This window comes from Hyla sarda, chromosome 3 (genome assembly GCF_029499605.1).
Source record: "Hyla sarda isolate aHylSar1 chromosome 3, aHylSar1.hap1, whole genome shotgun sequence".
Taxonomy (NCBI): Eukaryota; Metazoa; Chordata; class Amphibia; order Anura; family Hylidae; genus Hyla; species Hyla sarda.
Genome location: NC_079191.1, coordinates 22,863,481 through 22,935,569, shown reverse-complemented (window position 1 = coordinate 22,935,569; position 72,089 = coordinate 22,863,481). Strand labels below are relative to the sequence as shown.

The 72,089-nt window shown below is 43.9% G+C and overlaps 2 long non-coding RNA genes across 2 annotated transcripts; both read left to right on the top strand.

Moving 5' to 3' along the window:
* Positions 1-14,146: 14,146 nt before the first annotated feature.
* LOC130360513 (uncharacterized) lies at positions 14,147-32,084 on the top strand. The gene is made up of 3 exons (XR_008890690.1): positions 14,147-14,224; positions 25,856-25,968; positions 31,833-32,084. It is a non-coding gene; the product is annotated as an uncharacterized LOC130360513 (long non-coding RNA).
* A 15,604-nt stretch (positions 32,085-47,688) lies between these two features.
* Positions 47,689-49,666, top strand: LOC130360512 (uncharacterized). The gene is made up of 4 exons (XR_008890689.1): positions 47,689-47,787; positions 48,969-49,039; positions 49,127-49,306; positions 49,381-49,666. It is a non-coding gene; the product is annotated as an uncharacterized LOC130360512 (long non-coding RNA).
* Positions 49,667-72,089: the final 22,423 nt, after the last annotated feature.

Genomic DNA, 72,089 nt, shown 5'->3' with positions numbered 1-72,089 from the left:
CACAATGTTTTACGTCAAATACCCAGAGGAGGTCTCACGTGCAATTTTGCATTAATTGAGTTTTGCCACTCTTATTGCATCTAGTATAATACTAACAAAGTATCTGTCAGTTATCCAGCATAGTTTACGTGGTTTAGCCTTGACAGGGCGTCATTGTTTGCGTCCCATGCCATCAATCTGCCCTGAAGAGTGCGCGCAGAGGGAGGTTCGCAAGCCCTCCAGCCATCAGCCCTGGCAGCTGGCTTAGTCAGTTGGTTAGTTGACGTTTAGGCATTCCCCAGTGAAATGTCAGAGGCCACGCTGTTCTTGAGTTGTCGTGGTTTCTTAAGGTTTAGGGGTATCGCATTTAGATGCATGACCGTAGTTACATTAGTTTGTTGGGATACAGATAGTTACGCATTGAAATTGTGTAGCAGAAGAAGGTAATTGTCCGGTCAGGTTGTCATCATACGGCATTTTCTCAAGTCACGAGCGATGCTCAGTCTGAGTGTTGCAAGCTTTGCTTCCGCACATCAAGGATCCAACGGGATCAGCCGCTGCCATTGTAAAGGGGGTAGCATTTATTACTACGTTGTTTGTGAAACAAATGTCAAGTACTATTATAGCGAACCGTCCGTTATATCCAGTCATTCACTAAGCATTGGGGCAGCTGCACAGACGTCACAACATGGTGTGCCAGCATATGTAGTAAGGTAATTGGGGTGTTCAGTGTTACGTGCACTGTACCCCCATTTCATAGTCAGTAATGCTCAATACATTTCAGTCACTGGCAACGTGGTTATGTGTGTTAATAGCGCTTTGTTCTCATTATGAGTTTTGCCCTCTATTTTTCAGGTGTACTCCTACGCGGCAGTATGTGGCATAACTCTAACTGCATAGATAGGTTACAGGATTGAGTAGGAATTACGAGCTTAGTAAGAGGTTTAGTTAGGTAGGCTCGCTATACGAATGAGCACCGACCACAAATATACAGTATATCCCATAAGTGAGTCCACCCCTCACATTATATACAGTATCTCCCATAAGTGACTCCACCCCTCACATTATATACAGTATATCCCATAAGTGACTCCACCCCTCACATTATATATACAGTATCTCCCATAAGTGAGTCCACCCCTCACATTATATATACAGTATATCACATAAGTGAGTCCACCCCTCACATTATATACAGTATCTCCCATAAGTGAGTCCACCCCTCCCTATATATACAGTATCTCCCATAAGTGAGTCCACCCCTCACATTATATATACAGTATATCCCATAAGTGAGTCCACCCCTTACATTATATATACAGTATATCCCATAAGTGAGTCCACCCCTCACATTATATATACAGTATATCCCATAAGTGAGTCCACCCCTCACATTATATATACAGTATCTCCCATAAGTGACTCCACCCCTCACATTATATATACAGTATATCCCATAAGTGAGTCCACCACTCACATTATATATACAGTATCTCCCATAAGTGAGTCCACCCCTCACATTATATATACAGTATATCCCATAAGTGAGTCCACCACTCACATTATATATACAGTATCTCCCATAAGTGAGTCCACCCCTCACATTATATATACAGTATATCCCATAAGTGAGTCCACCCCTCACATTATATACAGTATATCCCATAAGTGACTCCACCCCTCACATTATATATACAGTATCTCCCATAAGTGAGTCCACCCCTCCCTATATATACAGTATCTCCCATAAGTGAGTCCACCCCTCACATTATATATACAGTATATCCCATAAGTGAGTCCACCCCTTACATTATATATACAGTATATCCCATAAGTGAGTCCACCCCTCACATTATATATACAGTATATCCCATAAGTGAGTCCACCCCTCACATTATATATACAGTATCTCCCATAAGTGACTCCACCCCTCACATTATATACAGTATCTCCCATAAGTGAGTCCACCCCTCACATTATATATACAGTATCTCCCATAAGTGACTCCACCCCTCACATTATATATACAGTATATCCCATAAGTGAGTCCACCCCTCACATTATATACAGTATCTCCCATAAGTGAGTCCACCCCTCACATTATATATACAGTATCTCCCATAAGTGAGTCCACCCCTCACATTATATACAGTATATCCCATAAGAGAGTCCACCCCTCACATTATATATACAGTATATCCCATAAGTGAGTCCACCCCTCACATTATATACAGTATCTCCCATAAGTGAGTCCACCCCTCACATTATATATACAGTATATCCCATAAGTGACTCCACCCCTCACATTATATATACAGTATATCCCATAAGTGACTCCACCCCTCACATTATATATACAGTATCTCTCATAAGTGAGTCCACCCCTCACATTATATATACAGTATCTCCCATAAGTGATTCCACCCCTCACATTATATATACAGTATATCCCATAAGTGACTCCACCCCTCACATTATATATACAGTATCTCCCATAAGTGAGTCCACCCCTCACATTATATACAGTATCTGCCATAAGTGAATCCACCCTTCGCATTATATACAGTATCTCCCATAAGTGAGTCCACCCCTCACATTATATATACAGTATTTCCCATAAGTGACTCCACCCCTCACATTATATATACAGTATCTCCCATAAGTGAGTCCACCCCTCACATTATGTACAGTATCTCCCATAAGTGATTCCACCCCTCACATTATATATACAGTATATCCCATAAGTGACTCCACCCCTCACATTATATACACAGTATCTCCCATAAGTGAGTCCACCCCTCACATTATATATACAGTATCTCCCATGAGTGAGTCCACCCCTCACATTATATATACAGTATCTCCAATAAAGTGAGTCCACCCCTCACATTATATATACAGTATCTCCCATGAGTGACTCCACCCCTCACATTATATATACAGTATCTCCCATGAGTCCACCCCTCACATTTTTTTATATTTTCTTCTATCTTTTCATGTGACAACACTGAGAAAAATGACTCTTTGCTACAATGTAAAGTAGTGAGTGCACAGCCTGTATAACAGTGTTTGATGTTTTGTCCTCTCAGAATAACTCAATAACTCAACAAACAGCCATTAATACCTTGGCAACAAAAGAGGTAATGTCCAAATTAGTTGATCAAAGAAGTTGAGTGCAAATGCTCAGCGTCATATCCAGAGGTTGACTTTGGGAAATAGATGTATGAGTGCTGCCAGTATTGCTGCAGAGGTTGAAGAGGTGGGGGGTTAGCCTGTCAGTGCTCAGACCATAAGCCGCACACACTGCATCAAATTGGTCTGCATGGCTGGGATGTCGTCCCAGAATGAAGTCCAATGTGGTCCAATGAGACGAAGATAAACTTTCTTGGTCCAGATGATGTCAAGCGAGTGTGGTGGAAACCAGGTGAGGTGGGCAAAGACAAGTGTGTCCTGTCTACAGTCATGCATGGTGGTGAAGTGTCATGGTCTGGGGCTGCATGATGCTGCCGGTACTGGGGGCTACAGTTCATTGAGGGAACCATGAATGCCAACACGTACTGAGACCTACTGAAGCAGAGCATGATCTCCTCCCTTCAGAGACTGGGCTGCAGGGCAGTATTCACACATGATAACAACCGCAAACGCTTCCAAGATGGCCACTGCCTTACTAAAGAAGCTGAGGGTAAAGGTGATGGACTGGCCAAGCATATTTCCAAGCCTAAACCCTATTGGGCATCTGTGGGGCATCCTCTAATGGAAAGACGAGGAGCACAAGGTCTATAACATCCACCAACTCCGTGATGTCATGATGGGGGAGAGAAAAGGACTTCAGTGACAACCTGTGAAGATCTGGTGAACTCCATGTCCATGAGGCTTAAGGCAGTGCTGGTATAATGGTGGCCACAGAAAATATTTACATTTTGTGCCCAATTTGGACATTTGGATGCTACTTTTGTACTGTCTCCTCCATAATCCCCCCGTTGGACACGCCCTCAACATCCATATGCTAATTAAGGCCACGGGTGACCGCTCGTCTCTCTGTGCACTCACCCGCGGCCTACATAAGCATAAGCATCCGGGGGATTGGGCTGGGCAGGAAATCGAGGGGAGGGGGGTGTCAGATCCCTACCGGGACAGACATCTATTGCTTATCTTGTGGATAGGGGATAAGGTGTATTTTGCCGGACTTGGGTCCTCCGCCCCTAGACATCCCCTATCCAAAGGGGATAAGATTTTAAAGGGAACCAATCATCAGATTTTACCCTATATAACGCTTGGCAAAGTGTTATATAGGGTAAAATCTTTATTTTCACCATTCCCGGGGGATGCTCCTGCCCCCAGGGATGGTGAAGATATGAAGTTATAAACTAGTCACTGCCGCCGCCGTAAGTAGTCACCTGGGCGGGGAGCTCTTCTCATCTACTCCCGTTCTTCGGCCGGGAGCGACGCCCCCTCCGCTTGTTTGATGGGCCACGTCATTGTTCCGCTCTCTGAACAGACGGAGCAGAGCGATGACGCGGCCCGTCAATCAAGTGGAGGGGGGCGTCGCTGCCGGCCGAAGAATGGGAGTATGGGAGAAGAGCTCCCCGCCCAGGGGACTACTTACGGCGGCGGTGGTGACTAGTTTATAACTTCATATCTTCACCATCCCTGGGGGACGGAGCATCCCCCGGGAATGGTGAAAATAAAGATTTTACCCTATATAACGCTTTGCCAAGCGTTATAATTTGATGGTTCCCTTTAAGATGTCTGATTGTGGGTGTCTGGCCACTGGGACCACCCTGCGATCAATGGCAAGTTACCCCAGTCATCCGATTAACGGAGCAAACTTAACTCTGTGCCAGATGACGGGCGACCATAGCCATCACGGCCCCTCCATTCATGTCCATAAGAGGCGAGACGACTACGTACTAGATGTCACGCCCCCCTCCCATAGTCATAAATGAAGGAGGTAGGGCATGACGTCACAAACATGGAAGCTCCAAGCTTCCGTGTTCAGAACACCCCGGTACCGGCCCAGAGATTGCAAGGACTGATCGCAAGGGCCAATCCCCTTTGGATAGGGGATAAGATGTCTAGGAACGGAGCACCCTTTTAAGCTCTACATTGGCGGCACTGTTCGATTTGTGAACTAATGAACTTATGTAATCTATAAATTATATAACATCAGTTATGTAACCTAAAAAGTGTAATAAATAGTCAGTAGCAGTATAAACCCTAAAAGAAAGAAAGCCGTGTAGTAAATGTCAACGTCAGTCTTGGACAGAGGCCATTGACCTATAATTCTGCAGAAGACGGGGCTGGGGGGGGGGTGGGGGGTGGTCATCTGATCATGTCCATGTACTCTTAGTGGGTATCAAAAAAAATGTTTGTCTAAGTTGTTGTTTCTGTCTATTTTTTCAATCAATTTTCTTGAATACGAAGACTATTCGAAGAACCCAGTATCTTATTGTTCCCTCCGAATGACAGTCTAAGTTTTTCCACCAAAAATATCTCTCTTCCTAAGTGGTCCCAGACTATGAAGGTCATGAAAGGAATTAGTGAATTATTTTAGTTTCCTGTTTTCCTATCGTTTGACCTTCAACATAAACAGCGCAAAATATTAATGGTGAAATACATTGATTTCTTTCAACTTTCACACAATCTCCCTGGTATTGACTTTGGCACTTAGCGCTCCTAAGCCGGACCATTTACACATTTCTGGCTCAGTGCGTGAAGAATTTTTAAGGGTGAGAGGAGCCGTTCTGACGTCAGACGAGTGCGTTCTAACAGGACGAGGCTTCAGAAGGCCCTAAAGCTTTTCTCTGGTCATGAATGTCCCCCAACCCCCACCATGAACTCTTTCTGAAGATGGAGAAACACGGATGCAAAATGCTCTGTGACCTTTCATGACATTATGACGAAAAAATGATAACTAGATCCTGGAGTGACCGGACATGGAAGAAAACCTAAATATAATCAGACTAAACACATGTGGCTCATGGGGCTACTGATTCTTATTGAGGAGACCCAGGGGAGACTGGTTATCAGGCAATGTTCCATGGGAAAAAGTATGCAAATTCTCTCTCGTCCAGAATGTAAAAACTATTTCATATTAGCTAAAACAGAGTCTAGAGGAGTACGAGCCTTGTAAAAGCTGTTCATATCAGTGGTTAGTAATGGAGCAGCTGAGACAGGATAGATAAAGACAAACGGGGTGTAACGGGGTTGACCCAATGGCTACCCAACAGCTGCCCTGAAGTGACCTGGCCCTCCAGATCTGGCCTTAAAAGGGTACTCTGCCACTAGAAATCTTATCCCCTATCCAAAGGATAAGAAATAAGATGTCTGATCGATGCGGTCCTGCCGCTGGGGACCCTTGCAATCTCCCTGCTGCCCCCGGCTTTTGTTTAGAGCGTCGGGTACAGCATCAGAGACTCGTGATGTCATGGCCGTGCCCTGCTCATGACGGCCATGCCCCCTCAATGCAAGTCTATGGGATGGGGTGTGACGTCCATCACACCCCCTCCCTTAGACTTGCATTAAGGGGGCATGGCCGTGACGTCATGAGCTGGGCGTGACCATGATGTCATGAGCCTCTGCCCCGCATCACCAGTCATCCGGCACGGAGTGAAGTTTGTTCCGTGCATGGATCTCTGGGGTGCCGCAGACAAGATCGCAGGGGTCCCCAGCGGCAGGACCCCTGGGATCAGACATCTTATCCCCTATCCTTTGGATAGGGGATAAGATGTCTAGGGGCGGAGTACCCTTTTATGGTCAGAGCCAATCTAAGAGCCAATGTGCCCTGGGGAGTGATGACCCTGGGGTGCAGGAACTCACAGTGTGGTGGACACACACTTATCTCATTTTCAACCTTCTTGGCTTTTCACCTCTTGATTTCAGACCTTCTGACTGTTGATCTCAGGGGAATTTTTTTATGTACTCATCTTACACACCCCTTTATTTTTGTTTGTTCTCACAGTGCCACTTTCCGCGTGTAGTTTATCCACTTGGATTGGTCAGGTTATGGTGCCCTTCTAGGTGTCTCTTCTAGGGGAGGTGTGTGGCATTGGTTTTCTCACCTCCCCTGCTCCGGCATGAATGCCAACCAGTTTTGGCTTTCCAGCTGATGCTTGGCATTGGTTCCCCCTAAGTTTCCCAAAATGGGAGGACACCAATTCTGGACACTTGTAGGTGCTTTCTGTACTGGAGGGGAAGGGAATGGTTTGTGGGAACATCTCTCCTTTCAGAGAAGGGTTTGTGATAGTCCGCATCCTAATGCTCTTGGGTCATTATTGCACTGCCTCGGCATCTTTAACCACTTAAGGACCCAGGTCATACCTGTACGTCCTGAGTCCTCTCCCTTTCTATAACGTGTGACCCAGCATCATAGCGGGTGGGGCCCGGCCTCTAACAATGGCCAGGAACTGTGGCTAATAGCCCGCGGCACTAATTGTGGTGCCGCGCGCTATTAACCCTTTAGAAGTGGTGTTCAAAGTTGATAGCTAAAGTGAAAGTAAACTACCCCCGGCTAGCTCAGTAGGCTGTTCTGGACCGCCGTGGGGAAATCGCAGCGTCCGGAACAGCTGGAGGACACAAGAATGGTCCCTACTTTCCTCCTGCGTGTCTGATCGCCGAATGACTGCTCCATGCTATCAAAAACTCCAATAAATATAAAAATTGTACCGCTAAAAACTTCAGATCACGGTGCAAAAAAATTAACCCCCATATACTGCTCCGTACACTGCAAAATAAAAAAGTTATAGTGCTCAGAAGATGACAATTTTAAACGTATAAATTTTCCTGCATGCAGTTATGATTTTTTCCAAAAGTACGACAAAATCAAACCTATATAAGTAGGATATCATTTTAACCGTATGGACCTACAGAATAAAGAGGAGGTGTCATTTTTACCGAAAAATGTACTGTGTAGAAACGGAAGCCCCCAAAAATTACAAAATGGTGTTTTTTCTTCAATTTTGTCACACACTGATTTATTTTCCGTTTCGCTGTAGATTTTTGGGTAAAATGACTGATGTCATTACAAAGTAGAATTGGTGGTGCAAAAAAATAAGCCATGATATGGATTTTTATGTACAAAATTTTAAGAGTTATGATTTTTTTATAGGTAAGGAGGAAAAAATTAACCCTTAAGGGGTTAAAAATAAATTAAAATTGAAAAACTTGTTTGACTGGTATAAGAAAGGAAATCAATACAGTAGAAAGAAATTTGTCGCTTAGCATTACTCATTGCGATATGGTTTCCCATGGTAATTCTTTCTCTCTTTCTTTAGTAAATTTCATTGTTTTATTAAAGGGGTATTCCATGAAAAAACTTTTTTATATATATATATATATATATATCTATCAACTGGCTCCAGAAAGTTGAACAGATTTGTAAATTACTTCTATTAAAAAATCTTAATCCTTTCAATAATTATCAACTGCTGAAGTTGAGTTGTTGTTTTCTGTCTGGCAACAGTGTGCAGTTCCCGAGACAAGCAGAGATGTCAGCAGAGAGCAGAGTAGAAGAGGTTTGCTATGGGGATTTGCTTCTAAACTGGGTGGTTCCCGAAACAGCTCAACTTCAACAGCTCATGAGTACTGAAAGGATTAAGATTTTTTAATAGAAGTAATTTACAATTCTGTTTAACTTTCTGGAGCCAGTTGATATATATATAAAAAAAAGTTTTTTCCTGGATAACCCCTTTAAGGTCAACTTGGTTTTTGATGGTTGTTTCTCCATTTTTTGTTCGGCTCAGGTCTACATCCTTGGTTACCGTGGTTCATTGCTCTAGTGTCATAATGCACGCCAAAAGTGGAAACTCCACGAGCCTCACGGTTTTCTGATGGCTTACCAGGATAAGGAGTCTAAGAGATCCATCCCCCAAAAATGTCTTTCTTTCGAAGGATCTTCAAAAAAGATTATTTGGTTTGAAAAATATTGGCCCTGATTTACTAAAGTCCAACCGAATTTTTTTCTTGGTTTATGTGCCCAAATTTTACAGCCCAAATTCCTGACAAAAAGCAGAGATTACTCGGAGTACTTCCAAAATCACTCCTGAAAAAGCGTTTTGCTCACAGAATAACCGACAGCCAAGAGGATGTGTAAAAACTACCAAAAGCAAAGCTTAACGTGGTGGGGAGTGCTTAACCTCTTCAGGACCCATGACGTATGCATACGTCATGGTCTTTTCCTGGTCTCCGCCGCTCACCCGGCGGAGATCGGGAGCGGATCCCTGCTGAAATCCTTCAGCAGGGATCCAGGGCAAACGCCGAGGGGGGCCATGTAGGCCCCCCATGTCGGCGATCGCCGCAAATCGCAAGGGAAATCGCCCTTGCGATCTGCGGCTATACCGGGCTGATCGGGTCTCTGGGACCCGACCGCCCGGTAATTTCGCATGATCCAGGCTGTCACAGACAGCCAGGACCATGCTGGAGCCTAGGAGCGAGGTGGCAAGCCTGCCACCTCCTCCTATACCCTGCGATCTGTCGGTTAGTTAACCGACCAATCGCAGGGGGGAGGGGGGGGGGCGGTTACTTCCTCCCGTCCTGCCCGGCCCCTGGAAGTCCGGAGAGGACGGGAGGAAGACCGGAGGACGCGGCGGGTGACGGGGGAGTGCTGGGGACCAGCCCCGGTACTTACCTCGTCCCTGAAGACCCGGATCCCGGCGAGGAAGATGTCGGCGGCGGCGACAGGTGAGTAGATCTTCAGCCGCGGTCGGGCCCTTTACAGCAATGCATGTCGCCGTAAAGCGACATGCATTGCTGTAATGGGACCCTGTATACTACAACTCCCAGCATGCCCAGACAGCCCTTGGCGTCTGGGCATGCTGGGAGTTGCAGTTTTGCAACATCTGGAGGTCCACAGTTTGGAGACCACTGTGCCCTTCCAGATGTTGCAAAACTACACATCCTCAGCATGCCCTTACTGTCCAGGCATGCTGGGAGTTGTAGTTCTGTAACATCTGGCCCTTCAGATGTTGCAGAACTACAACTCCCAGCATGCCTGGACAGTTTTGGCATACTGGGAGTTGTAGTTTTGCAACATCTGGAAGGGCACAGATTGAGAACCACTGTATTAGTGGTCTGCAAACTGTATTCCTCCAGATGTTGCAAACTACAACTCCAAGCATGCTGGGAGTTGTAGTTCGGCAACATCTGGCTCTAAAGATGTTGCCGAACAACTACTCCCAGCATGCCTGAGAATGTTTGGGAGTTGTGGTTTTGCAACAACAGGAGGCAAACTGGTTGGGAAACATTGTCTGTTTCCTAACTCAGTGTTTCCCAACCCGTGTGCCTCCAGCTGTTGCAAAACTATAACTACCAGCATGCACTGATAGACTGTGCATGCTGGGAGTTGTAGTTTTGCAACAGCTGGAGGTCCGCCCCCCTGTGAATATACAGGGTACATTCACATGGGCAGGGGGCTTACAGTGAGTATCAGGCTGCAAGTTTGCGATGCAGCAAATTTTGCGCGGCAGCTCAAACTCGCAGCGGGAAAATCGCTGTAACCCCCCCTGCCCGTGTGACTGTACCCTAAAAACACTACACTACACTAACACAAAATAAAATAAAAAGTAAAAAACACTACATATACACATACTCCTACACAGCCCCCCTCCCCTCCCCAATAAAAATGAAAAACGTCTGGTACGCCACTGTTTGCAAAATGGAGCCTACAGCTGTTGCAAAACAACAACTCCCAGTATTGCCGGACAGCCGTTGACTGTCCAAGCAGGCTGGGAGTTTTGTAACAGCTGGAGGCACCCTGTTTGGGAATCACTGGCGTAGAATACCCCTATGTCCACCCCTATGCAAATCCCTAATTCAGGCCTCAAATGCGCATGGCGCTCTCACTTCGGAGCCCTGTCGTATTTCAAGGCAACAGTTTAGGGTCACATATGGGGTATCGCCGTACTCGGGAGAAATTGCCTTACAAATTTTTGGGGGCTTTTTCTCCTTTCACCCCTTATGAAAAGGTGAAGTTGGGGTCTACACCAGCATGTTATTGTAAAAAAAAAATTTTTTTACACTAACATGCTGGTGTTGCCCTATACTTTTCATTTTGACAAGAGGTAAAAGGGAAAAAAGCCCCCCAAAATGTGTAATGCAATTTCTCACGACTACGAGATACCCCATATGTGGGCGCAAAGTGCTCTGGGGGCGCACAACAAGGCTCAGAAGGGAGAGTGCACCATGTACATTTGAGGTGATTTGCACAGGGGTGACTGATTGTTACAGCGGTCTTGACAAACGCAAAAAAAAAAAAAAAAAACACATGTGACCCCATTTCGAAAACTACACCCCTCACGGAATGTAATGAGGGGTGCAGTGAGAATTTACACCCCACTGGTGTCTGACAGATCTTTGGAACAGCGGGCTGCGCAAATTAAAAATTTTGTACAGCCCACTGTTCCAAAGATCTGACAGACACCAGTGGGGGGTAAATGCTCACTGTACCCCTTGTTATGTTCCTCAAGGGGTCTAGTTTCCAAAATGGTATGCCATGTGGGGGTTATTTTGCTGTTCTGGCACCATTGGGGCTTCCTAAATGCGACAAGCCCCCCGAGCAAAATTTGCTCTCAAAAAGCCAAATATGACTCCTTCTCTTCTGAGCATTGTAGTTCGCCCGTAGTGCGCTTCAGGTCAACTTATGGGGTACCTCCATACTCGGAAGAGATGGGGTTACAAATTTTGGGGGGTATTTTCTGCTGTTAACCCTTGCAAAAATGTGAAATTTGGGGGGGGGGGAAACACACATTTTAGTGAAATTTTTTTTTTTTTTTTACATATGCAAAAGTCGTGAAACCCCTGTGGGGTATTAAGGCTCACTTTATTCCTTGTTACGTTCCTCAAGGGGTCTAGTTTCCAAAATGGTATGCCATGTGGGTATTTTTTGCTGTCCTGGCACCATAGGGGCTTCCTAAATGCGACATGCCCCCGAGCAAAATTTGCTCTCAAAAAGCCAAATATGACTCCTTCTCTTCTGAGCATTGTAGTTCGCCCATAGTGCACTTCATGTCAACTTATGGGGTACCTCCATACTCAGAAGAGATGGGGTTACAAATTTTGGGGGGTATTTTCTGCTATTAACCCTTGCAAAAATGTGAAATTTGGGGGGAAACACACATTTTATTGAAATTTTTGTAAAATTTTTTTACATATGCAAAAGTTGTGAAACACCTGTGGGGTATTAAGGCCCACTTTATTCCTTGTTACGTTCCTCAAGGGGTCTAGTTTCCAAAATGGTATGCCATGTGTTTTTTATTCCTGTTCTGGCACCATAGGGGCTTCCTAAATGCAACATGCCCCCCAAAAACCATTTCAGAAAAACGTACTCTCCAAAATCCCCTTGTCGCTCCTTCGCTTCTGAGCCCTCTACTGCGCCCGCCGAACTCTTAACATAGACATATGAGGTATGTGCTTACTCGAGAGAAATTGGGCTACAAATATAAGTATACATTTTCTCCTTTTACCCCTTGTAAAAATTCAAAAATTGGGTCTACAAGAACATGCGAGTGTAAAAAATGAAGATTGTGAATTTTCTCCTTCACTTTGCTGATATTCCTGTGAAACACCTAAAGGGTTAAAATGCTGACTGAATGTCATTTTGAATACTTTGGGGGTGAAGTTTTTATAATGGGGTCATTTGTGGGGTATTTCTAAGATGAAGACCCTTCAAATCCACTTCAAACCTGAACTGGTCCCTGAAAAATTGTGATTTTGGAAATTTTGTGAAAAATTGGAAAATTGCTGCTATACTTTGAAGCCCTCTGGTGTCTTCCAAAAGTAAAAACTCGTCAACTTTATGATTCAAATATAAAGTAGACATATTGTATATGTGAATAAAATAAAATAATATTTGGAATATCCATTTTCATAACAAGCAGAGAGCTTCAAAGTTAGAAAAATGCAAAATTTTCAAATTTTTCATCAAATTTTGGGATTTTTCACCAAGAAATGATGCAAGTTACCAAAAATTTTTACCACTAAGTTAAAGTAGAATATGTCACGAAAAAACAAACTCGGAATCAGAATGATAACTAAAAGCATTCCAGAGTTATTAATGTTTAAAGTGACAGTGGTCAGATGTGCAAAAAATGGCCGGGTCCTGAGGTGTAAAATGGCTGGGTCCTTAAGGGGTTAAAGGGGTACTCCGGCGGAAAATATATATTTTTTAAATTTAAATCAACTGGTGCCAGAAAGTTAAAACGATTTGTAAATTACTTCTATTAAAAAATCTTAATCCTTCCAGTACTTATTAGCTGCTGAAATTATTTTCTTTTTGGAACACAGAGCTCTCTGCTGAATCATGAGCACAGTGCTCTCTGCTGACATCTCTGTCCATTTTAAGAACTGTCCAGAGTAGGAGAAAATCCCCATAACAAACATATGTTGCTCTAAACAGTTCCTAAAATGGACAGAGATGTCAGCAGAGAGCACTGTGCTCATGATGTCAGCAGAGAGCTCTGTGTTCCAAAAAGAAAATTATTTACAAAATTGTTTAACTTTCTGGCACCAGTTGATTAAAAAAAAAAAAAAAAGTTTTCCACCGGAGTACCCCTTTAAACTATTTTCATTTTTCTTTGTTTTACAGTTCTACACAAGGATTTTTAGAATATGCAATGCATTTTAAACTTTAACCCCTTAACGACTACGGACGTAAATGTACGTCCTGTTGTGGTGGTACTTAGCGCACGAGGACATACATTTACATCCTGTGTATGACCGCGAGCATTGAATCGGTGCTCGTGTCATACAGGTCAGGTTCTGGCTGATCGCGCGGATGTCCGCCATTAACCCCTCAAATGCCGTGATCAGTACAGATCACGGTATCTGCGGCAATGCGCAATGTTAAAATACAGTAACCGCCCCGACATGCGATGGCCCCGACATATGATCAAATCGACATACGATGCTTTTATATGTCGGGGCCATCGCATTAACTGCTATCCGACAGTGCAAAATGCTTAAGCTGCTGTCGGATAGCAGTTTAAGCATCCCGGACAGGTTCGCTCACCTATCCCCGCTGCTCCGGGTCCACTTCGGGATCCTTCGGCGGCTTCTGTATCTTCTCCAGGGTCCGGGCCTCGCTTTCCGGCTTCGTTATTATGTTGCTACGCACGCCGTGCCGGCGCTGCAATGTAATAACGTCACCAGAAAGCGAGGCTCAGACCCTGCAGAAGAAGCAGCGGGACAGCATCGGGAGCCCCTGGGACAGCATCGGGAGCGGTGAGGATGCGGTCCGGAGCGGCGGGGACAGGTGAGTATAACTTCCTATACTTTACATTGCACGAATCAATCAACATACGATGGATTCGACAAACGATGGGTCGTTTGGAAGGAATTACCATCGTATGTTGAGGGACCACTGTAGATGATCGGATTGCTCGCAGCGCTGCCGCGGGGATCCGATCATCTGTAATGGCGGACGGAGGCCCCCTCACCTGGCTCCGGCCGTCTCCCGGCATCTCCTGCTCTGGCCTGAGATCGAGCAGATCAGAGCAGGAGATCACCGATAATACTGATCAGTGCTATGCTCTATGCATAGCACTGAACAGTATTAGCAATCAAATGATTGCTATAGATTGTCTCCTATGGGGACATAAAAATTGTAAAAAAAAAATAATTTGAAAAATGTTAAAATAAAAAGTACAAAAAAGGGAAAAATTCGCTCCCCCCAATAAAAATGAAAATTGTCAGTTTTTCCCATTTTACCCCCAAAAAGCGTAAAACTTTTCTTATAAACATATTTGGTATCGCCGCGTGTGTAAATGTCCAAACTATCAAAATATAATGTTACTGACCCTGTACAGTGAACAGCGTAAGCGTAAAAAATAAAAATAGTCCAAAATGCAGCTTTTTTGTCACATTTTATTCAAAAAAAAATTATAAAAAATGTTCTAAAAGTTTTATATATGCAAATGTGGTATAGATAAAAAGTACAGATGATGGCAAAAAAAAAACTCCTTTTAACTTTGGAGTATGTGCTACACATTTTCCTGTGCGACACAAAAATCATGCGACAAAAAATGAACCGACACGTGCGACACATTAGTAAATCAGCTCCCAGAAAAAGAGGCGTGAAATCTAAAACACTCCAGAAAGAACACTCGGATTTTAGTAAATCAGGGCCAATGGGGGAGATTTATCAAAACCTGTGAAGAGGAAAAATTGCCCAGTTGCCCATAGCAACCAATCAGATCGCTTCCTTCATTTTTCAGAGGCCTTTAGGCCTCTGAAAAATGAAAGTAGCGATCTGATTGGTTGCTATGGGCAACTCAGCAACTTTAGGCCTCTGAAAAATGAAAGTAGCGATCTGATTGGTTGCTATGGGCAACTCAGCAACTTTAGGCCTCTGAAAAATGAAAGTAGCGATCTGATTGGTTGCTATGGGCAACTCAGCAACTTTAGGCCTGTGAAAAATGAAAGAAGCGATCTGATTGGTTGCTATGGGCAACTCAGCAACTTTAGGCCTGTGAAAAATGAAAGAGGCAATCTGATTGGTTGCTATGGGCAACTGGGCAATTTTTCCTCAGCACTGGTTATGATAAATCTCCCCCAATGATTGTGTCTAAATGAAAAAATACTACTAGCTTGTGCCATATACTTACACAAAATTTTCCATGGTACTTGCCCGCCATTTTTGTGGGCCCCTCACCTTTCCTGTAGACCATTGGGTGAACTGAGAGGCAGAACATTATGACGTCTCAATAGATGTCACGTTGGCATGTATGAGTGGTGGGAGACACTTAACACCAGTGGGGGAGAGCGTAAGAAGAGATCACTTTAGATAAAAGGTGGTAGAACAATTATGGAAATTTCTACTCACCATTGAAACATGTGAGAACTAAGGAAATAAATGAATGACGTCCCCCACACATTTTTGTAACACCCTCCGTGTCCTCATGTCTCCCTCTACAATATTTTGTCCATAACCCTTATTGATCCTTTGTTTGGGTCGACCTTTGTAAATGTTGTGAATCAATAACTCATAATGAACAACCAGACACATTCCTCTACGAAACTCCACGTGATCCTATGGGAAAGAGTCAAGATCATTATTGTTTTATTTGGCCATAAATAAGACCAGTCATACTGGGGGTGACCTATACACTTGTCCTTTAGGCCAAATACGTGGCCCGTAAAAGCTTTTTCAACCTACCCTAATATCTTTACAGTACAGCGGACTGGTGAACATTGTAATGTTGGAAACTGATGGGAATATTACTGAATATGGCGGAAAATCAATCGTAATTCCACCCACATTGTAAGCCGAGCATCAAGGCAAGAATGTGATAATCTACAGACGACAGGTTCTTCCATGGTGCAAATTATCTTATGACTTCTAATAAAATAGAGAGAAAGATATATATGAGATAGATAGATATAAGATAGATATATCTATCTATCTATCTCATATCTATCTATATATCTATATCTATCTATCTATCTATCTATCTATCTCATATCTATCTATCTATCTCATATCTATCTATATATCTATATCTATCTATCTCATATCTATCTATATATCTATATCTATCTATCTATCTATCTCATATCTATCTATCTCATATCTATCTATATATCTATATCTATCTATCTCATATCTATCTATCTATCTATCTATCTATCTCACATCTATCTATCTCATATCTATCTGTCTCATGTCTATCTATCTATCTCATATCTATCTCATATCTATCTATCTGAGATGGATAGATAGATATGAGATAGATAGATAGATAGATATGAGAGATGGATATATATGAGATATATAGATAAATAGCAAGATAGACATGAGATAGATAGATATTAGATAGATAGATAGATTGAAAGATATGAGGTAGATAGATAAATAGATGGATATGAGATAGATAGATATATATGAGATAGATAGATATGAGATAGATAGATAGATGGATATGAGATAGATAGATATATATGAGATACATAGATATGAGATAGATAGATAAATAGATAGAGAGAAATGAGATAGATAGATAAATAGATATGAGATAGAAATGAGATAGATAGATAGAAATTAGATAGATAAATAAATATAGAAATAAATAGATATGAGATAGATATTAGATAGATATGAGATAGATAGATGTGAGATAGATAGATAGATATGAGATAGATAGATAGATATGGGATAGATAAATAAATAGATAGAAATTAGATAGATAAATAAATAAATAGATAGATATGAGATAGATAAATAAATAAATAGATATGAGATAGATAAATAAATAAATAGATAGAAATTAGATAGATAAATAAATAAATAGATATATATGAGATAGATAAATAAATAAATAGATAGATATGAGATAGATACAGTGGAGAAAAAAATAATTTGACCCCCTAATGAATTTGTATGTTTGCCGCCTGACAAAGAAATGATCAGTCTTTAATTTTAATAGTCGGTTTATTTGAACAGTGAGAGATTGATAAAAAAGTTTTTAAAAATCCGGAAAAAAAACCCTTTCATATCCACATTTTAGCCCAAATATGTCATCTTATAATTCTTTTATCCCCAATCCATTATAAATCTTGTTATAAATGATAGAGAGGATTACACTTCTATTTGCGTACACATTGGCCCTCATTTACTTAGAAAATCGGGTTGTAAGTCTATGTTGCTTTCTTACCCGACTGCTTTTTTTCCCTGGTATTTATTATTATGTCGCATCTTGTTTGTCGCTCGTGGGTTTTGTTGGTTTTGGTTTCCAACTCCTCTGAGCTGTCGGGAAAAAATCCACAACAATTCAACAAATTCGGGTTGGAAACCTTTATAAATACGTGGGAAAGCTCAGAAATGTCGGGTTACGCCCCTTTTTCCGGTGTGGGAGAATCCACATCGGGTCCGTCGGGAAAAATTTTCGCATCGTGTCGCAGACTGGCGCACCATGTCTGCGAAATGGCGCAGACAAAGATGCGACAAAAAAACCCGACAAAAGAAGTCGGGTTTAGAATAGTAAATGAGGGCCAATGTGTTCTTTATTAACGTTATAGAGAATAATGGTTCGGTTGCTTGAATACTGTTACTAATTTTGAAAGGCATCATCACATGGTAACCTTGCTGTATCATACAGTGATCTGCCAAATCTTATTCCTTATTGTAATTAGATATGTACGTTCATGAAACTGAAAGTTATGATTACAAGACATATCTGAGTGAATTATACACTTAGAGGACTAACAACTTATTGGTTCGGATTCAGATAATACCGATATATTTTCTATTTATTTGTTTTCAATGTCTCGCTTTTTCTTTTTTTGATTTCCTTACTGTTAAAATGAAAAAATGTTTATAAAATATAAAAAATAAACAGTTATATAAAAAAAAGTAAAGAATTGTTTTGCATTTTGCTTAGTGAAAAATGTGTTTGATCCACGATTGATCATCAAGATTTCTGGTGTTGAGATTAGGAGCACTCTCTTAAAGGGAACACTCCTAATCTCAGCTTGTTACCTGTATAAAAGACACCTGTCCACAGAATCAATCAGAATCCAAACTCTCCACCATGGCCAAGACCAAAGAGTTGTCCAAGGATGTCAGGGACAAGATTGTAGATCTACACAAAGGCGGGAATGAGCTACGAGACCATCGCCGAGCAGCTTGGGGAGAAGTTTACTACAGTCTGTGCCATTATTCACAATTAGAAAAAACGCAAAATAACTTACAACCAGGGTGCCTCCAGCTGTTGCAAAACTACAACCCCCAGCATGCCCGGACAGCCTTCGGCTGTCCGGGCATGCTGTGAGTTGTAGTTTTGCAACAGCTGGAGGCACCCTGGTTGGGAAACACTTAATCACACAATAGATTTTATCCCACATCAGTTCTTCCTATCTAGAAGTACTACCCCCCCTTCCCCCACCCCAGAATAAATGAATGTGTTTTGTGCTATGCTGAGGTTACGGCTGATGTTAATGTTGCTCGTGGGTGTAATAGCATTCGCACTTTCTAATCTTTAGGCAACAAATTCATCCCAACAATGTAAACAAAGTCTGGCAGCGCGCCATGTCCAATCACTGGTGAAGACCCCTCAGGAGGACACAAGTCACATTTCTTTACAATCTGGTGTTAAGATGTGAAACTGGATCCTGGCCAGACAATAATGGCCGATTTCTATGGGTTTTGTGTTGGTACAATAACAATGGAGACAGGTTATTAAAGGGGCTGTGTCATGTGCTGTGCGCCTGGTACCTAGACATAAGAAAATGACTAGTTGACTTCTTTAGTGTAGAGGGAGTATAATGGGCATGCTCTGGCTGGAAGATGGAGGGAGATCCCTTCAGAACGCTCCAAAAGTGTCTTAAAATTAGTGATGAGCGGCATATGCCATATTCGAATTCGTCCCATATTCGTGAAATTCGAATATTCGTTATATTCGGGACGTTTTTTTGAATTGCGAAATTTCTCTATTGCGAAATTAATAGCGAAATGTTGCTCGTCTGCGCATGCGCGCTATAACATCATGCGAGGGACGTTGCTAGGGACGTTGCTAAGCTCTGACAACTGTGATTGCAGAACTCTCATTGGCTCACAGGCATAAGTAGGGCGAAATTTACACGAATATTTGCATTGCGAATATTAGTATTGCGAATATTCGCAATGCGAATATTCGCATGCATAAACCTTTCGCCTCACAGTCTCATCCCTGGGTCTTTTAATGAAATGATACAAGCCTTGCATTGATCAGTCGAAGGAGATCCCTACAATGTGCTCAGTTTTTAAAACAGTTTGAAAAAAAGACGAATATTCGTAGGAGCGAATTTTTATCGCGAAATTGTTAATATTCGCGAATATGCGATATTCGCAATGAATATTCGAATTGCGAATATTCGTGAGCAACACTATTTAAAATGCCCCTTGTCTGAATAAGCCTTGTGCTTATACTGTTCTGGGGTGTAGTGTAGTGAGCATGCTCTGTTTCGCCATCTTTTGTCAGTGGTGTCATCACTGGAATCTGCCTCCAGATATTTAATACAGGTGTCACATCCAGGGAAGCAAAATAAAAGAAAAGAAAAAAAACTCCAAGGTGGCGCTGTTCCAACAAAAACATGAACTTCTGGTATTTAGCTTAAAAAAACATATTTATTAGTAAAATCGGTTTAGCAAGCCCATAGCAAAGCAAGACGCGTTTCGGGTCCCTGCGTACCCTTTCTCAATTGCAGATTGAGAAAGGATACGCAGGGACCCGAAACGCGTCTGGCTTTGCTACGGGCTTGCTAAACCGATTTTACTAATAAATATGGTTTTTTAAGCGAAATACCAGAAGTTCATGTTTTTGTTGGAACAGCGCCACCTTGGAGTTTTTTTCTTTTCTTTTCTTTTGTTGCATCACTGGACCCAAAGCCACGGTACCCAGTCAAGCTCCTATGGCCTGCAGTTCCATTGATACCCCAATAGCTGGGGTGATATGCTAAATATCAAGAGGTTCAGCAGGTGAGAGTCAATATACTAGACCCTCCCCCTTCACTGAAGCTCGCAGGATTACACGAGGCGCTGCCCTCTTTTTTTTTCTTTTCTCTCTATCCACATCCAGGGCAGAGAACAGTGCAGTCCAGATGCTCGCCCCAAACCGATGTCGACTTGGACAATCCGCCCTTAACGGTGGCCCTCAACGGGGCGACAGTCCCTACACTGATCTATGTGCAGAGGTGTTAGAACAGTCAGATGAACTAAGTCGGCAACGCACGGGCAAAAAGGTACAAAATCACAAATTGGAGACATGCCAGGCAATGGATCAAATCTAGAGAGCAGCGTGGTACAAAATCAGAAGACAAAAGGCCATGTCAGGAAAGAGGCAAAGGTCAAGTTGCAGAAGGTTAGCAAGGATATACAGACATAGGGAACAAAGAACGTAATTGATGGGGATAACCTCTAATACGGACATCTCTCAATTGGTCGGCAGGACTGTCAGTAATATGACATGCAGCTCTTGTCACGATGCCGGCTGGCAGGAGGTGGATCCTCTGTGCCAGAGAGGGATTGGCGTGGACCGTGCTAGTGGACCGGTTCTAAGTCACTACTGGTGTTCACCAGAGCCCGCCGCAAAGCGGGATGGACTTGCTGCGGCGGTAGTGACCAGGTCGTATCCACTAGCAACGGCTCAACCTCTCTGACTGCTGAAGATAGGCGCGGTACAAGGGAGTAGACAAAAGCAAGGTCGGACGTAGCAGAAGGTCGGGGCAGGCAGCAAGGATCGTAGTCAGTAAGATAATAGCAGGAGGTCAAGTACACAGTAAGGACAACACAGTAACGCTTTCACTAGGCTCTAAGGCAACAAGATCCGGCAGGGGAGTGCAGGGGCAGAGGTCAGATAAAGTCTGGGAGCAGGTGGAAGCCAATTAAGCTAATTGGGCCAGGCACCAATCATTGGTGCACTGGCCCTTTAAGTCTCAGGGAGCTGGCGCGCGCGCGCCCTAGGGAGCGGAGCCGCGCGCGCCAGCACATGACAGCAGGGGACGGGAACGGGTAAGTGACCTGGGATGCGATTCGCGAGCGGGCGCGTCCCGCTGTGCGAATCGCATCCCCGACGGCCATGACAGTGCAGCGCTCCCGGTCAGCGGGACCGACCGGGGCGCTGCGGAGAGATGCCGTAAGCGCTCCGGGGAGGAGCGGGGACCCGGAGCGCTAGGCGTAACAGTACCCCCCCCCCTTAGGTCTCCCCTTCTCTTTGTCCGGTAACTGCCTCCCCTGGGATGAGGACACCGGGAAAGAATGGAGGGATTCCTCAACGGCAGGCAGTACAGCAGGAGTGGGAATGGGGAGGGAGGGCAGAGGGCGAGGCCTGGCACGGGGCAGTGTGACACCAGGACGGGGGCCATGAGGAGGCACCGAGGCTTGCCTGACTGGACTGGGAGGGGGGGAGAGGCACTTCTTATGGCAGGCAGAGTCCATAAAGACCTTAGGGAGACCGGATACAGGGGGAACCACAGGGTCACGGCAGGGAGTACTGGGCACCGGTTTAAGGCAGTCCTTGAAACAAGAGGTACCCCAGCTCTTGATCTCCCCTGTGGACCAATCCAGGGTTGGGGAATGGTGTTGAAGCCAGGGTAGTCCAAGGAGAATTTCGGAAGTGCAATTGGAGAGGACCAAAAACTCAATTTTTTCGTGATGAGGTCCGATGCACATTAGGAGGGGCTCCGTGCGGTAACGCACGGTGCAATCCAACCTGACTCCGTTGACCGCGGAAATGTAGAGTGGCTTGACGAGACGGGTCACCGGGATGCGGAATTTATTCACCAAGGACTCCCGAATAAAATTCCCAGAGGCACCAGAGTCCAGGCAGGCCACGGCTGAGAGGGAAGAGTTGGCTGAAGGAGAAATCCGTACAGGCACCGTGAGACGTGGAGAAGCCGACTTAGCATCAAGAGACGCCACACCCACGAGAGCTGGGTGCGAGCGTGCGTTTCCCAGACGTGGAGGACGGATAGGGCAATCCACCAAAAAATGTTCGGTACTGGCACAGTACAGACAAAGATTCTCTTCCCTACGGCGATTCCTCTCTTCCAGGGTCAGGCGAGACCGATCCACTTGCATGGCCTCCTCGGCGGGAGGCCTAGGCGCAGATTGCAATGGAGACTGTGGGAGAGGTGTCCAGAGATCTAAGTCTTTTTCCTGGCGGAGCTCTTGATGCCTCTCAGAAAAACGCATGTCAATGCGAGTGGCTAGATGAATGAGTTCATGCAGGTTAGCAGGAGTTTCTCGTGCGGCCAGAACATCTTTAATGTTGCTGGATAGGCCTTTTTTAAAGGTCGCGCAGAGGGCCTCATTATTCCAGGATAGTTCAGAAGCAAGAGTACGGAATTGTATGGCGTACTCGCCAACGGAAGAATTACCCTGGACCAGGTTCAGCAGGGCAGTCTCAGCAGAAGAGGCTCGGGCAGGTTCCTCAAAGACACTTCGAATTTCGGAGAAGAAGGAGTGTACAGAGGCAGTGACGGGGTCATTGTGGTCCCAGAGCGGTGTGGCCCAAGACAGGGCTTTTCCAGACAGAAGGCTGACTACGAAAGCCACCTTAGACCTTTCAGTAGGAAACTGGTCCGACATCATCTCCAAGTGCAGGGAACATTGCGAAAGAAAGCCACGGCAAAACTTAGAGTCCCCATCAAATTTGTCCGGCAGGGACAAGCGGAGGCTAGGAGTGGCCACTCGCTGCGGAAGGGGTGCAGGAGCTGGCGGAGGAGATGGTTGCTGCTGTAGCAGAGGCAGAAGTTGCGACTGAAGTTGCTGCACCGTGGTGGACACTTCCGACAGCTGGTGGGTTAGATGGGCGATCTGTCGGGATTGCTGGGCGACCACCGTGGTGAGATCAGAGATAGAAGGCAGGGGAACCTCAGCGGGATCCATGGCCGGATCTTCTGTCACGATGCCGGCTGGCAGGAGGTGGATCCTCTGTGCCAGAGAGGGATTGGCGTGGACCGTGCTAGTGGACCGGTTCTAAGTCACTACTGGTGTTCACCAGAGCCCGCCGCAAAGCGGGATGGACTTGCTGCGGCGGTAGTGACCAGGTCGTATCCACTAGCAACGGCTCAACCTCTCTGACTGCTGAAGATAGGCGCGGTACAAGGGAGTAGACAAAAGCAAGGTCGGACGTAGCAGAAGGTCGGGGCAGGCAGCAAGGATCGTAGTCAGTAAGATAATAGCAGGAGGTCAAGTACACAGTAAGGACAACACAGTAACGCTTTCACTAGGCTCTAAGGCAACAAGATCCGGCAGGGGAGTGCAGGGGCAGAGGTCAGATAAAGTCTGGGAGCAGGTGGAAGCCAATTAAGCTAATTGGGCCAGGCACCAATCATTGGTGCACTGGCCCTTTAAGTCTCAGGGAGCTGGCGCGCGCGCGCCCTAGAGAGCGGAGCCGCGCGCGCCAGCACATGACAGCAGGGGACGGGAACGGGTAAGTGACCTGGGATGCGATTCGCGAGCGGGCGCGTCCCGCTGTGCGAATCGCATCCCCGACGGCCATGACAGTGCAGCGCTCCCGGTCAGCGGGACCGACCGGGGCGCTGCGGAGAGAGAGACGCCGTGAGCGCTCCGGGGAGGAGCAGGGACCCGGAGCGCTAGGCGTAACAGCTCTGCACTAAACAGAGCTGTTCATTAATGAGATCCTGGGACGCTTTTGGCAATACTGTGCAAAGATTGGATGGTACTGTGGGTGCGAGGACGGGTACGTTTATGACAATAGGTGTTTATTTCTGATCGTAAAAGGATTCATTTGCCCCTATGTGGAGACAGGACAAGCTTTAAAGTGTGAACACTAACCTATTCATTTTGTAAAATAAGAATAATATAACACACAAATATATATATATATATATATATATATATATATATATATATATATATGAAAGATTTAAATAAAAACATGGGAATTGGTGTTCTGACAACAGGTGAAATAAAAACGCATTGCCCCAGCTCTAAAACTACCAAAAGTCTATTTTTGGGCAGGTTTTTTTTTTCTTAGTCCTGTAATTACTGGTTTTCAGTTTTTATTTTTAGTACTACAATTCCCAGAATGCATTGCACAGTCCTCCCACCTACTCTCCTCTCTCAGCCTTCCTGTCAGTTCCCCGTCCAGAGCTGGTACAGAAACATGTTATTTATCTGCAGACTATTGAATGAAAAGTAAAGTTGCAGCACCTGCTGTATCACCTGCTGTAATCATTCCCTGTCTGCTCCCCTGTCTGTGACATTGTTCAGCACAAGGCAGCATTCTGTAACCACATCTTACTTCAGGAATAAATAAGAGGACTACACAACTTCCTGTTAAGAAAGAGGAAGGATCTGAGAAAATGATGAGCCAACACCAAACTGACAATAAGAGAACTGCTCAACTTCCTGTCAGGAGAAAGGGAAGGATCCAGGAAGCTGCTGAGACAACACCACACTGACAATGAGAAGATTACACAACTTCCTGTCTGGAGAGAAGGAGGAGATGGGAAGCTGCTTAGACACCACACTGACAATGAGAAGACTACACAACTACCTGTCAGCAGAGAGGAAGGAGCTGGGGAGCTGATGAGAGAACACCACACTGACAATGAGAGGACTACACAACTACCTGTCAGCAGAGAGGAAGGAGCTGCGGAGCTGATGAGAGAACACCACACTGACAATGAGAGGACTACACAACTTCCTGTCAGGAGAGAGGGAGGTTGTTGGGAAGCTGCTGAGACAACAACGTACTGACAAAGAATGGACTACAAAACTGCCTGTCAGGAGAGGGAGGAGCCAGGGAGTTGATAAGAGAACACCACACTATTTAATTATGGAAAAACATGCTGAAGCCAGTACACTTTGTGATTACACTATATCAGTGAGTTATATAACTAAACCAGAATAACCCTTTAAAGTTTTGTATTAGTATATCATCCATGTCTTGGGAATTTCTGTTTACATTAAGAACAATTTCTAGTGTCTTAAGACAAAAAGGTATAAACAAATGAATCTACTAAACTGGTAGCTCTTGTACCTTCTGGGGGTCCATAAAGTAGGTTACCAGCTAAGTAAGTCCCATCTCCCTTGTCACCTCCAAAAAGAAATAGAACAACAACAATGGAGGGAAAGAGAACAAGCTGGAGGTTATATTCTATTCTCTGTTACAAGGAAAAGACGTATCATCACTGAACCCTACTAAGGTGGAATTGGAGAATGGTGGCCAAGCTTGACCGAGCTATAGAGGAATCCCACTTTCATCTCTTTCTATGGGCACATATCTCATCTATTTACTCCCAATTACTCCCTTTTATACATGTTAAGCTGCATGCCGAGGCTGTTAAGGAGAATGTATCTCCATCTTTACACTATAGTCAGATATAGAAGAAAGAACCACGTAAGCCATGTAATGTGATGTGATTCTCTCCTACATTCTAGCGGAGCAGTCACGTAGTGTGTGAAGGGTGTTGGTGTAGATATAACACAGTCCGGTCTACTTCAAAAGACGTCCATCCGTAAGCAGTGGAGTGAACCCATCACTGACCTTTGAGGTGCATTCCTGTGAATAATTGCATTTGATGCATCTTCTTATGTCACATTTGCAACTATATTAGCCTAATTATATTCAATAGTACAAAACTGGTAGCACAAGTAGAGAGCAGTATAGTACATGTAGTACAGGTAGAAAACAATACAGTACATGTAATACAGGTAGAGAACAGTATAGTACATGTAGTACAGAGAGAGAGCAGTATAGTACATGTAGTACAGGTAGAGAGCAGTATAGTACATGTAGTACAGGTAGAAAACAATACAGTACATGTAATACAGGTAGAGAACAGTATAGTACATGTAGTACAGGTAGAAAACAATACAGTACATGTAATACAGGTAGAGAACAGTATAGTACATGTAGTACAGATAGAGAGCAGTATAGTACATGTAGTACAGGTAGAGAGCAGTATAGTACATGTAGTACAGGTAGAGAGCAGTATAGTACATGTAGTACAGAGAGAGAGCAGTATAGTACATGTAGTACAGAGAGAGAGCAGTATAGTACATGTAGTACAGATAGAGAGCAGTATAGTACATGTAGTACAGGTAGAGAGCAGTACAGTACATGTAGTACAGAGAGAGAGCAGTATAGTACATGTAGTACAGAGAGAGAGCAGTATAGTACATGTAGTACAGGTAGAGAGCAGTATAGTACATGTAGTACAGAGAGAGAACAGTACAGTACATTTAGTACAGATAGAGAACAGTATAGTACATGTAGTACAGATAGAGAGCAGTAGAGTACATGTAGTACAGATAGAGAGCAGTACAGTACATGTAGTACAGATAGAGAGCAGTACAGTACATGTAGTACAGGTAGAGAGCAGTACAGTACATGTAGTACAGGTAGAGAGCAGTACAGTACATGTAGTACAGGTAGAGAGCAGTACAGTACATGTAGTACAGGTAGAGAGCAGTACAGTACATGTAGTACAGGTAGAGAGCAGTATAGTACATGTAGTACAGGTAGATAACAGTACAGTACATGTAGTACAGGTAGAGAACAGTACAGTACATGTAGTACAGATAGAGAGCAGTACAGGTAGGGAACAGTACAGTACATGTAGTACAGGTAGAGAGCAGTACAGTACATGTTTCCAGGTAGAGAGCAGTATAGTACATGTAGTACAGGTAGAGAGCAGTGCAGTACATGTAGAAAACAATACAGTACATGTAGTAAGGTAGAGAGCAGTACAGTACATGGAGTACAGGTAGAGAGAAGTACAATGCATGCAGTACAGGTAGATAACAGTACAGTACAGTACATGTAGTACAGGTAGAGAGCAGTACAGTACACGTTGTACAGGTAGAGAACAGTACAGTACATGTAGTATAGGAAGAGAGCAGTACAGTACATGTAGTACAGATAGAGAGCAGTATACTACATGTATTACAGGTAGAGAACAGTACAGTACATGTAGTATAGGAAGAGAGCAGTACAGTACATGTAGTACAGATAGAGAGCAGTATAGTACATGTATTACAGGTAGAGAACAGTACAGTACATGTAGTACAGGTAGAGAGCACTATAGTACAGTACATGTATTACAGGTAGAGAGGAGTACAGTACATGTAGTACAGGTAGAGAGCAGTACAGTACATGTAGTACAGGTAGAGAACAGTACAGTACACATAGTACAGGTAGAGAGCAGTACAGTACATGGGGTACAGGTAGAGAGCAGTACAGTACATGTAGTACAGGTAGAGAACAGTACAGTACACATAGTACAGGTAGAGAGCAGTACAGTACATGTAGTACAGATAGAGAGCAGTATAGTACATGTAGTACAGGTAGAGAACAGTACAGTACATGTAGTACAGGTAGAGAGCACTGCAGTACAGTACATGTAGTACAGGTAGAGAGCAGTACAGTACATGTAGTAAAGGTAGAGAACAGTACAGTACATGGAGTACAGGTAGAGAGCAGTACAGTATATGTAGTACAGTACATGCAGTACAGATAGAGAGCAGTATAGTACATGTAGTACAGGTAGAGAACAGTACAGTACATGTAGTACAGGTAGAGAGCACTGCAGTACAGTACATGTAGTACAGGTAGAGAGGAGTACAGTACATGTAGTACAGGTAGAGAGCAGTACAGTACATGTAGTACAGGTAGAGAGCAGTACAGTACACGTTGTACAGGTAGAGAACAGTACAATACATCTAGTATAGGAAGAGAGCAGTACAGTACATGTAGTACAGATAGAGAGCAGTATAGTACACGTAGTACAGGTAGAGAACAGTACAATACATGTAGTACAGGTAGAGAGCACTGCAGTACAGTACATGTAGTACAGGTAGAGAGGAGTACAGTACATGTAGTACAGGTAGAGAGCAGTACAGTACATGTAGTACAGGTAGAGAGCAGTACAGTACAGTACATGTAGTACAGTACATGCAGTGCAGGTAGAGAGCAGTAAAGTACATGCAGTACAGGTAGAGAACAGTACAGTACATGGAGTACAGGTAGAGAGCAGTATAGTACATGGAGTACAGGTAGATAACAGTACAGTATATGTAGTACAGTACATGCAGTACAGGAAGAGAGCAGTACAGTACATGCAGTACAGGTAGAGAACAGTACAGTACATGGAGTACAGGTAGAGAGCAGTATAGTACATGGAGTACAGGTAAATAACCGTACAGTATATGCAGTACAGTACATGCAGTACAGGTAGAGAACAGTACAGTACATGTAGTACAGGTAGAGAGCAGTACAGTACATGCAGTACAGGAAGAGAGCAGTACAGTACATGTAGTACAGGGGTAGAGAACAGTACAGTATATGTAGTATAGGAAGAGAACAGTACAGTACATGTAGTACAGATAGAGAGCAGTATAGTACATGTAGTACAGGTAGAGAACAGTACCGTACATGTAGTACAGGTAGAGAGCACTATAGTACAGTACATGTAGTACAGGTAGAGAGGAGTACAGTACATGTAGTACAGGTAGAGAGCAGTACAGTACATGCAGTACAGGGGTAGAGAACAGTACAGTACATGCAGTACAGGGGTAGAGAACAGTACAGTACATGTAGTATAGGAAGAGAGCAGTACAGTACATGTAGTACAGATAGAGAGCAGTGTAGTACATGTAGTACAGGTAGAGAACAGTACAGTACATGTAGTACAGGTAGAGAGCACTATAGTACAGTACATGTATTACAGGTAGAGAGGAGTACAGTACATGTAGTACAGGTAGAGAGCAGTACAGTACAGTACATGTAGTACAGGTAGATAACAGTACAGTATATGTAGTACAGTACATGCAGTGCAGGTAGAGAGCAGTAAAGTACATGCAGTAAAGGTAGAAAACAGTACAGTACATGGAGTACAGGTAGAGAGCAGTATAGTACATGGAGTACAGGTAGATAACAGTACAGTATATGTAGTACAGTACATGCAGTACAGGTAGAGAGCAGTACAGTACAGTACATGGAGTACAGGTAGAGAGCAGTATAGTACATGCAGTACAGGTAGAGAACAGTACAGTACATGCAGTACAGGGGTAGAGAACAGTACAGTACGTGTAGTACAGGTAGAGAGGTAGAGAACCGTTCATTCCACTCACCTCTGTGGGGCATATGGTCTCTGACTAAGTGACATGCAGGATTCACTATCAATTTAAAAAAGTACAGGTAGAAAGCAGTACAGTACATGTAGTACAGGTAGAGAACAGTACAGTACACATAGTACAGGTAGAGAGCAGTACAGTACATGGGGTACAGGTAGAGAGCAGTACAGTACATGTAGTACAGGTAGAGAACAGTACAGTACACATAGTACAGGTAGAGAGCAGTACAGTACATGGAGTACAGGTAGAGAGCAGTACAGTACATGGAGTACAGGTAGAGAGCAGTACAGTACATGGAGTACAGGTAGAGAACAGTACAGTACATGCAGTACAGATAAAGAACAGTGCAGTACATGCAGTACAGGTAGAGAGCAGTACAGTACATGGAGTACAGGTATAGAGCAGTACAGTACATGTAGTACAGGTAGAGAGCAGTACAGTACATGTAGTACAGGTAGAGAACAGTATAGTACATGCAGTACAGGTAGAGAGCAGTACAGTACATGCAGTACAGGTACATAACAGTACAGTACATGCAGTACAGGTAGAGAGCAGTACAGTACATGTAGTACAGGTAGAGAACAGTATAGTACATGCAGTACAGGTAGAGAGCAGTACAGTACATGCAGTACAGGTACATAACAGTACAGTACATGCAGTACAGTTAGAGAACAGTACAGTACATGCAGTACAGGTAGAGAACAGTATAGTACATGCAGTACAGGTAGAGAGCAGTACAGGTACATAACAGTACAGTACATGCAGTACAGGTAGAGAACATTACAGTACATGCAGTACAGGTACATAACAGTACAGTACATGCAGTACAGGTATAGAACAGTACAGTACATGCAGTACAGGTAGAGAGCAGTACAGTACATGGAGTACAGGTAGAGAGGAGTACAGTACATGGAGTACAGGTAGAGAACAATACAGTACATGCAGTACAGGTAGAGAACAGTACAGTACATGTAGTACAGGTACATAACAGTACAGTACAGGTAGAGAACAGTAAAGAGCATACAGTACAGGTAGAGAACATTACAGTACATGCAGTACAGGTAGAGAACATTACAGTACATGCAGTACAGGTAGAGAACAGTACAGTACATGGAGTACAGGTAGAGAGCAGTACAGTACATGTAGTACAGGTAGAGAGCAGTACTGTACATGGAGTACAGGTAGAGAACAATACAGTACATGCAGTACAGGTAGAGAACAGTACAGTACATGTAGTACAGGTACATAACAGTACAGTACAGGTAGAGAACAGTACAGTACAGTACAGGTAGAGAACATTACAGTACATGCAGTACAGGTAGAGAACATTACATTACAGTACAGGTAGAGAACATTACAGTACATGTAGTACAGGTAGAGAACAGTACAGTACATGCAGTACAGGTAGAGAACATTACAGTACATGTAGTACAGGTAGAGAACAGTACAGTACATGGAGTACAGATAGAGAGCAGTACAGTACATGTAGTACAGGTAGAAAACAGTACAGTACATGTAATACAGGTAGAGAACAGTACAGTACATGGAGTACAGGTAGAGAACAGTACAATACATGGAGTACAGGTAGAGAACAGTACAGTACATGCAATACAGGTAGAGAACAGTACAGTACATGCAGTACAGGTAGACAACAGTACAGTACATGCAGTACAGGTAGAGAACAGTACAGTACATGCAGTACAGGTGGAGAGCAGTACAGTACATGCAGTACAGGTGGAGAGCAGTATAGTACATGTAATACAGGTAGAGAATAGTACAGTACATGTAGTACAGGTAGAGAGCAGTATAGTACATGTAATACAGGTAGAGAACAGTACAGTACATGTAGTACAGGTAGAGAACAGTACAGTACATGCAGTACAGGTAGAGAACAGTACAGTACATGCAGTACAGGTAGAGAACAGTACAGTACATGTAGTACAGGTAGAGAACAGTACAGTACCATATAGTACAAGTACATAACAGTACAGTACAGGTAGAGAACAGGAAAGAGCATACAGTACAGGTACAGAACAGCTGAGGTGTGTATTATGCGGTTTTGCAGCAGCCAAGATGTCTTAAGATGTTCTTCAGCAGCTAAGATGAGTATTACAATGAGTATTACAATGTTCTGCAGTGGCATGTATTTTAATGTCCTTTAATTTGCCATTTAGAAAAGTAAAATATAGATGACAGGATTTTGGTAATTGCTTTGATAATACAATTTTTCTGTTATACGAAGGGTTCATATACTTTATAAATACATACTTTCTATTTTCAGAGCTGGAGGAGACAATACTTTTACTATTCTCTACTTCTGAGCAGTGTGAGGTATGGTCGCTGAGCGCTAAGCTGCTTAAAAAGAGAAGATGGTGACCCTGGTGACAATAATGTTAACTCTACATTTATGTGATGGGACGAAGCAAAGAACATCCGGAAAACAAGCAGCGTGGGTGTAAGGATAGACGTGTGAGCTGCTATGGGCCCAGAGGGACGGCCACGTATGTGCTAAAACATACAATGCATTTGGAAAGTCTTAAGACCATTTCACGTTTGTCATATTTTGTCGTGTTGCTCTGCAAGTTAAAATTAAAATAAAAAAATCCCCATCATTCTGCCCTCAATCCCCCATAATGACAAATTGATCACAGATTTGTAGAAATGCCAATAATTACAGGACCTGGACCTGAACTAGTTCTAGTGGGTTGAGGCTCTAGCCTTTGCCAGGCTCCTGTCATTGGTGCTGTCCCTATGTCTAGTTCCAGTCCTGCTGCAAGGATACGTATGCCAATATTGTCTTAACTTCTAAGAAGCAGTGAATTGTCCAGAAAGGATGAAGCGTAACAAGGGCCTTTCTGTATTTTGCTCATCTATTCTGGTCCTTTAGTCGGATCAGTATGAGCCTGTCTGCCATATCAGGAGGACTTCACTAGATGCACCTTTCTGAGTGCAATGTCAGAGATTGCCACCAAAAGAATGAAAATTTGAAGTCCTTCATTGGATTTTACTTCCTGGCTAACCCCCTGTAAGGATCTCATCCAGTAGTTTCTGTCAGAACTTGTGAGCCAGAAAACTGTAAATCCCTGTACACACATAGCTACAGAAGCTATTTTCACACGCATGTGCTAGCGCACTTCAAGTTCCCTAAACTTAGGCTAAACTGCTATAAAAGCGGCATTTCAAGGGACAGTGACCAAACCTACATTCTCCTGACTCCTAAGCTGTGCTATCTAAAGCTTTATTCAAGAGACTGTATTTTTCTGGAATTGCAAAAGGAGCTCAGTAAAGTTTACAAGTTGTTTCACGGAATCCTAATATCAGAAGTCTCATTCCTGGCCTTTCGTGCTTTAACAGCTTCACTGACACACACACAAAAAAAATGTGGGCCACAGAGGGACATTGGGTAACACCACATTATCACTAGGGATAACTACACTCATGATGGGGTTGAGGGAAACCTGAATGAAGAAAGTACAAAAAAAGCTGTTTTCTGCAATTTTGAGTTCTTTGGATGTGAGACAGGGGCTGCTTAATTATTCTAGTTATTAATATACTACTGTGGTGTCGGGGTGCGATGTGAGGTGTAGGGGCAGATGGTGTTGCCCAGGGGTAAATGGTGTTAATGCCTTAGTGTTTGTGATGCCAGGGTGTGGTTTGCCTATGTAACCACCGAAGGTAGCACCACTAGTCCTAGGTTAGGCAGGGAAAATAATAGTCCAAGGCCAGATGCAATAGAGTCTCTGTCCAATAGAGTCTCTGTATCAGATGCAATGTCCAAACATGCTCTGATAAATTGTATAACTGAAAATAACCATGGATTACTGAAGAATAAGGACTATGTCTACCAATGACAACACACCTATGACTATAGTATAAACATGACTTATGGACTATGACTATGCATTTTATGACATTTGACTATGCATATAACATTTGACTATGTATTTAGCAACACTTTATAAATATGACTAAGACATGACACTGGAGGATTTGGTTGCCGGAGCCTTTCTGCCCAATGCCTTGGCTACTGGGGTCCCTTGGCATTACACACTTCTCCCCAGAACACTAGACATATTTAGACATTTATTAGATAACATTTGACACGTGTAACCTTTGACCTTTTAGGTTACGTGCTTTGTGGGAACAGGAATACCTTCTGGCCAGCAAAGTATCCTGAGCATGTGGACACAAGCAATTACATTAGACATATGCAACAACTTAAAGACATTTGAATGGACTGTGATGTAGTGAGTGCTACAATCCTAATGTACATTAGACATGTGTACATGCGTTTATGTGTACTTAATGACTATGTGTAGTACATGATGTTGGCGATGGGGTGAAATGTTGCTTCTCCCGACTGTTCAGAATACCCCCTTCAAAGAAAACTGCAAGACACCAGAAAACACGGTACACCATGATGTTCGGTGTACAACCAATGATTTACATTTTATTATACTACAACCATTTTAGTATAAAACACAAATATATCCTTTGAGCATAATGGGGAGCGACAATATATTACTATGGCGGTATTTACACAGATGTCCATGATACAGTAGTCCAGATACACTATAGAGTTCAGGTTCTAAGAGCTCAGTCTTTGTCAGGTTACTGAGGGGACTCTCAGCTGTAGCTGGGCACAACACTTACGAAATTGGTTACTACAAAACTTTCTTCACTAGTTCATCAGGCACTGTGCTTAAAAATAGCTTGTAAACCTGGTACGACCAAGTTTGGTAAAGTTACTGTACACGAGTACACAAATAGAACATTTCTTTTACGTAGGTAATCTTCCATTCTAACCTCGTCGGTCAGACATTTTTTTAGGCTTGGACATATACAAGACTGGGCCCCCTCCATGGGGTTGACACGTGTGTTCCATGAGACATGGGACAAACGGAATTCATTGATGGTTGGACTCACAGTGACCACCACTTGTACAGCAGCAGCTTGTGCCACTGGGGGATGAACTGTGGGTGCCTGTTGGTCCGGCCAAACCTCCGCAGCAGTTGGAGTAGGCCAAGGTACTTTGGTTGATACCCGCTGGTTAGGCCAAACCTCCTCGACAACAGGAGTAGGCCTGAGTACATCTAAAAAAAGATGCAGTAGTGATGGAAAAAAAACGTATTTAACGAAATTCATATTTTTTATAATAACATTTTTATTCGTTTTTAAACAGGGATCAATTTATGTCAGCGGGCAGGGCACTAAAAATGTAGCCGACAATAGTAGAAATGTAGTGTGTGTGTTATTCACTTTTTTTTCTTTATTTTTTATATTTTTTAGGTACTAGTAGTTCCTTTACTAATAGACAGATTGCCCCGGGTGTCACTCCTGATCGTCCATAATATAGCAGAGATGGGGAGCGGCTCTATTCAGCACTCGCATTTCTGCACTATAATCCGAATAGAAATTCACATCACTCATTCATATTTTGCGCCCAGAGTGGGGATTGGCCGGATGGTGGCAGCCAATCACTGCTCTCAGAGGGAAATATGAATGGTGAGTTTCCGGCTGGAGTACAGAGAAGAGATGCGAGCGCAGGAGAAAGCCTCTCCGCATCTCAGGGGTGAAGGATGATCACAGCGGGTGTCAGGAGTGACACCCTTTGTGATCTGTCCTTAACTGCAGGTACTTCTGCTCCCGGCATGGAGCAGAGTGTGCTCCATGTTGGGAGCTGTAGTACATGCAGTTAACGACAGACACCCGTTGTGATCCTCCTGTATTATGTATAGATGCGGCTGCCGCTCCTCTATTGTCCCCTGGACTGACGTATATTTACACCTATTCATATTTCCCACAGAGAGTTGTGATTGGCTGGAACCATCTGGAAAATATGAATAGGTGTATATATACGTCAGTGCAGGGGACCATAGAAGAGCGGCAGCCGCATCTATACATTATACAGAAGGATCGCAAAGGGTGTCAGAAGTACAGGTACTACTATTCCCATCATGGAACTGTGTGTATCATGCTGGGAGTAGTAGTACTACCTTAAAAATGTTTTTTTTTTAAAGAAAAAAAAGTGAAAAACACACACACATTACATTTGTATTATTGTCGGCTGCATTTTTAGTGCCCTTTGTGCCCACATAAATTGATCCCTGTTTTAAAAATGAATAAAAATTTCTATAAAAAAAAAGGATTAATTTCGTAATTTTTTCCATCACAACTGCATCCTTTTTTTTTTTTTTTTTTTTTTAATGGTACCCTACAATTAAAAAAAAAATTAAAAAAAAGGTATCTCTATCAATTTTTGGGATCGCTAAAGTCCAAAAATGAATAAAAACCGCTTGCAAAAACACCAAAGTTAAAACCCACATGTAATTTTTCTTGCCATTTTTTTTTACTCCCATAGACTTCAATAGGAGAAAAACTCCACAATTTCAGGGGAACAAAAATGCCATAGATTCAAAATACTGCGACTTTGCAAAACCGCCAAGGAGCTGAAAAATGCCAAAAAAGAGTGAAAACACGCAAAAAGGATAAAAAAAAAACAAACAAAAAAAAACCACCAAACTGAAAAATGCAAAGTGGAAAAATTATTTTGCGATTTCTTATTGATTTAAAGCTAACATCTGGCCGCAGCATTTTTTTTCAATGAACAAAAACGCCATGAGGGACGTTTTGGCATTTCTTTTGGGAAAAAACGCACAAAAAAAAACCAAATAGAAACTTAGCCTTACTCTACATTTCCATAACAATGAGTTTAATTGTTGAAAGTTTTGGAAGAAAATAATAAGGTCAATGGCGAATGAACAGGACAGAATATTCAACAGAAAGAACTAAGAGAAAATGAGAATCTGCTGAGGGTAATGTGGTTTTTATCCTCCCTGGTCATGGGAAAGTTGTTTTACTGACAGTATCTTGCCTATTACATTTACTTGTAAAAGAGTTGTATGAAAGGATTAGGTTTTTCTACTTTATCCTGCTAAACTATATGGGGATTTTTTTTCTTCCAAATAATTCTTTGGAGTTATTGGGTTAAAGGGGTACTCCGATGAAAAACAAGTGTTTTCAAATCAACTGGTGCCAGAAAGTTATGCAGATTTGTAAATTACTTCTATGAAAAAAATCTTATCAGCTGCTGTATGCTCCCGAGGAAGTTGTGTAGTTCTTTCCAGTCTGACCACAGTGCTCTCTGCTGACACCTCTGTCCATGTCAGGAACTGTCCAGAGTAGAAGCAAATTCCCATAGCAAACCTTCTCCTGCTCTGGACAGTTCCTGACACGGACAGAGGTGGCAGAGAGCACTGTGGTCAGACTGGAAAGAACTACACAACTTCCTCTGGAGTATAAAGGAGCTGATAAGTACTAGAAGGGTTAAGATTTTTATATAGAAGTAATTTACCAATCTATATAACTTTCTGGCACCAGTTGATTTTAAAACCTTTTTTTTTCACTGGAGTACCCCTTTAAATCTGACATATTTACTAGAGCAGTGGTTACCAAACTGTGGCCCTCCAGTTGTTGCAAAACTACAACTCCCAGCATGCCCGGACAGCCGTTGGCTCTCTGGGCATGCTGGGAGTTGCAGGTTTGCAACTTCTGGAGGTCCACAGTTTTGGAGACCACTGTATTAGAGGAGCTGCCAGCAGAAATTCAGCATATAGGTTGTAGAAACTCCATTCACATGCATGGGATTGTTGTCAGATTGTTGTCAGATTTGTAGCAGATTTTGGGGACCCTTACAATTTCTATAATATTGTTGTAAATGGTTGTATAGTGTCCCAAGAGTCCACCACAAAGCGTGTGTGTAAATGTTTTATGTGTCTTTTATATTTTGTTTGGTTTACGGTACTTTGTTTTACCCTGCATTAAGCTTTATACTGTGATGCTACCAGGCAAGGGTAAGGTTGTAAAAGTGTTAAAGGGGTATTCCAGGCAAAACCTTTTTTTTATATATATCACCTGGCTTCGGAAAGTTAAACAGATTTGTAAATTACTTCTATTAAAAAATCTTAATCCTTCCAATAGTTATTAGCTTCTGAAGTTTTCTGTCTAACTGCTGAATGAGGATGTCACGTCCCGGGAGCTGTGCATGATGGGAGAATATCCCCATAGGAACTGCACAGCTCCCGGGACGTGAGTCATCAGAGAGCAGTTAGACAGAAAACAACAACTCAACTTCAGAAGCTAATAACTATTGGAAGGATTAAGATTTTTTCATAGGAGTCATTTACAAATCTGTTTAACTTTCCGGAGCCAGTTGATATATAAAAAAAAGTTTTGGCCTGGAATACCCCTTTAACCCATACACTTACACACAACTTGTTAGAAGGGAATTGGATCTTGGCTTGCCAGGATAGATGACAGTATACTCCAGGGCAGTATGGAGTGAGTAGTTCTAGCTGAGTTGCCTGTTTAGACTAAGTGTAGGTGAGAAACAAAGTTTTGTCTGTGGTGATAAGATGTACAAGGGCCTCATAGCTAGATACTAGGACCCAAGTAGTTTTACAGCCGTGCCTAGTGCATACTACAGAGGTAGTTCTTGTGGCTTTCACTTCATGGATATAACAGACCTGTACCCCACAGCTGGGAATTGGAGTTCCGAACGAACAAAGACTAGAAAGAAAAGAAAACTGTGAGCCAAACAGATTGATCCCTGGGAAAAATAAAAATCCAACTCCATTGTCTCTGGCTGTTATTGCATCATTCATCTTCAGCTAGGGGGCATACACACAAAGGGAGTTCCCCAGAGAAATGCCGCTACCATCATCCTTGTGCAATCCCCTCTCTGCCACCATTGTCCGAAGCCCCCATCAACCAACTAGATAGATAGATACGAATAAATGCAGCAGCACTCCGTGGCGGATGAAAAAAGTGGAGTTAGGCTTTAATCATCAAGTGCAGTACACAACGTTTCGACCATCTCACACGGTCTTTGTCAAGCTTGACAAAGACCGTGTGAGACGGTCGAAACGTTGTGTACTGCACTTGATGAATAAAGCCTAACTCCACTTTTTTCATCCGCCACGGAGTGCTGCTGCATTTTTTTCGGATATTTTGGGGACCCTGCCGGGTTGGACCAGCTTGCACACGTTATTGCATAGGAGTGCGGTTCTCCTACAAGAATCTAGATAGATAGATAGACAGATATGAGATAGATAAGAGATAGATAGATATGAGATAGATAGATATGAGATGGATAGATAGATAGATAGATAGATATGAAATAGATAGATAGATATGAGATAGATAGATAGATAGATATGAGATAGATATGAGATAGATAGATAGATATTAAATAGATAGATAGACAGATAGATATGAAATAGATAGATAGACAGATAGATAGATATGAGATAGATAGATATTAGATAGATAGATAGATAGATAGATAGATAGATAGATATGAGATAGATAGATATGAAATAGATAGATAGACAGATAGATATGAGATAGATAGATAAACAAAGGATAAGTTGGCCAGCACTATTGATTCCAAACTATTATATGGACCTTGCTTATAGGTGCAGGCTGCTGGGCTAAATATACAGCAACAGAAGAATACAGCAGCACACTGCTATCGCAAAGATATAGATAAAACATGAGTCTATACATACAACATGAGAAGCTATACAGCTATGGTGCAATAAATGAAAGTATAAAATTGTGAAGTAATGAAATAGTGAGGTACTTAGCTTGCAATTTGGCGGCCAAATAGCTTGGACCGTCCCATTGGGACAGACCCTACACTATGAATATGCCTCTGTGTGAATAGTTCAGCAGGCATTGCAGGATCTGAAACATCCAAGTCACCTTTTATACACCTGATAGCGGTGGGTGGGGTGCAAGAGCCAACATGGAGGTGGCCACTCCCCCACATGTGTAATACAAACAAAGGATAAGTTGGCCAGCACTATTGATTCCAAACTATTATATGGACCTGGTTTACAGGTGCAGGGTGCTGGGCTAAATATACAGCAACAGAAGAATGCAGCAGCACACTGCCAGCACAAAGATATAGGTGAAACATGAGTATATAGATACAACATGAGAAGCTATACAGCTATGGTGCAATAAATGAAAGTATAAAATTGTGAAGTAATGAAATAGTGAGGTACTTAGCTTGCAATTTGGCGGCCAAATAGCTTGGACCGTCCCACCACGGTAAGGTGACCTCATTGGGACGGACCCTACACTGTGAATATGCCTCTGTGTGAATAGTTCAGCAGGCATTGCAGGATCTGAAACATCCAAGTCACCTTTTATACACCTGATAGCGGTGGTTGGGATGCAAGAGCCAACATGGAGGTGGCCACTCCCCCATATGTGTAATACAAACAAAGGATAAGTTGGCCAGCACTATTGATTCCAAACTATTATATGGACCTGGCTTACAGGTGCAGGCTGCTGGGCTAAATATACAGCAACAGAAGAATACAGCAGCACACTGCCAGCACAAAGATATAGATAAAGTGTATAGATACAACATGACGGTCCAAGCTATTTGGCCGCCAAATTGCAAGCTAAGTACCTCACTATTTCATTACTTCACAATTTTATACTTTCATTTATTGCACCATAGCTGTATAGCTTCTCATGTTGTATCTATATACTCATGTTTTATCTATATCTTTGTGCTAGCAGTGTGCTGCTGTATTCTTCTGTTAATAGATAGATAGATAGATATGAGATAGATAGATAGAAACAATATAAAATAGATACATGGATAGAAAAGATAGAACATGTACCTGGAGATTAACCATTATAGTTGCTGTCATCGTCTTTGTATTATACTCGGATCCCATCAATAAATGTTACGTAGTTTTTGCCATTTAATGAGTTGTTTCCTGATTGTTCCGCCCTCCCGGGGTGCGCAGTCATATCTTCTCTGCTCTCAGATACATTAAGTAGAGATCATCAGGGACATCAATAAAAAGCCATTCTACACATCTATCTATAGTTACATTGTGTTGTCTTCACTGTTATTGAGCCATTGAATATTTTCCACACTGATCTCTCTGTCTATTAATAACCAGAGAGAAGATGGAGATGGCACTCACCAGGTACCTGCACGCATGAAATAGAGCTTTTTTCTTCATCGAGTGGTGCGTGCCATATTTTCTACTAGTTATTAATGGAATTTATTAATATTAATAGTTATTAATAGATATCTCCTGCCAGGATTAGAGCTGTATTAAAGGAAATCTGCCACTAGTTTCACCCACACTAACCAACGGTACTGGCTGGTAGTGCAGGTGACACTGAATAAAATGATACCTTCCATGTCTGGATCCGTCGCTGTGTTCTGGAGATATCTTTATTATTATGAATATGTAAATGAGCAGCCAAGGCATGGGCGGGGCTTTGATTGCGGCCTCTACAACTCCCAGAATGCCCAGCTGTCTGAGAATGCTGGGAGTTCTAGTTTTGCTTTGTGCAGTAGGCACTAAGACAGAGCAGGAAATTAAGTGAATATAAAAAGCCGGGTCAAGCACTGAACGAACGATCGTAGCCCCGCCCACCTATTCAGAAAAATATAGATATATCTGAAACGCAGCAACGGAATCAGACACAAAAGGTATCATTTTAATCAGTGTCACCCGCACTACCAGCCAGTACTGCTGATTAGTGCAGGTGAAACTAGTGACAGATTCCCTTTAACCCCTTCACGACCACGGACATAAATGTACGTCCTGGTTTGCTGGGACTTCCCGCACCAGGGCATACATTTACGTCCTGTGTATGACCGCGAGCATCGGAACGATGCTCGCGTCATACACGGCAGGTTCTGGCTGGTAGTAGCAGCCGGGAACCTGCCGGTAATGGCCGACATCTGCCATTAACCAATCAGATGCCGTGATCAATTCTGACCACGGCATCAGCGGCTGTGCGGTACTTTGAATGGATGATCGGATCGCCGCGGCAGCGCTGCGGGTGATCCAATCATCCATGGCAGCCGTAGGTCCCCTCACCTGGCTCTGGCCGTCTCCCGGTGTCTTCTGCTCTGGTCTGAGATTGAGCAGACCAGAGCAGAAGATCACCGATGATACGGATCAGTGCTGTGTCCTATACATAGCACTGAACAGTATTAGCAATCAAAGGATTGCTATAGATAGTCCCCTATGGGGATATAAAAAGTGTAAAATAAAAGTTGAAAAATGTAAAAATAAAAAGTAAAAAAAAAGTGAAAAATCCCCTCCCCCAATAAAAATGAAAATTGTCAATTTTCCCATTTTACCCCCAAAAAGCATAACATTTTTTTTTATAAACATATTTGGTATCGCCGCATGCGTAAATGTCCGTACTATCGAAATATAATGTTAATGATCCCGTATGGTAAGTGGCGTAAACGTAAAAATTTAAATTTTTGGCACATTTTATTTTAAAAAATTAATAAAAAATGATCTAAAAGTTTTAAATCTGCAAATGTGGTAGCGATAAAAAGTAAATATGACAGCGCAAAAAATGAGCCCTCATACCCCCTATATATGGAAAAATGAAAAAGTTATAGGTTGTCAAAATAGGGCGATTTAGATTACTGATTTTGTACAAAAAGTTTTAGATTTTTTTTAAGCGGTACAAAAATATAAAAGTATCTAGCCATGGGTATCATTTTAATTATATTGACCCACAGAATAAAGAACACATGTCATTTTTACCGTAAAGTGTATAGTGTGAAAATAAAACCCTCAAAAGTGCAAAATTGTGGTTTTCATTAAAATTTCCTCCCTAAAAAAAAATTTTGGGGGTTCGCCGTACATTTTATGGTAAAATGAGAGGTCTCATTACAAAGTACAATTGGTCCCGCAAAAAAACACAAGCCCTTATATGGGTCTGTAGATGGAAATATAAAGGAGTTATGGATTTTAGAAGCGGAGGAGGAAAAAACGAAAATGCAAAAATAAAATTGGCCTGGTCCTTTAGGTGAAAATGGGCTTGGTCCTTAAGGGGTTAAAGGAAAACTGTCAGCTTTCTCCCCCCGCACTAACCAGCGGTACTGGCTGGTACTACGGGGGACACTGATCAGTTTGATCCTTACCGTGCCCGGACCCGCCCCGCCGTTTTGCCGTCATCTATTTTCAGTATATTTAAATGAGGTGCTAACTGGCACTCTGACATCAGTGCCGGGCCACAGTGCCGCCCAGCTCATCAATATTCCTCCCCTTCCTCTTCTCACCACTCTGTAATGAAGAGAGAGGGGAGGAATATTGATGAGTAGTGTTGAGCGGCATAGGCCATATTCGAATTCGCGAATATTCGCGAATATATGGACGAATATTCGCCATATATTCGCGAATATTCGCATATTCGTTATACCCTCGTTTTATTTTCGCATATGCGAATATTCGCGTATGCGAAAATAACATATGTGAAAAGTTGCATATACAAAATTAACGCATGCGAAAATTCGCATATGCGAACATTTGCATATGCGGAAATTAGCATGTGCTAATTTTCGCATATGCGAATTTCCGCACGTCAGTCTTACACAGTAGTATTACAGCCTTCTTTACACCACATAAGCTGGAAGCAGAGAGGGATGATCACTGTGATGTGTACTGTGAAGAAAAAAAAAAAAAAAAAAAAAACGAATATTCGTAATTACGAATATATAGCGCTATATTCGCGAAATTCGCGAATATGCGATATTCGCGAATAATATTCGAATTGCGAATATTCGCGAGCAACACTATTGATGAGCTGGTCGGCGTTGCAGCCAGCGGCACTGACGTCAGAGTGCCAGTTAGCCTGGCTGGTGCCAGTTAGAATGTCATTTGCATATACCAAAAATAGAAGATTAAGGCCGAACGGCGCGGCGGATCCGGGCTTGGTAAGGATCAAACTGATCAGTGTCCCCCACACTACCAGCCAGTACTGCTGGTTAGTGCGGGGGAAGAAAGCTGACAGTTTTCCTTTAAGGGGAGGGTGGTGCCAGAAGATTTCTATGTGTTTCTCTTTCCATTCCATCTCATACATGTAAACAATGCAATGCTTCTTTTTCACTTATATGCTTGTATTATGTGTTTTACTGTGTTATAAAAAGCAGTTTTTGGACCTAAAAGAAGATAGCTTGTACAGTATTATGTGTATATTTCAGAGTATAAACTGGTAATAAAGAGTCCTAATGTGAGTCCTAAAGTCCCTGTTATGATATATACTGTATATGCTCGAGTATAAGCCGAGAAAAACCGTGCTGAAAACACCCCCCTCGGCTTATACTCGAGTGAACTCTCCGCCTGTCAATCCCTTCATCAGTGATCTTCAACCTGCGGACCTCCAGATGTTGTAAAACTACAACTCCCAGCATGCCCGGACAGCCATCGGCTGTCCGGGCATGCTGGGTGTTGTAGTTTTGAAACCTCTGGAGGTCCGCAGGTGGAAGACCACTGTGGCCTTCGTTATCATCCAGCCCCCCCCCCCCCTTTTGTTTCGTACTCACCTCCCCTCGGCGGGAAGTTAGGGTGAGCTGGTCCGGGCCATCTATGCTGTAGGGACCGTACGGTGGGGAGGATTAGTCGTTGCGGGCTGTCCATTTTCACCGTGGGGGGTCTCTTCTCCGCGCTTTGGGCCCGGCCCCGGACTAGTGACGTTGCCTTGACGACAATGCACAGGGACGTTCATGTACAACGTCCCTGTGCGTCATCGTCAAGGCAACGTCACTAGTCCTGGGCCGGGCCCGAAGCGTGGAGTAAAGGCCCCCCCCCGGTGAAAATGGACAGCCCGCAACAACTAATCCTGCAGCATAGATGGCCCGGACCAGCTCACCCTAACTTCCCGCCGAGGGGAGGTGAGTACAAAACAAAAGGGGGGGTGGGGCTGGATGATGACGAAGGCCGCAGTGGTCTTCAACCTGCGGACCCCCATGCCGGGAGTTGTAGTTTTGCAACATCTGGAGGTCCGCAGGTTGAAGACCACTGATGAAGGGATTGACAGGCGATGATGATGAAGGGTGAAGGGGGGGGGATGATGACGGGGGTCTGGATGATTACATGGGGGATGATGTATTTCCCACCCTAGGCTTATAGTCGAGTCAATAACTTTTCCTGGGTTTTTTGGGGTAAAATTAAGGGCCTCGGCTTATATTCGGGTCGGCTTATACTCGAGTATATACAGTACATGATATCTACATGCAGTGCATTTGCATTTATTTTGATGCTATGGCTCTGAGAAGGAAGTCAGGATATTTGGAACATTCCATCAGTGCAGAATTGTGTGTGTATATATATATATATATATATATATATATATATATATACACAGTGGGGCAAAAAAGTATTTAGTCAGCCACCAATTGTGCAAGTTCTCCCATTTAAAAAGATGAGGCTGTAATTTTCATCATAGGTATACCTCAACTATGAGAGACAGAATGAGAAAAAAAATCCATAAAATCACATTGTCTGATTTTTAAAGAATTTATTCACAAATTATGGTGGAATATAAGTATTTGGTCAATAACAAAAGTTAATCTCAATACTTTGTTATATCCCCTTTGTTGGCAATGACAGAGGTCAAACGTTTTCTGTATGTCCTCACGAGGTTTTCACACACTGTTGCTGGTATTTTGGCCCATTCCTCCATGCAGATCTCCTCTAGAGCAGTGATTGTTTTGGGGCTGTCGCTGGGCAACACAGACTTTGAACTCCCTCCAAAGGTTTTCTATGGGGTTGAGATCTGGAGACTGGCTAGGCCACTCCAGGACCTTGAAATGCTTCTTACGAAGCCACTCCTTTGTTGCCCGGGCGGTGTGTTTGGGATCATTGTCATGCTGAAAGACCCGGCCATGTTTCATCTTCAATGCCCTTGCTGATGGAAGGAGGTTTTCACTCAAAATCTCACAATACATGGCCCCATTCATTCTTTCCTTTACACGGAACAGTCGTCCTGGTCTTGCTTGTTTGTAGATGACCGAATACTTATTTTCCACCATAATTTGCAAATAAATTATTTAAAAATCAGACAATGTGATTTTATGGATTTTTCTTTCTCATTTTGTCTCTCATAATTGAGGTATATACCCATGATGAAAATTACAGGACTCTCATCTTTTTAAGTGGCAGAACTTTCACAATTGGTGGCTGACTAAATACTTTTTTGCCCTACTTTGTGTGTGTGTGTGTGTGTGTATGTGTGTATATATATATATATATATATATATATATATATATATATATGAGATTCCTCAATATCATTTAGAATGCACTCAGAAAGTTTAAAATAATGCTTAAATAATAGAAAAAAATCCAGGTTTGCCCCCCATCATTTTGCACTCAATACCTTTATAATGACAATGTGAGAACAGAATTATTTTAATTTTTGCAAATATATTAAAAAGACAAAACAAAAATTTCACATGGATATTAAAGGGGTTATCCAGGAAAAAATACTTTTTTTTTATATATCAACTGGCTCCAAAAAGTTTAACAGATTTGTAAATTACTTCTATTAAAAAAATCTTAATCCTTTCAATACTAATGAGCTGCTGAAGTTGAGTTTTGTTCTCTGATGACACGTGTCTCGGGAACTGTCCAGAGTAGAAGCAAATCCCCCATAGCAAACCTCTTCTTTGTGCAGTTCCCGAGACAAGCAGAGATGTCAGCAGAGAGCACTGTTGCCAGACAGAAAAGAACAACTCAACTTCAGCAGCTGATATTTATTGGAGGATTAAGATTTTTTAATAGAAGTAATTTACAAATCTGTTTAACTTTCTGGAGCCAGTTGATACTTTATTTTTATATTTTCCTGGAATACCCCTTTAACTATTCAGACAATTTGCTATGACAGCTCTGGGGCCTCACATTTGTCCTGATCGTCGCTGAGATGTTTCTGCACCTTGATAGGAGTCACCCAGGGATGCCATAGTATTCTGTATGTGACCGCCACCTTCTGTAGGACACAGGCAAACAAAGCGCCCGTAGCTTTCAATGGACACGACGGGTGTCACGGAAAGAAAGCCATTCATAGCGGCATCTTGGTCATTAGCTCGGTCAGTCTTGTCCCGGCCGGAGGGGTTGTTGCGTAAAACTTTGCAACTTTTGCGAAATTTGTAAGTAAAAAATCAGTGTGTAAACTGTGCACCTAGGAAACCGCACCCAGTAAGTGCCCGCTGCATTTTGCCAGCGCAGAAAGCCATATATGCCAGCGGAAAGCCGCCACATAAATGCGGCACAAGCTGTACGCCACGACTATGCAAATATATAGCACCTCCTGCAGCCTGTTCCAAACTACTGTGAAAACATTCATTTAGGCCGGGATTACATTTGGCGCGTTTGTCAAAAAAAACACCATGAGTAAGATCTATCAAAACCTGTGCAGAGGAAAAGTTGACTAGTTTCCCATAGCAACCAATCAGATCGCTTCTTTCATTTTTGAAAAGACCTGTGAAAAATTAAACAAGCAATCTGATTGGTTGCTATGGCCAATTGGACCACTTTTCTCATTCACCGTTTTTGATAAATCTCCGCCCATGCTCGCTGCAGGCAAATGTTAGGTTGGAATCAATAGGATAATATGAAATGCCAGACACTAATGGTGTTTTCTTCATCCTTTTGGGTATGTTCACACTACGTAATTCCCACGGAATTCCACAATCGGAATTACGCGCAGTGAACATAAACATCAGTGTGAATGGGCTTCCGCGAGACCTGTTCACACTGTGGAATTTCAGCGGCGGAAATTGTTCTGCGCAAAGAAAGAACATGTTCATTCTTTGTGCGGAAGTCCGCGAGCACTGCATAACCGTCAATGGTGACGGCGCAGTGCCGCGCAGCCCCTACTGCTGCCAGAATTTATTCCGTTCATAACCCGTAGTGTGAACATACCCTTATGGCGTTTTTAGGCTATAAAATTTATGGGATGCCGATAGTATGTTTTTTTTTTTTTTTTAAAGGAAAATTCATTATCAGAATCACTTGACTCGTAATGAGAAAACCCGGGGGGTGGTTTGGGGGGGGGGGGGGGGAACCGCCAAAGGGGGAAGAAAAAGGCCAATAATAATAATAATAATAATACACTTTGGGGGAAATGTATGAAAATTTGTCCAGAGGAAAAGTTGACCAGTTGCCCATAGCAACCAATCAGATCGCTTCTTTCACTTTTCTGAGGCCTTTTTAAAAATGAAAGTAGCGATGTGATTGGTTGTTATGGGCAACTGGTTTACTTTTCCTCTTTACTCTTTATGAGGGAGCAGTTTTTTGTGGTGTTTTTTTTTTAATTTTTGACCAAAAACACCTCAAACAACAATGGCGTCTGTTCCTAGGCTTAGGCTGGGATTAAACACGATTTATGTGTGGCGTTTTGCAATCTTGAAAACATTCATTTAGGCCGGGATTACATTTGTCAAAAAAGACACTATGAGTGAGATCTCTCCTTGTGCAAAGGAAAAGTTGACTAGTTTTCCATAGCAACCAATCAGATCGCTTCTTTCATTTTTGAAAAGACCTGTGAAAAATTAAACAAGCAATCTGATTGGTTGCTATGGGCGCAACTGGACAACTTTTCCCCTTCACCGTTTTTGATAAATCTCCGCACAAGCTCGCACATGTTAGGTTGGAATCAATAGGGTAATATGAAACGCCAGACACTAATGGTGTTTTCTGGTTCTCTTTATGTCTCCCCCCTTCTGACAGACGTCTGTCCAGCTGTTGCAAAACTACAACTCCCAGCATGCCCTGACAGCCGAAGGCTGTCAGGGCATGCTGGGAGTTGTAGTTTTGCAACAGCTGGACAGCCACAGGGCATCACTGATGCAGTATGTCGGCCCATGCTGCCTGATCTTGAACTGGCGTCAAGGGCCACAACCACTTTAAAGGGGTACTCCGGTGAAAACCTTTTTTCTTTTAAATCAACTGGTGGCAGAAAGTTAAACATATTTGTAAATTACTTCTATTAAAAAATCTTAATCCTTCCTGTACTTATTAGCTGCTGAATACTACAGAGGAAATTCTTTTCTTTTTGGAATTCTCTCTGATGACATCACGAGCACAGTTCTCTCTGCTGACGTTATTATAATAATAACGCTTTATTTATTTATTGTTGTCCTTAGTGGGATTTGAACCCAAGTCCCCAGAACTGCAAGGCAGCAGTGCTAACCACTGAGCCACCATGCTGCCCTTAGCCTACATCTGCTGTGCATGGTTGCTAAAATGGACAGAGATGTCAGCAGAGAGCACTGTGTTCGTGATGTCATCAGTGTTCCAAAAAGAAAGGAATTTCCTCTGTAGCATTCAGCAGCTAATAAGTACTGGAAGGATTAAGATTTTTTTAATAGAAGTAATTTACAAATATGTTTAACTTTCTGCCACCAGTTGATTTAAAAGAAAAAAATGTTTTCACCGGAGTACCCCTTTAAGGTTTATTCACATGTACTGGATCCTGCGCAGATTTTATGTTCAGGATTTGTAACTGCAGATTAGAAGCTGCGCTCAGTCAGATTGAAACCAATCAGATTGCTTCTTTCATTTTTCAGAGGCCTTTCAGAGGTTTTGAGAAATCTCCCCGAGTGTCTAGTTAGGAGAATCAAATATAATGCACCCACAGGTAGTGGCGCCATTTTAATAAGAATTTACCAAAATCCCCTAGATAACAGTCATGCAAAATATGTTAAAAAGCTGTTTTGGATTTTAGCCAATCAGAGAGCAGCACTGCCCAAATTGAACTCCCACGAGGTAACAGTGTGTCATAACCATTGTCCACCAGAGAGCAGCACTGAGCAGAAATAACACGGCTCCTGCTCATTCTTCATCAGTGAGGGGCCCATGCTGGACACTGTAGGGACCCGGGAATGCAGATTCATACACATGACTGGTAAGTGTATTTTCTATGTACATTTCTATAATAATCACCAAATAAATAATCTTTCTTTCCTTTTCCTATTTCAGATGCAGTATTTCCAGGATGTGGAGTCGCATTTCCGGATAGCAAGAAGTTAGATGAAGGCACAGCCCCAGGAATCACGCACATACATGAACACATTTCCCCAAATTCTAGAGGTAACCTCCTTTAGTATGCCCAGAGGAAGGGCAGTACAGTAGCCATGGATTCCCTACAGGTTTCCTCCCCTCTGGAGGTTTTTCCTGTCCTCCGTGTTACTGTACGCTCTTTGTGAGTGATGGAAGGTTACAAAAAAATCCCTACACAAACATTTTAATAAATAATAAATAAAGTTCCCCCTTTTTTAAACCGTTCTTTGACTTGCTCGATTCATTTATTTTATGTCCGTGTGTGAAAAATAGTGTTAGCAAAATGTAGATGACATGAGTTTTTTTTTTTTTAGTGTCCAAAGCTGCTCTCCTGCGCGATCTGCACAATGCAGTGTGGAGAGAGGCAGCTGATGCTGGGTGGTACAGTTGCCGAGGCAACCATAGGACACCCAGCAAGTTCCGTGCACGAGCCTTTTTCTGAAGAACGGGACTCATGCAGGGAACTTTCTAGGGGTCATACAGTTGCAAAGGATCAACTTTTGGGTACGTACACTGGCCCTTAACCCCTTAACGACACAGGACGTATATTTACGTCCTGCGCCGGCTCTCGCGATATGAAGCGGGATCGCGTTGCGATCCTGCATCATATCGCGTCGGTCCCGGCGCTCATCAACGGCCGGGACCCGCGGCTAATACCCCACATCGCCGATCGCGGCGATGTGCGGTATTAACCCTTTAGAAGCGGCGGTCAAAGCTGACCGCCGCTTCTAAAGTGAAAGTAAAAGTGACCCGGCTGCTCAGTCGGGCTGTTCGGGGCCGCCACGGTGAAATCGCGGCGTCCCGAACAGCTGACCGGACACCGGGAGGGCCCTTACCTGCCTCCTCGGTGTCCGATCGACGAATGACTGCTCCGTGCCTGAGATCCAGGCAGGAGCAGTCAAGCGCCGATAACACTGATCACAGGCGTGTTAATACACGCCAGTGATCTGTGTAAAAGATCAGTGTGTGCAGTGTTATAGGTCCCTATGGGATAATAATGATCAGTATAAGAACTCAGTGTGTGCAGTGTTATAGGTTCCTATGGGATAACAATGATCAGTATAAGAGATCAGTGTGTGCAGTGTTATAGGTTCCTATGGGATAACAATGATCAGTATAAGAGCTCAGTGTGTGCAGTGTTATAGCTCCCTATGGGATAACAATGATCAGTTTTTTTAAAGTGTTAATAAAGGTCATTTAACCCCTTCCCTAATAAAAGTTTGAATCAACCCCCTTTTCCCATAAAAAAAATAAAACAGTGTAAAAAAAAAAAAAAAATAAACATATGTGGTATCGCCGTGTGCGTAAATGTCCGAACTATAAAAATGTATCATTAATTAAACCGCACGGTCAATGGCGTATGCGCAAAAAATTCCAAAGTCCAAAAAAGCGTATTTTGGTCACTTTTTATACCATTAAAAAAATGAATAAAAAGGGATCAAAAAGTCTGATCAAAACAAAAATCATACCGATAAAAACTTCAGATCACGGCGCAAAAAAATGAGTCCTCATACCGCCCTGTACGTGGAAAAATAAAAAAGTTATAGGGGTCAGAAGATGACATTTTTAAACGTATAAATTTTCCTGCATGTAGTTATGATTTTTTCCAGAAGTGCGACAAAATCAAACCTATATAAGTAGGGTATCATTTTAACTGTATGGACCTACAGAATAAAGATAAGGTGTCATTTTTACCGAAATATGCACTGCGTAGAAACGGAAGCCCCTAAAAGTTACAAAATTGCGTTTTTTTTTTCAATTTTGTCGCACAATGATTTTTTTTTCCCGTTTCGCCGTGCATTTTTGGGTAAAATGACTAATGTCACTGCAAAGTAGAATTGGCGGCGCCAAAAATAAGCCATAATATGGATTTTTAGGTGGAAAGTTGAAAGGGTTATGATTTTTAAAAGGTAAGGAGGAAAAAACGAAAGTGCAAAAAACCCTGAGTCCTTAAGGGGTTAAAGGTATACTTCGCCCCTAGACATCTCATCCCCTATCTATAGAAGTAACTTGTGTAGACGTTACAGGTCTGAGGTAGTATAGGAAATATGTTGGGTCAATCATAGAAAATCAAGAAGAACACTTTCCAACATGAATATATATTTATTTGTGAATTAACATAAGGTTCAAATAATGACTTGTGAACAATTGTAAACAATACAAATAATATTAATGCAGTCAATATTACTGGAGCAGGGGACCCTGATCTCGCCCTTGTCTGGTTGTACCTGCCCTGTCCTTATGACCTCGGCCTACACTGGAACCTCCTAGTACCCCCTTGACTAAGTAGGGAGTAATATAATACAGATATCAATTGCAGGAATATATTGACCGCTAGACAAAAAATTCCCTTAGAAATCAGATACACTCTAGTATTATGACCAGAGTGTATATCAGGTTAGACAGTGAGTTCCTATCACACATTATAGGCATCATAGGAAACATGTGATAGATGAAAAACAAACAGACCCCCGGGGGTATCCCAAGGGTTATCAATAAAGTATTCAATAATTGAACATAGACTTGTACATTCAAGTGCATAACCAAAATCCATATGCATCCAAGTAAATCCAACGCGTTTCACTAGTCTGCGACAATACAGACAGCTCCTCAGGGATTACTAGGGAAAACTTTAAGGGTGCCAGGTCCCCCATGCACCAGGATAAAGTGCTTGCACGTGTATGGTAGAGTAATTGGTTATATGGTGTGCGCGTAGAACATTATCCTCACATTGGTTGCAGCAAAGGATATATTAGACGTGTGGACAGGTGCTAGTAAGGTCAGTATAGTTGGGACCTAATAAGTAAGGTTATCATTGAGGAGTCGTGATAATGTAGATACAGTGACCCCGGAAAGTTTAAAGTAGCCTCATGAAGGGGTGTCTGAGATGGATAGGGATGAGCGAATTGAATCTGACGAATCCGAATTCGTTACGAATTTCAGAAAAAATTCACTTTTGCAACGAATGCGAATATCGCCGCGATTCAATCGCACAAATCACTTAATTAAAATCCATTTAGTGCTGTCCAGGATCCAGGGCATCTAAGACGGCGGCTCCACATGTCAGGACATGGGGCACGGAATGCTGGGAAGGCGGCAAAGGCGGGTAGGCGGGATGACCCTGAATCACATGCAGCATGTTGCTTATCAGCAGCCAGTCACCCCTGTGATGTCACAGCCCTATACAATCGGCAGCCATCTTGCGGCCAGTCACTTCAGCATTTTATTGCAGCGAGAGGGGGACAGAGAGTGTGTGTTGCACAGAAAATCATTTTTTACAGCAGCGATTCACCTCAAGCCCCAATCCAGGCTAGAAGCACTGATAGGGAAGTGTGAGTGATTGAGAGAGAGTGCAATTGTGGGTGTAGTACACAGCGACTGTGTGCTACAGCACTGGTGTGTACAACAACTGAAAAGCTAATAGTAGCCAGCCAGTTATGGTGAGCAGAGCACTAAAAGCCATAATCACCTGCTATTAGTGCCTAACACAGTTGCGTAGCGGAGCGAATTGTCCTCTATTAAGTGTAACCTGTATGTACATAGGTGGTGTACCATTTTGTTCCTGTTATAGTTCTTAGGGTCTAGTTACTGTGAAAGGCCAGCCAAAAGTACACACCTGCTGCTGTTGTAGACAAATACTGTTTTAAGCATAGTGGAGCGCATTTTACACCCCTCATAAATGCATACCACGTACGGACATCTAAGTGGTGTACCATTTTGTTCCTGTTATAGTCCTAATTAAACTACTACCTTACGGCCCAATGACACATGCAGAGGTAATACAATGGTGCAACAAAATAACCCCAAAGGGGTTAAAAAAGGCCTCTATGTTGCATGTGTCACACTAATACTAAAACTTAACTTTTAATATGATCCATTGATATATATATATATATATATATATATATATATATATATATATAGTGAGAAACACACGTATTAAAAACACATCTCCACTGTATTCATAAACGTCTGTAAATAATGCCTGTTGGTCATAAATGGGACGACCCAATCTGATCACTCTGTACAGTTAGGCTAACTGAACCTCAGATTATTCTATAATCCTCATATCTATAACTAGATATATTTTTTTTAGTTGGTTAGTGCATTTCAGTTAGTTAATACGTGGTAAGTCCATATTGGTGGATGATAGATGATAATCATAGAGTCAACCAACGTATATCAAAAATTATCGTTTTAAAGGGGATGTATTTCTGAAATGCATGGCGAAAATTTACCTTAACTATCTAAAGAAATGTTTTGACATGAGGAATTATGTATATTGTTGGTGTAGAATCATTTTTTATTCCTCCTGCAGGTACAAATCTCCACATGCGTGTCAAGGGATGGATGTTAAAGCTATTTAAAGCTATACAGATGAGTCCCATCTAAAAGAAGGGGGGGGGGGGGAATTCATTTAAATCAATTTATTTATACTGTTTCACATATGGCTCATTAATACTGACACCTCACATTCCTCTTCATACAAATTCCTGGTATTAGAATAAATTTTGTAATTCTTCTATAGAGTTTTATGGCTGGTAGATATCACACTTGACCATATAAATCAATTAATATACCTTACTTGGCTAGAGCTGTACCCCATAAGTTCACATTCCATTAATCCCTTCTTGACGCAATTAGATCATTAATATAAAGGCCGTATAATTGAAGCCTTCATTGAGGCCATGGGGATTGAGGGTCTTTAGATGGAAGATCCATTTGGATTCTTCTTTGAGGAGAATATTATCCAAATTTCCTCTCCTTGGGCCCAGTTTAATCTGTCTTAATCCCAAAAACCGTAAACTGTTGGGGTCATTTCCATGTATATCTCTGACATGCCGGGCTATGGGAGTGTCGGCCCCTGTTCTAATTACACTCAGATGTTTTGAGATCCGGCGTCGAAACTCCTGACGAGTTTTGCCGACATAAAATTTTGGGCATGTGCATGCACAGATGTATACTATACCCACACTTTTGCCGTTTACGAAATCATAAAGTTTATATTTCCGGCCATCTGTTGGATTTGTGAACTCTCTTCTCTGAGTAACATATGCGCAGAATGAGCATTGCCCACAGGGGCAAGTGCCTATATTTGGTTTTTTCAACCATGTCTTCTTTTTCTGTTTATTGAAATGACTATGGACTACTAAATCCCTTAAATCTAGTCCCCTCCTATAGGTGATACTCGGAAAAGTATGTAGTCCACCAGGGGAGGACACTATTGTATTCACTGATGAGAATCACATTTACACTGAGCACATTCTTTTCTGGGGTTGTTTTATCGATGACATTTTGATTTTGTGGGATGGTGGTAGGGATCTTTTTCACGAGTTTGTTTCAGTTCTTAATCACAACCAGATAGGGATGATGTTCACATCTGATTTTGGTCACAATTCTATAAATTTTTTAGATCTCACTATTGAGATCGACAGTGGAGGCTGCATCCAAACGTCCATGTTTCGCAAAGAAACAGCTGTAAATAGTCTCCTGGAATGGGGCAGTTGGCATCCAATACCTCTCAAACGAGGCATACCAGTGGGACAATTCCTGAGGGCCAGGCGGAATTGTTCCCAGGAGCAGGTATTTGAATTTGGTTTAAATGATTTTTATTGTTTTTTGAGAAAATGTTTAGAACAAGAAATGTTGGCCAAAGAAAACAAAACATGGCCAAAAGAACATTACAAAACAATGTATCATATTCATATAGAATTTGAATCGAACAAACACTCAGTAGTATTATAGGTTTGTGTATCTAAAAAATTTAATAAAAAAATTATAAGGATATTGTATAGTCAAATCCGGTTAAATGATATAAATTAATTTGAGAAAAAGAATTAAAGTTGCATATAATCATAATCACTAAGTATTATATAATCATACTTATGATGCATCAGCAATTGGTTTATTATTATGAATCCGGATCTTTGAATTTGAATCCAATAAATTGATGAGAAGATTCAAGGCTCGAGGGTACCCGAAGAAACATCTGAAAAAAGCCCTTTGTAGAGCTAAAGGTACACCCAGGATGGACCTACTAAGAAGTGATGAAGGTATCAGGAAGAAATCAGGGTCAAAGGTTATTCGATGCATCGGTACTTTTGACAACAGGTCAGACCAAGTCATGAATATCTGAGGAGGTACTGGCCGATACTTAGAGCAGACGAGGATTTGAAAACATTACTGCATACTTTTCCGAGTATCACCAATCGGAGGGGACTAAATTTAAGGGACTTAGTAGTCCATAGTTATTTCAATAATCAGAAAAAGAAGACATGGTTGAAAAATATATATATAGGCACTTGTCCCTGTGGGCAATGCTCATTCTGTGCATATGTTACTTGGCGAAGAGAGTTCACAAATCCAACAGATGGCCGGAAATATAAACTTTATGATTTCGTAAACTGCAAAAGTGTGGGTATAGTATACATCTGTGCATGTACATGCCCAAAATTGTATGTGGGCAAAACTCGTCAGGAGTTTCGACGCCGGATCTCAAAACATCTGAGTGGAATTAGAACAGGGGCCAACACTCCCATAGCCCGGCATGTCAGAGATACACTTGGAAATTACCCCAACAGTTTACGGTTTTGGGGATTAAGGCAGATTAAACTGGGCCCATGGGGAGGAAATTTGGATAATATTCTCCTCAAAGAAGAATCCAAATGGATCTTCCATCTAAAGACCCTCAATCCCCATGGCCTCAATGAAGGCTTCAATTATATGGCCTTTATATAAATTATCTAATTCCGTCAAGAAGGGATTAATGGAATGTGAATTTATGGGGTACAGCTCTAGCCATCTTTTAGATGGGACTCACCTGTATAGCTTTAAATAGCTTTAACATCCATCCCTTGACACGCATGTGGAGATTTGTACCTGCAGGAGGAATAAAAAATGATTCTACACCAACAATATACATAATTCCTCATGTCAAAACATATCTTTAGATAGTTAAGGTACATTTTTGCCATGCATTTCAGAAATACATTCCCTTTAAAACGATAATTTTTGATATACGTTGGTTGACTCTATGATTATCATCTATCATCCACCAATATGGAGGTACCACGTATTAACTAACTGAAATGCACTAACCAACAAAAAAAAAAAAAAAATAATAGATATATATATAATATATATATATATATATATATATATATATATATATATATATATATATATATATATATATAGTCTAAAATGAGAATAATGAGTTGGATAGAATTGTATACATTTATTAAATACTATGAATTGAGCATCCCTTGGTGGTACCAAACATATTCAAATGCTTCCATTTATTTCTCAATGCATCTTATTATTCACCTGATGGTTTTGCAGGATTTTTGACCCGAAGGGGTTAACCAGCTTTGAAAAAGATATGCGCAGCCCGATGCGAAAATATACACACAAGCGCATTCCGAGAGTGCGGTCTGTGAACATCTGTTCACATGACCACATGGCGGATCACATGACTGCGCGAGACCGCAGGTGACCGCGGATGACCGCGGCCGATCATGTGAGTGTGGCAGATCACATCACCAGCCGATACAGGAAACCAGATTGACGGATTGGTACAATTGACATCAGTGTTCAATGGACAGCCGCTCACATTGGCGTGTGATGTCATCTATATCTTTTAATGGGATTGGTGAATAAACAACACTGATAGTATTATGGACAACAATTGGTGTTAATCTCCATAAAATGATTATACAGATTGGTTCACAGTATGATGGACTGTGATTGGCTGATAGAATTCAAACAATTATAGAGACACCATATAAAAAGGCTGAATTTGCTTTGAGACTCATTGCTGTCAGTTGTTTCCTTGATAAAGCCACAGTAGTGGCAAAACATGTCGGGGTGTGACAGAATTGTATTTTAATTAGCAACTCCACTGTATTTTATATGTAACCTAAGCAGCCAAATAAGGTCTAGTGTATAGCCCAGCCCACACCTGCGGTGCACAGCAGGTGGTAGGTGCTAATAATTGGGACTTCCCAAGTACCCTTTGGGGGCTTAAGGACTGAACAATTGCCACATCCATAAGTGGCTTAATAATAGAGACTATTGTGATCTCTACACCAGGGAGCACCTTAGAGTGACCCTGTAGTTATAGATCTGAGGATTATAGAATAATCTGAGGTTCAGTTAGTCTAACTGTACAGAGTGATCAGATTGGGTCGTCCCATTTATGACCAACAGGCATTATTTACAGACGTTTATGAATACAGTGGAGATGTGTTTTTAATACGTGTTTTCCTCACTATATATATCAATGGATCATATTAAAAGTTAAGTTTTAGTATTAGTGTGCCACATGCAACACAGAGGCCTTTTTTAACCCCTTTGGGGTTATTTTGTTATAGTCCTAAGGGCCTAGTTACTGTGAAAGGCCAGTCAAAAGTACACACCTGCTGGTGTTGTAGACAAATACTGTTTTAAGCGTAGTGGAGCGTATTGTACTCCCCTCACATACACACTAAGTATGTCAGGCAGAGAAGTCCCAGGATGTGCACAGGAGTGGCAGAGGCCTAAATTCATCAGGCTCAGGCAGAGGTCGCAGCAGACTAGGCGCGAGTGACAGCGAGAGGCGTGAGCTCCCGGTATCAGCTAGCGGTTGTGTCTCGACAAGCAACTCATCTGCCGTCATCGATTGGTTAACACGGTCATCTACTTCACCACAAATTACATCTGACACCCCCAGTAAATAGTCGGTGGGTTCCTCAGACACAACCCTCAATTGGCATGGCCCGGGTGCAGTCCGTGTCCTCCCATTGCCTTTGTCCTATGCTGTTCCCTCCCCCACAGAAGTATCTTTTGCTGTGGGTTCAGCTCCACTATTTAGTGAGGACAATATACTAGAGGACAGTCAGCAGCTACTGCCCAGCCAAGAAGTGGATGAGACATCCACCGCTTCCTCCACTAGGCAGGCAAGTAGTGATGAGGAGAGTGACGTGGGAGGTGTTGTTGCGAGCATTCAGACTCCTGAAGCAGATACTGTTGAGGAACCTGAGGAGGACATTAGTGAAGTGCAGACACAACTCGATGATGATGAAGCCGATCGCACTTGGGAACCGGGTGCAGAAGGGGCTTCATCATCATCAGGAGAAGAGGGTTGCAGGTTGCCCGTGAGGCAGCAGCTGAGCAAGCAAAGGGGGTAGCATGGTTGGCAGTCAGCATGGTGGCAGAAGTGGAAAGTCTGGAGCCAAACGTGCCTGGGGGGAGACCAACTGCTTCGCTGCAGCCTGCCTTCCCGGGAGGTAGTGGAACAGGGGTTTCTGGAGATGGCGCCAGTAGCAGTCAATCAGTGTCTACTGTTGGTGGGAAAATCAGCTACTTGGCGGTGTGGCAATCAAGCACCCGGAGGTTAACATGGCTACATGCAAGATGTGTCGGCAGAAGGTGAAGCTTAGCCAGAGTCCCAATGTTGGCACCACGGCCCTGCGTCAACACATGCTGCACCACCATAAAGCGTCCTGGGAGAATCATGGCTCCGATGTGGTGGTCCAGCTTGCTGCATAACCCAGGGGCACGCTGCTCCCTGTTTCAGCCAGCCATGGCTCCACCACCGAAGGGAGCTGTGTGTCATACCCATCTTCTGTCACTCCAGATGCTCCTGCTCCTCCTGAGTCATTCCACCAGCAATCCATCGGCTAAGCCAGCTATCCTTCAGCGAAGCCATGTCCAAGAGACAACAGTATGCGCCCACTCATCCAACGGCGCAGAAGCTGAATGTACTCCTGTCTAAGTTGCTGGTGCCCCAGTCCCTCCCTTTTCAAGAGGTGGAATCTGCACTAGTGCTGGGTGGTATACCGGTTCATACCGAATACCGAAATTTTTGGGCTGCACGATATGAATTTTTCCCATACCGCAATACCGGTTTGGCCCCTCCCCCTTGGGAATGAATTATCAGCCCAGCACAGCGCTGTCCCCACATCGGGGAACTAATCATATGTGACCCACCAGCGCTGTTCTACTCCCCCCACCAAATCATGTTACCCGCCAGTACTGTTCTGCTCCCCCCCCAATTAATTATGAGCCCAGCGGGGTACTACTCACATATGTCACCCGCAAACACTGCCCTTCTCTTTGTTGGGGGCCGCCAGCGCTGGAACTCACTGTACGCCAGTGGTCTCCAACCTGCGGACCTCCAGATGTTGCAAAACTACAACTCCTTGCATGCCCGGCCAGCCAACAGCTGTCCGGGCATGCTGGGAGTTGTAGTTTTGCAACAGCTGGAGGTCCGCAGGTTTGAGACCACTGCTGTACGCTGTATCCCTATGCCCGGGCTGCAAAAAACTTTTACTTACCTATGTCGGCCTTACGCTGGGGACTGGAACGTCGGACAGCCATCAGCCTATCACCGGCCTGAGCGATGTCCTGCCCTGGCCAGTGATAGGCTAAGCCCACTGTCATGTAAGAATGTAATAACTTCTTACATGACAGTGGGCTCAGCCTATCACTGGCTGGGGCGGGACATCGCTCAGGCCGGTGATAGGCTGACGGCTGTCCGACGTTCCAGTCCCCAGCGTAAGGCCGACATAGGTAAGTAAAAGTTTATTTTCTTTATCTTTTGCAGCCCGGGCATAGGGATACAGCGTACAGCAGTGGTCTCAAATCTGCGGACCTCCAGCTATTGCAAAACTACTGTCACGATGCCGGCTGGCAGGAGGTGGATCCTCTGTGCCAGAGAGGGATTGGCGTGGACCGTGCTAGTGGACCGGTTCTAAGTCACTACTGGTTTTCACCAGAGCCCGCCGCAAAGCGGGATGGTCTTGCTGCGGCGGTAGTGACCAGGTCGTATCCACTAGCAACGGCTCAACCTCTCTGGCTGCTGAAGATAGGCGCGGTACAAGGGAGTAGACAGAAGCAAGGTCGGACGTAGCAGAAGGTCGGGGCAGGCAGCAAGGATCGTAGTCAGGGGCAACGGCAGGAGGTCTGGAACACAGGCTAGGAACACACAAGGGAACGCTTTCACTGGCACAATGGCAACAAGATCCGGCGAGGGAGTGCAGGGGAAGTGAGGTATAAATAGGGAGTGCACAGGTGAACACACTGATTAGAACCACTGCGCCCTTTAAATCGCAGAGACCCGGCGCGCGCGCGCCCTAGGGAGCGGGGCCGCGCGCGCCGGGACAGGACCGACGGAGAGCGAGTCAGGTACGGGAGCCGGGGTGCGCATCGCGAGCGGGCGCCACCCGCATCGCGAATCGCATCCCGGCTGGAGGCGGTATCGCAGCGCACCCGGTCAGTAAATCTGACCGGGGCGCTGCAGAAACGAGAGTGTAGCGAGCGCTCCGGGGAGGAGCGGGGACCCGGAGCGCTCGGCGTAACAGTACCCCCCCCCCTTGGGTCTCCCCCTCTTCTTAGAGCCTGGGAACCTGAGGAGCAGACTTTTGTCTAGGATGTTGTCCTCAGGTTCCCAGGATCTCTCTTCAGGTCCACAGCCCTCCCAATCCACCAGAAAGAACCTTTTTCCTCTGACCGTCTTGGAGGCCAGTATCTCTTTCACTGAGAAGACGTCAGAAGAACCGGAGACAGGAGTGGGAGAAACAAACTTGGGAGAGAAACGGTTGATGATGAGAGGTTTAAGAAGAGAGACATGAAAGGCATTAGGAATACGAAGAGAAGGAGGAAGAAGAAGTTTGTAAGAGACAGGATTAATTTGGCACAAGACTTTGAAAGGACCAAGATAGCGTGGTCCCAGTTTGTAACTGGGGACACGAAAGCGGACATATTTAGCGGAGAGCCATACCTTGTCTCCGGGAGCAAAAATGGGGGGAGCTCTTCTCTTCTTATCGGCAAACTTTTTCATGCGAGATGAAGCCTGTAAAAGAGAATTTTGGGTCTCTTTCCATATGGTGGAAAGATCACGAGTCACTTCATCTACAGCGGGCAAACCAGAGGGCAAGGGAGTAGGGAGGGGGGGAAGAGGGTGACGGCCGTACACCACAAAAAATGGGGATTTGGAGGAAGATTCAGAGACTCTGAAGTTATACGAGAATTCGGCCCATGGTAGAAGATCTGCCCAGTCATCCTGGCGGGAGGAAACAAAATGGCGTAAATAATCACCCAGGACCTGGTTAATTCTTTCCACTTGCCCATTGGATTGAGGATGATATGCAGAGGAAAAGTTTAATTTAATCTTGAGTTGTTTACAGAGAGCCCTCCAGAATTTTGACACGAATTGGACGCCTCTATCCGAGACGATCTGCGTGGGCAAGCCGTGAAGACGAAAAATGTGTACAAAAAATTGTTTTGCCAACTGAGGCGCTGAAGGAAGACCAGGAAGAGGAATGAAATGTGCCATCTTGGAGAATCGATCAACGACCACCCAAACAACAGTGTTGCCACGGGATGGAGGTAAGTCTGTAATAAAGTCCATACCAATCAGAGACCAAGGCTGTTCGGGGACAGGCAGAGGATGAAGAAGACCAGCGGGCTTCTGGCGAGGAGTCTTATCCCGGGCACAGACAGTGCAGGCTCGCACAAAATCCACAACATCCGTCTCCAGAGTCGGCCACCAATAGAAACGAGAGATGAGTTGCACGGATTTCTTGATACCCGCATGACCTGCGAGATGGGAGGAGTGACCCCATTTGAGGATTCCGAGGCGTTGGCGTGGAGAAAGGAAGGTCTTCCCTGGAGGAGTTTGCCTGATGGAGGCTGGAGAAGTGGAGATCAGGCAGTCAGGGGGAATGATGTGTTGCGGAGAGAGCTCTACTTCCGAGGTATCCGAGGAACGAGAGAGAGCATCGGCCCTAATGTTCTTATCGGCAGGCCGAAAGTGAATTTCAAAATTAAATCGGGCAAAGAACAGAGACCACCTGGCCTGGCGAGGATTCAGCCGTTGGGCAGACTGGAGATAGGAGAGGTTCTTGTGATCGGTGTAAATAATAACGGGAAATCTTGATCCCTCCAACAGATGCCTCCATTCCTCAAGTGCTAATTTAATGGCTAGAAGCTCTCGGTCCCCGATGGAGTAGTTCCTCTCAACCGGAGAGAAGGTCCTAGAAAAAAAACCACAAGTAACAGCATGCCCGGAAGAATTTTTTTGTAGAAGGACCGCTCCAGCTCCTACAGAGGAGGCATCAACCTCCAATAGGAAGGGTTTAGATGGGTCAGGTCTGGAGAGCACGGGAGCCGAAGAAAAGGCAGACTTGAGCTGTTTAAAGGCGTCTTCCGCTTGAGGAGGCCATGACTTAGGATTGGCATTCTTTTTGGTTAAAGCCACAATAGGAGCCACAATGGTGGAAAAATGTGGAATAAATTGTCTGTAATAATTGGCGAACCCCAAAAAACGTTGGATAGCACGGAGTCCGGAGGGGCGTGGCCAATCTAAGACGGCAGAGAGTTTGTCTGGATCCATTTGTAGTCCCTGGCCAGAGACCAAGTATCCTAGGAAAGGAAGAGATTGACATTCAAAGAGACATTTCTCCATTTTGGCATAAAGTTGATTGTCACGAAGTCTCTGAAGAACCATGCGGACATGCTGGCGGTGTTCTTCTAAGTTGGCAGAAAAAATCAGGATATCGTCCAGATACACAACAACACAGGAATATAAGAGATCACGAAAAATTTCATTAACAAAGTCTTGGAAGACGGCAGGGGCGTTGCACAGGCCAAAGGGCATGACCAGATACTCAAAGTGTCCATCTCTAGTGTTAAATGCCGTTTTCCATTCATCCCCCTCTCTGATGCGGATGAGATTATAGGCACCTCTTAAGTCCAGTTTGGTAAAGATGTGGGCACCTTGGAGGCGATCAAAGAGTTCAGAGATGAGAGGTAGGGGGTAGCGGTTTTTTACAGTGATTTTATTAAGACCGCGGTAGTCAATGCAAGGACGTAGGGAGCCATCTTTTTTGGACACAAAGAAAAATCCGGCTCCGGCAGGAGAGGAGGATTTGCGGATAAAGCCCTTCTTTAAATTTTCCTGGATATACTCAGACATAGCAAGAGTCTCTGGGACAGAGAGAGGATAAATTCTGCCCCGGGGTGGAGTAGTGCCCGGGAGGAGGTCAATAGGACAGTCATAAGGCCTGTGAGGAGGTAAAGTCTCAGCTTGTTTTTTGCAAAAAACATCCGCAAAGTCCATATAGGCCTTAGGGAGACCGGTTACAGGGGGAACCACAGGGTCACGGCAAGGAGTACTGGGAACCGGTTTAAGGCAGTCCTTGGAACAAGAGGGGCCCCAACTCTTGATCTCCCCAGTGGACCAATCCAGGGTTGGGGAATGGTGTTGAAGCCAGGGTAGTCCAAGGAGAATTTCGGAAGTGCAATTGGAGAGGACCAAAAACTCAATTTTTTCGTGATGAGGTCCAATGCACATTAGGAGGGGTTCCGTGCGGTAACGCACGGCACAGTCCAATCTTTCATTGTTAACGCAATTGATGTAGAGAGGTCTGGCGAGACTGGTCACTGGGATGTTGAACCTGTTGATGAGAGAGGCCAAAATAAAGTTTCCTGCAGATCCGGAGTCCAAGAAGGCCTTAGTGGAGAAGGAGAAGGTAGAGGCAGATATCCGCACAGGCACAGTAAGACGTGGAGAAGCGGAGTTGACTTCAAGGACTGTTTCACCTTTGTGCGGAGTCAGCGTACGTCTTTCCAGGCGGGGAGGACGGATAGGACAATCCTTCAGGAAGTGTTCGGTACTGGCACAGTACAGGCAGAGATTCTCCATGCGGCGTCGTGTCCTCTCTTGAGTTGTCAGGCGAGACCGGTCAGCTTGCATAGCCTCCACGGCGGGAGGCCCAGGAACGGATTGCAGAGGACCAGAGGAGAGAGGAGCCGGGGAGAAAAAACGCCTCGTGCGAACAAAGTCCATATCCTGGCGGAGCTCCTGACGCCTTTCGGAAAAACGCATGTCAATGCGAGTGGCAAGATGAATGAGTTCATGTAGATTAGCAGGGATTTCTCGTGCGGCCAGAGCATCTTTAATGTTGCTGGATAGGCCTTTTTAAAGGTCGCGCAGAGGGCCTCATTATTCCAGGATAGTTCTGAAGCAAGAGTACGGAATTGTACGGCGTACTCGCCAACGGAAGAATTACCCTGGACCAGGTTCAACAGGGCAGTCTCAGCAGAAGAGGCTCGGGCAGGTTCCTCAAAGACACTACGAAATTCCGAGAAGAAGGAGTGTACAGAGGCAGTGACAGGGTCATTGCGGTCCCAGAGCGGTGTGGCCCATGACAGAGCTTTTCCAGACAGAAGGCTGACTACGAAAGCCACCTTAGACCTTTCAGTAGGAAACTGGTCCGACATCATCTCCAAGTGCAGGGAACATTGAGAAAGGAAGCCACGGCAAAACTTAGAGTCCCCATCAAATTTATCCGGCAAGGATAGTCGTATGCCTGAGGTGGCCACTCGCTGTGGAGGAGGTGCAGGAGCTGGCGGAGGAGATGATTGCTGAAGCTGTGGTAGTAGCTGCTGTAGCATCACGGTCAGTTGAGACAGCTCGTGGCCTTGTTGCGCTATCTGTTGTGAGTGCTGGGCGACCACCGTAGTGAGGTCAGCGACATCTGGCAGAGGTACTTCAGCGGGATCCATGGCCGGATCTACTGTCACGATGCCGGCTGGCAGGAGGTGGATCCTCTGTGCCAGAGAGGGATTGGCGTGGACCGTGCTAGTGGACCGGTTCTAAGTCACTACTGGTTTTCACCAGAGCCCGCCGCAAAGCGGGATGGTCTTGCTGCGGCGGTAGTGACCAGGTCGTATCCACTAGCAACGGCTCAACCTCTCTGGCTGCTGAAGATAGGCGCGGTACAAGGGAGTAGACAGAAGCAAGGTCGGACGTAGCAGAAGGTCGGGGCAGGCAGCAAGGATCGTAGTCAGGGGCAACAGCAGGAGGTCTGGAACACAGGCTAGGAACACACAAGGGAACGCTTTCACTGGCACAATGGCAACAAGATCCGGCGAGGGAGTGCAGGGGAAGTGAGGTATAAATAGGGAGTGCACAGGTGAACACACTGATTAGAACCACTGCGCCAATCAGCGGCGCAGTGGCCCTTTAAATCGCAGAGACCCGGCGCGCGCGCGCCCTAGGGAGCGGGGCCGCGCGCGCCGGGACAGGACCGACGGAGAGCGAGTCAGGTACGGGAGCCGGGGTGCGCATCGCGAGCGGGCGCCACCCGCATCGCGAATCGCATCCCGGCTGGAGGCGGTATCGCAGCGCACCCGGTCAGTGGATCTGACCGGGGCGCTGCAGAAACGAGAGTGTAGCGAGCGCTCCGGGGAGGAGCGGGGACCCGGAGCGCTCGGCGTAACAACTACAACTCCCAGCATGCTGGGAGTTGTGGTTTTGCAACATCTGGAGGTCCGCAGGTTGGAGACCACTGGCGTACAGTATAGAGTTCCAGTGCCGGCGGCCCCCAACAAAGAGGAGGAGGGCAGTGTTTGCAGGTGACATATGTGAGTAGTACCCCGCTGGGCTGATAATTAATTGGGGGGGGGGGAGCAGAAAAGCGCTGGAGGGTCACATGATTTGGGGGGGTGAAAGAAATACCGTTATATACCGTGGACTCGCCATAAGTTACAAAAATACAGTGATACCCATATTCGGTCATACCGCCCAGCCCTAATCTGTACCTTTCAGAGAATTGATGGCTTGTGCCGAGCCGAGGTGGAGAGTCCCAAGATGTCATTTCTTTGCGAAAAGAGGCAGTACCAGCCCTGCACAATTATGTGGAACAGAAGGTGAGCCAGTCCTTGAGCCTGTCAGTGTGTACCAAAGTGCACGGCAGGGCCGACGTGTGGAGCTGTAACAATGCATGTCCTTTACAGCCCACTGGGTGAATGTGGTTCCTGCACAGCCACAATAGCAACCTGGACAGGTCACGCCGCTTCCGCCTCCACGCTCTCAGGCCATTGGTCCTGTGACAGTGGGCGACTCCACCCCCTCATCCTCCACCATGTCCTCATCCTCCACTGCACAGACAAGTCTCAGTGACCTTCAGCATACCATGTGTGTAGGGCACGGCGGTGTCACAGTGTTCTTCCCATGTTTTGCCTTGGCGAACGGAGTCACACAGGGGAGGAACTGCTAAAAGTCATTCATCAAGAAATCGAGTCATTAATTACTCCACTAAAACTGGAAATGGGAACCAAGGTGATCGACAACGGGAAGAACATTGTGTCTGCGCTGCGGCAAAGAAGCCTAAGCTTTGTGCCCTGGCACACGTGTTCAATCTGGTTGTCAAGCGGTTCCGAAGTGTTCCCCCCATCTGCAAGACATCCTAACAATGGGAAGGAAACTTTGCATGCACCTCAGCGACTCGTACACCGCAAAGCACACCCTCCTTGAGCTGCAGCATCAGAACGGCATCCCCCAACATAGTCTGATTTGCGATGTTTTCACACGTTGGAATTCCACACTCTATATGTTTGACCGACTATTCGAGCAGAGAAAAACCATCACCGATTTCTTGATGATCCAAGCGGATAGGGGGACTCCACTGTGTAACTTCTATGTGAACCAGTCGCAGCTCATACGTGACACCTGCTGTTTGCTCAGGCCCTTTGAGGAAGCCACATTATTAGTAAATCGCCAGGATTACGGGATGAACAACATCATTCCACTGCTTCATCTAGTGGAAACGATGGCTGGTCAGGGCACCGGAGACGTGGCGCCTACATCTCACAGTCACATGAGCCCTGTGGGGGCTGAACTGGAGGAGGATGAGGAGGAGCACAGCGGAGCACAGTTAATGTTTAGCGAGATGGGCAGTTTTTCTAGTCATCTGATAGGAGAGGAGGAGCAGGAGAAGCCAGAGGAGTTAGAGTGTTATGAGGAAGGCGAGACAGAGGACCTAGACACACTGTGGCAGTATGCAGTGGAGATGGAGGCAGGGAGTCCCTCCGTGTCACTTGCACAAATGGCACAATGCATGCTCAATTGCTTGCGTAGTGACCCCCGAATTGTCACCATTCCGCAGCGGGATGACTTCTGGCTCTTTACCTTATTGGACCCTCGCTACCGGCACATAATGGGGACCTTTTTTACACCCACTGAGAGGGAGGACAAACTGACCTACTACAGAGGCATCCTACGTAGTCAGTTGGCCAATGCCTATCGGCCACATGGTCCATCCACTCGCAGGTCTGACTCGGGGGGCCCTCTGCGCTCACCTTCCACTGCCATGGATGCTGGGGAGGGGTGGGGTGGCAGGAGCAGTACCAGCTCCACCAGCAGCAGCCTGAATCTACAGTTGCTGATGAGTAGCTTTCTTCACCCGCATAGTGAAGGAACTCATCAGCAGCAGGTAGACATGGAGCAGGACCTGAACCAGCAGGTGGTGGCATACCTTGATATGCCCATGCCAACACACCTTGAAGATCCGCTGGACTTCTGGGCAGCCAAACTTGATTTGTTGCCCTGGAAAAGCTGTCTTGCCCGGCCAGTAGTGTGCCATCAGAGCGGGTGTTTAGTGCGGCGGGGGCCATAGTAACCCCAAGGAGAACTCGTCTGTCCACGAAAAATGTGGCGAGACTGACCTTGGTGAAGATGAATCAGGCATGGATCAGCCAAGATTTCCACCCACCAATGCCTGATGCATCAGATTAGATTGACCATGGTGCCACACCAACACTTCACAAATATGGATAGTGCCAAACAGATTTCAGGTGCTGCTCCCCAGTTACAGACATTCCTCTGCATCAGACCACAAGTAAGTATTGAGGATATGCATTAGCTAAAACTTAACTTTTCTTAGGATAAAATATATGGGCCCCAAATTTTTTCTCTAAAAGGTATAAGGGAACAACATATGGTCCATTGTAACCGGTGGGGGTAAAAACTTCCCCTGTAAGGCCTTACTCTTGCATTATTAATTTCCTAAAAAGAGCGGCCCCACACAGGAGCCTCTCCCTATTTCAACCTACAAAGACTGCAATTTCCCAGGGTTTTTAGGTGGAAATAGGACATTTTTAGGAAATTAATAATGCGAGAGTAGGACCTTACAGGCGAAGTTTTTACCTTCACCGGTTACAATGAACCATACGTTGTTCCCTTCCACCTTTTAGAGGTCTTTGCATCACATCAATACTTGGTAGTGTGGGTGGCACATGGTGTTTTTTTGCACACCTTTCCTTTTATTTGATTTCAAAATAATTTTGGGTAGATATGTTTTATCCTAAGAATATTATTAAAAGTTAGGTTTTAAGTAATGCATTTCCTCAATACTTACTTGTGCACACTAACACTTTTACAAAAAAGACCGTTTTCTTCTGCCTACCTGCCTCCACTACTATTCTGATTCTGCCACTCGCCTGATGCCACACATCTGATGCCAAGTTCTCCTTTTTTCACCCATATTTGTCAACGGGTACTGGTGTTTCCACCCTCCGCCCCACTATGTCACCGGGTCACTTTAAGGGCTGTCTCATACTGCCACCATATGTTCTCCTCATGCTGATGCCAGCTCCAGGCTGTCTCATATTGCCACCATATGTTCTACTCATGCTGATGCCACCTCCAGGCTGTCTCATACTGCCACCATATGTTCTCCTCATGCGGATGCCAGCTCCATGCTGTCTCATACTGCCACCATATGTTCTCCTCATGCGGATGCCAGCTCCAGGCTGTCTCATACTGCCACCATATGTTCTCCTCATGCTGAGGCTACTTCCAGGCTGTCTCATACTGCCACCATATGTTCTCCTCATGCTGATGCCACCTCCAGGCTGTCTCATTCTGCCACCATATGTTCACCTCATGCTGGTGCCACCTCCAGGCAGTCTCATACTGCTACCATATGTTCTCCTCATGCTGATGCCAACTCCAGGCTGTCTCGCACTGCCACCATATAGTCTCCTCCTGCTGCTGCCACCTCCAGGCTGCCTCATTCTGCCACCATATGGTCTCCTGATGCTTCCACCACCTCCAGTCTGTGTCATTCAGCCACTATATGGTCTCCTCTTGCTGCCGCCAACTCCAGGCTGTGCCATTCAGCCACTATATTGTCTCCTCTTGCTGCCGCCAACTCCAGGCTGTCTCACACTGCCACTATATGTTCTCATGCTGCCGCCACCTCCAGGCTGTCACATTCTGCCACCATATGGTCTTCTGACGCTTCCACCACCTCCAGGCTGTGTCATTCAGCCACTATATGGTCTCCTCTTACTGCTGCCAACTCCAGGCTGTGCCATTCAGCCACTATATTGTCTCCTCTTGCTGCTGCCAACTCCAGGCTGTGTCATTCAGCAACTATCTGGTCTCCTCATGCTGCCGCCAACTCCACGCTGTATCATTCAGCCACTATATGGTCTCCTCATACTGATGCCACCTCCAGACTCTGTCATTGTGCTGCTCTGCGACAGTGATTCTAATAGCGACGCCTCTGTATTCCCTAGTAATACCTGAGGAGCTGTCTGTATTGTTACAGACTAGCGAAGCGCATTGGATTTTCTTGGATGCATATGGATTTACTTGGATGTATATCTTGATACCTAATTGGTTATACTTGTATGTAAGTCTGTTTGTTTATCATCTATCACATGTTACCTATGATGCCTATAATGTGTGTTAGGAACTGACTGTCTAATCTGATACACACTCTGGTCATAATACTAGAGTGTATCTGATTTGTAAGGGAAGTTTTTTGTCTCGCGGTCAATATATTCCTGCAATTGATATCTGTATTATATTATCCCCTACTTAGCCAAGGGTGAACTAGGAGGTTCCAGTGTAGGCCCAGGTCATAAGGACTGGGGACCTACAGTTACTAGGCAGGTACAACCAGACAAGGGTGAGATCAGGGTCCCTTGCTCCAGTAATATTGACTGCATTAATATTATTAGTATTGTTTACAATAATTGTTCACAAGTCATTATTTGAACCTTATGTTAATTCACAAATAAATATATATTCATGATGGAAAGTGTTCTTCTTGATCTTCTAAAGGATAGGGGATAAGATGTCTGATGACTGGGACCCCAGTGATCACCATGCACCACTCTGCGCTCTAAACAGTATGTTTGGAATGCTGGGTTCCCGTGGTGGGGGTAGTGATGTCACGCCACGCCCCCTTGTGATGTCACACCACCTCCCATAGACATGAATGGAGGAGGCCTGGCATGACATCACTGCCTGCGCCGCAGGAACCCAGCATTCTAAACATATTGTTTGGAATGACAAGTGCTGCATGGAGATCGCAGGGGTTCCAGCGGCCGGGTATAATTCTTCTGTTAATCTTATAGCATTATACCCAAGAAGACTGGAGGCTGTAATCACTGCCAAAGGGGGTTCAACTAAGAGAAACAGGTATGAATACTTATGTCACTGCAAGATTTTGGTATTTCCTTTGTAATAAATTAGTAAGGATTTGTAACATAATGTTATCTTTTTGTCATTATGGGGTATTGAGGGCAGAATAATGGGAAATGGTAATGTTGGTGGTGGTGGGGGGGGGGGGTCTGGATTATACATTTATTTTAGCACAAGTAGCAACATAACAGAATGTGAATAAGTGACTGTGTCTTACTGAGTACATTGTATATACAGCAGTTTCCTTGAAGCGTTGGTTCTTTAGATTTTTATTTTATACAGGAATAAAATAGTTAAAAATGATCAGGTCAAGAGCAAAACCCACCTAAATCCATCCATTATGCTAAAATATAGGTCAGACATCTTACATGTTCATCCGCGGGAGAACATTATACTTTTGTGTGATTATTAGGGCTGAAGAGAATAAAATTCCCCATCACTTAGTAGAAGTCTCAATCCTCATGTCCACAAGGAGGTAAGAAGGTCTCCAGTAATGGTAATCCTGTATCCCTGAGTAGTATAATTATGCTAAGACTCTTTTCTTTCTATTGTGTACATAGAAATCTTTAGAAAGTTCAGAATGTCTGCTAATGGAAAGATATTTAGAAGTTATATAGATGTTCACTCCTACAGTAACTAAAGAACTTGTGTAGGTTTTAACGTAAAGTCCCTAGAACAGTTATCAGATAGATAGATAGATATGAGATTAATATATATATATATATATATATATACAGCAACAGAAGAATACAGCAGCACACTGCTAGCACAATGATACAGATAAAACATGAACTACTATACAGCTATAGTGCAAAAAGGAAAAAAAAGGAAAAAGTGAGGTACTTAGCTCACAATTTGGCGGCCAAATAGTTTGGACCATCCCACCATGATAAGGTGACCTCATTGGGACGGACCCTACACTGTGAATATGCCTCTGTGTAATCAGTTCAACGGGCATTGCAAGGTTTGAGGCATCCAGCACCTTATATACACCTACTAGAGGTGGGTGGGGTGCAGGATCCAACATGGAGGTAGCCACTCCCCCGTATGTATAACACAAACCAGGATAAGTTAGCCAGCACTGCTGATCCCAAACTACTATATGGACCTGGCGTACAGGTGCACACTGCTAGGATAAATATACAGCAACAGAAGAATACAGCAGCACACTGCTAGCACAAAGATACAGATAGCAGTTCATGTTTTATAAGGCGGAGTACCCCTTTAAACCATCACAAAAAATACACACGGATGGCCAGCTAACAGGAACAAGCCTGTACTCAGGATCAAAACATAATGAAAAAAAAAGATCTTATAGCCTTATAACACTGTGACCAGAAAACTTTACTCTCGGAAATAAATAAAA